The 71,650-nt window shown below is 38.3% G+C and overlaps 4 protein-coding genes, 2 long non-coding RNA genes and 1 pseudogene across 9 annotated transcripts; 3 read left to right on the top strand and 4 right to left on the bottom strand.

Moving 5' to 3' along the window:
* Positions 1 to 16,114: 16,114 nt before the first annotated feature.
* On the top strand, positions 16,115 to 17,537 carry LOC114914429 (uncharacterized). 2 transcript variants are annotated; one of them, XR_003801633.2, is made up of 2 exons: positions 16,115 to 16,299; positions 16,876 to 17,537. It is a non-coding gene; the product is annotated as an uncharacterized lncRNA (long non-coding RNA). The 2 variants fall into 2 exon arrangements; XR_003801634.2 differs by having other exon boundaries at positions 16,807 to 17,537.
* A 396-nt stretch (positions 17,538 to 17,933) lies between these two features.
* Positions 17,934 to 20,941, bottom strand: LOC105050393 (uncharacterized; annotated as a pseudogene).
* A 3,622-nt stretch (positions 20,942 to 24,563) lies between these two features.
* LOC105050394 (uncharacterized) lies at positions 24,564 to 28,283 on the top strand. Its single transcript, XM_010930391.4, has 4 exons — positions 24,564 to 24,719; positions 25,934 to 26,190; positions 27,016 to 27,470; positions 27,821 to 28,283. Exons 1-4 carry the CDS (start codon positions 24,607 to 24,609, stop codon positions 28,085 to 28,087), a joined length of 1,092 nt encoding a protein of 363 aa, XP_010928693.1. The 5' UTR covers positions 24,564 to 24,606; the 3' UTR covers positions 28,088 to 28,283.
* Positions 28,284 to 28,793: 510 nt separating this feature from the next.
* On the bottom strand, positions 28,794 to 44,516 carry LOC105050395 (villin-3). 3 transcript variants are annotated; one of them, XM_010930392.3, is made up of 23 exons: positions 44,302 to 44,516; positions 43,127 to 43,248; positions 41,905 to 42,004; positions 40,991 to 41,059; positions 40,656 to 40,898; positions 40,387 to 40,564; positions 40,172 to 40,304; positions 39,864 to 40,026; positions 39,344 to 39,491; positions 39,087 to 39,190; positions 38,755 to 38,910; positions 34,496 to 34,570; positions 34,328 to 34,396; positions 34,059 to 34,196; positions 33,806 to 33,934; positions 31,851 to 31,998; positions 31,680 to 31,690; positions 31,438 to 31,578; positions 31,173 to 31,298; positions 30,884 to 30,949; positions 29,781 to 30,099; positions 29,490 to 29,698; positions 28,794 to 29,399 (listed from the first exon to the last, which is right to left on the bottom strand). In XM_010930392.3, exons 2-23 carry the CDS (start codon positions 43,180 to 43,182, stop codon positions 29,286 to 29,288), a joined length of 2,895 nt encoding a protein of 964 aa, XP_010928694.1. In that variant the 5' UTR covers positions 43,183 to 43,248; positions 44,302 to 44,516; the 3' UTR covers positions 28,794 to 29,285. The 3 variants fall into 3 exon arrangements, with proteins under 3 accessions (XP_010928694.1, XP_010928695.1, XP_073117838.1); XM_010930393.3 differs by having other exon boundaries at positions 34,496 to 34,564; XM_073261737.1 differs by lacking the exon at positions 44,302 to 44,516 and adding an exon at positions 43,949 to 44,125.
* A 5,301-nt stretch (positions 44,517 to 49,817) lies between these two features.
* On the top strand, positions 49,818 to 50,319 carry LOC109506178 (AUGMIN subunit 1). The gene is made up of 2 exons (XM_019852226.2): positions 49,818 to 50,130; positions 50,211 to 50,319. The coding sequence occupies exons 1-2, from the start codon at positions 50,045 to 50,047 to the stop codon at positions 50,317 to 50,319; spliced, it is 195 nt and encodes a 64-aa protein (XP_019707785.2). The 5' UTR covers positions 49,818 to 50,044.
* A 2,647-nt stretch (positions 50,320 to 52,966) lies between these two features.
* LOC140851067 (uncharacterized) lies at positions 52,967 to 54,130 on the bottom strand. The gene is made up of 2 exons (XR_012133865.1): positions 53,892 to 54,130; positions 52,967 to 53,582 (listed from the first exon to the last, which is right to left on the bottom strand). It is a non-coding gene; the product is annotated as an uncharacterized lncRNA (long non-coding RNA).
* Positions 54,131 to 60,274: 6,144 nt separating this feature from the next.
* On the bottom strand, positions 60,275 to 61,441 carry LOC105050584 (homeobox-leucine zipper protein HOX19-like). The gene is made up of 3 exons (XM_010930667.4): positions 61,033 to 61,441; positions 60,853 to 60,932; positions 60,275 to 60,699 (listed from the first exon to the last, which is right to left on the bottom strand). The coding sequence occupies exons 1-3, from the start codon at positions 61,384 to 61,386 to the stop codon at positions 60,447 to 60,449; spliced, it is 687 nt and encodes a 228-aa protein (XP_010928969.1). The 5' UTR covers positions 61,387 to 61,441; the 3' UTR covers positions 60,275 to 60,446.
* Between the last annotated feature and the right edge of the window lie 10,209 nt (positions 61,442 to 71,650).

Raw genomic sequence — 71,650 nt, 5'->3', positions numbered from 1 at the left:
TTTTTCGCTAATAACCATTAGCGATAAAAATTGATTATTAGCAATGAATTTTTAATATCCTATTCTGTTGTAGTGTACTGAGTTCAAAATAAAACTGCCATTGCTGTATTTGTATCTTGATGGTATTATGAAATTTGTAAGTATGCTATGATTAAAGTAGAAACACAAGCGATGAAGGATTAAGTAGTTGTAGGTACCAGGTCCATGCAGTAAAGAAGTATCATTTAGGAAATAATCCTAAGTGGTGACATACAGTAGAAATAGAAATTTAGAAATATATCAATAATCAACTACCCAAAAAGTAATAATGTAGCAATAATCCTTTATGAAAATCAACCCATTGGCTGTCTGATATTGAGTTTTTTCAGAAAGCTTCAAGGAGTGCTAAACTCAGGCCTTAATTTAGTGTGTTACCTGTGAATATAATGATTTTCTACTGCCTATCTTGTAAAACAATAAGAATGCTTGGAGTGCTTTCAAACATAAACTGCAACAACTATCAAGTGGCATGTTGGATCTGAGGCCGATAAAATAGCGTCCAATGGAGAGTATACTATCCAAATCAAACCATATGATGAAATATGTTGTACTATTGCTATCCTTGTGAAGTTAATGCTGAACAAGAAGACCCACTGCTTCGTACAAATGTAAAAGCATTTTATTTTTTGACAAGATAGGATAGATGATATTTTTTAATGAAAGGTTATTTTTGGCTTCCATTACATAGTGATCGCTTAGAAACATGTACATATAGGTGGATAAAATAATTAAAATATTTTGAGATATGCGCAAGATACCATCCAATCATGGTGTTGCAGAAGATACCGCGAGAATCCTTTTTTGATTCTATTGTAACGGACATTATAATGGCTTATTGTATTAACAATTTTTTTACTAAAGCTTGTGTTAATAAATTTGAAAATTAGGTCGCATCAACGGCAGTGACCGACTGACGTTCTGATCAAGGATTACCGGTGACGTCTCCTTGCATTGAGCAAACGGCGTTATGTAGGGGAGGGCATAACTGAACATCAAGATTGCGTGAGAATATCGGCACCTCCTCCTGCAATAGTTCACGGCATCCGGTTTCCCGGTTTCCGCAGCGCTCGTGGCGTCGCTTGGTGATGGCGGCAACCGCCACGCGGCTGTACGCGGCGTCCACCACGCGCCTTCCCGAAACTCGGACGACAGAATCTGCGCATATTTGCGTGTGCGACTATCTCCTCATGCAACCTGCTCTGGTTCTGTGGGTCCAAGTCGTTGACCAATTAGAAGGAGACGCGTCGTCTCATGCGAGTGCAACGCTGTTTGAGACGAGATAGCGAAGCGGTCCGGCGCGCCCACCGCCCGCCCTTGGGATGGACGGGGACGCCTCGTTCATTCTCGAGTAAGTACGTGGCATAAGGTCATTGGTCTCCTTCCCCCTTTGAACGCTGTCTGCCACGTGGCGGCAAGCGAGGGAGGAAGTCTTGGGTCCCCGTTTCAGCCTAGGGTTCGGTAGTGATGTGACGTTAACGGGGTCCACGATAGCGCTGGCATAGACATTCTAATCTCGCCGTTGCGATAACACAAGTGTAATCTTCCCCAACGGCATTCCCTTGCTAGCGTACTAATTAATGGACAAAAAAAAAAAAAAAGTGAATAAATTTGAATATGGGCTGATGCATAGTTTCATGAACCTTGTTCCAATTTATTCTGCCAGTTTAGGTGGAAGGTCTTGGTTCCATCATTATCATCAGTCAAATTTGATTTGGTGATGTGATACTTATCATATAAGCAAATATAATGATCACTCGTGACGTGTTAAGAACATAGATGTGTCCCTTTGATTAATATCAACCACTAATGTTGCTCTGTGATTCATGGGGACCTACATATGTATTCTGTTGAGACATCGTATTTTTTGTATGATGCATGTATTATCGATTTAAATATCTTAATGTTTTGCTTGTGTAATAAAATGAAGATATTTTTAATTAAAGAAAGTATAATAAATAACTCTCAATTTGACAAATAGCTCATGTATCTAAATTTTTCAACCATTGATGAATTGCACTACTACATGCATAAAATGATAAAAGCATGAAATGAATTTTATCGTAGTAGTTGGAGATTTTGTATTGCAAAGTTATATAGTGTCATTTAATATAATATTGAGTCACAATGATTCGGTGATAATTTGTCATTGAGCTTTAATTCTATTTATCATAAGAACACATAGTAGCTTCCTTTCCAAAAGTTTCGCATTCAAATCCAAATGGTGGTGAACAATCATCACATTCGATACCAAAAAAGGAGTGATATTGCCATCAATGTGATCTCCCATGGGCCACACTGAAAGCTATTGCATGCATATATTTAGGGTTAATTTGATAATTCATCATTTTTCTATAGTGGACATAATAACATAATTTTTTGATCCAAAAACAAAAATATAAAATATCCGATTTAAATCGAAAAATCTACTCCTTGATGTGTGATGTAGTTTGGGTTTTCTTGCTAGACTATATTAAACCCAGACTGACTTTATGTTCAACTATTGGATTGGATTATTGATGCTTGGAGGGTTAATTAAAGTCTTATATGGTAGTTTAGATTGGCAACTATAAGAAATAATGACCCAAGACAAACGTTTCTAACCATGCCTAGGTTTTCCCTGGATGTTCCGTAAAGCCAAAACTTGGAGCCATAACTACTGATTGTGATACGAAGCAAGAGGAAAATTATAGTTATAATGAATCAGTAAGTCCTTCAATTCTTTTCACTTGGTTAATCTTAGTTGGTGTTTGATCGTGTTTGTAAAGCCTGGGTGGTTATAAATAACTAACATACTTTCTAAAAATAGAAAATAAAAAAATTACTAAAGCAATATTAGTATCGATGTGACCTCTCATCGGCCACATTGAAAACCAATGTTCACATATCTTTATGGGCAATTTGATAATTAGCAATTTTTTTCCTTGTATTAGAACAAGATAGCACGCAAATTTTCCAAACCCAGAAAGAAAATAAATAGTAACATCCAATTTGATTTGAGAATTTTACACTTTGATGTGTGATAGCATTAGCTTTATTTTATGTTCAACCATTGGATTGGGTCACAGGCACTTAGAGAGTTTATTAGAAAAATGAGAAGGATTAGAGAGTTTATCATATTCAACTGCTAAAAAAATGGTCTAATCAAAGTCACTAAAAGAAAGGTTATGGAAAGATACGGAGAGGATTAGGCTTGCCGACGGCCGAGGAATCGCCGTGGTGAAAAGTAGATGGAGAATCCGAAGTGGATTCCGTCATCGTCGGACACGATCTTTTTGTTTCTGCGCCGTCTCAGCCGTACATCACGTCACGCTCTCTTACGTGGCGGCCATTCAGCCGTCCGATCATTACCAGGACGGACGATGACGCGATGGAAAAAAAAGGGTACAGCTCCACCACCGTCGAGGGCGCGTTTGAACCTTCCGCTCCTATTCTAAGGCAATGCAAAGAAAAATAATTGTTCTTACCAAAAAAATAGCAATAATAATAACGATTGTTCGCGGGCAGGCTCCGATCCACGAATGGTGGCTTTTCTGAGGTGAGCTTTGGACGCCCGCCTGTGGACCATGCGGAAATCTGTAGTTGGAGAAGAGAGTACAAGCCATCTTGCTATTAGCCTCTGAATAGTGATCGTACCAATTTTATGTACCACCATGATGATGATGCTTATGTGGTGCATGGTGATTTGACCTTCTTATGGACGGGAGTGGTTCATGTATCTGCTATGTCGGCACAACAATTAACAAGTTAAAAGAGTTGGATTTGGCAATATTAATTTTTGAAACAAAATAATTTGGCCATTCCCCTTGATGATGCAGCAATTCCTAGATATGAATCTTGTGTTTACAAGCAGATAAGACAGGTTTAGATAGTTGGCAGCCATATCTAACCCACATTAGGATGGTTAATTTCATGTCACAAAATCTTAATTAGTACGAGTATTTCAATCTCAAACCAAGAATGCATCAACCAGGCATATTCGAGCTCGAGCAGCATGTGTGTTAGAAAAGCCTTCTTTTCTTCCGCCACCAAACTCAAAAGATTCTAATTTATCAAATGATCAGTTGGATCTGGCTCTGATTCCAAACTCGGAACTGCTGCTGATTGGACTTGGATCAAGCTGGCGAGGCCCCTACCCACCCACTGTAAGGCATCCACGAGGATTGCATGCAACTCTGACATCACCTTCTGGGGGCTCCAGTGTTCTATTCCACCCTCTCCCTCTCCTTTATTTACCACCGGGATTTTTCACCTATTTGGGACGTCCGGAGATCTGGAAGCTTCCAAGTGGAGCGAACCAAAATCTTATGCGGCTCCCAACAATACCCTGCAACCTTGATCAGTGAGTGGTGGTCCACACACAAGGATAACAAAAACAACAATCATAACCCGGCAAGATATCCCGTTCGGAGTCCAGTTATCTTTCTCTGATCCTTATAAAATAATCCTACTACGTATTTGTTATCCCCATCCGGGAAGGTGACAAGCCACCAACAGAACGACATCACTAGCATGGTATCAAGTTTCTTTTTTTATCACATAATATTTAACAAGGCCACGGATATACATAACAACGAAAAAGGATACGATCAGAATAATTAATCTGGATAGATCCGGTGGAATAGTGTGCGGTGGTAAAAAGATACATTATGTTGTTGATGCCTTGCTATGGTCAAACTGGGAAAAGTAACAAAGATTTTCTGGTCTATGTTACCTATCGGTCGGATTCAGGACCTGTCTTTCTGTGCTGCCAGTGTCGTCATCCATTTCTAAATATTTTACTTTTTCAATGGTTGCTTGGCAGTATCTTTTTGCTTGTTAGGTGGTTGGAGGTTTTGGAATTGCTTGGTAGATTTGATGGGTATTGGGTAGAGATGTCCTGGAAGTGAGAGTCTTTGGTTGTCTTGGGTTCTATTTGCAAGGGTATATAATCTTTTGCTCATAAATGATAAATTAATTTGACTGAATCTTAATTTTATTCATTTGCTTTATCATAGAAGCAATTATGTCCAACCTTGCTTTTGTAAAAGTTTGCCTTCTATTAGCCATCACAGCCAGCCATTTGCACTTGACCTCTTCAGCTCTAGCTATAAACTATACCTGGCCAGCATGTCCTGCATTCTATAGCCAGCCAAACTGACATGTATTCCAGTTGTTGCTGCTTTTTCTTGGTGTGCGATGGTTGCTACAGTTCACCACTTAATAACTGTTAAAACTAAAATAGATAGGCCTCCATACATTTGTTAGATGGAAAAAATTTCCAAGAAAAATTAATAAAGTGACAGTGCTAGGTTATAGTCTAGCAATTGTAGATCAAGATTGTATCTTTTACGCGAAATTACAAGGATTCACCTTTCTTTGTATGAACCAATCATTGGATTACTCACCATAGATACATCTCCAAGAACTCAAAATCCAACATTTCTCTGTTGCATAGATCTCAAAGTGATCAGTGGATGATCCAATAGTTGATTTGTATAAAAGGAGGCAAATCCTTCTTTCATGCGAAAGATAAACCTCCTTACCCGGTAGTTGCAGCATCTCTTCCTTGTGGAAAAGGGTCGCCCTAGCGAGCAACTTTGGGGCTGCAAGAAATGAAAAGAAGGTGATAGCTAAAACCACCTAATTTCATGCTATCCCAATGTCAAAAAGAAAAAGTCACAACCTTGTAAATTATTTAAATCAAGCCACATCCAATAGCAAATAATTCGAACAATTTGCAGCCCTTTAATTATGCAAATTCACGACTTCGACACAAAGCTAATTCCTTTCTATTGGAGTCACCAGGATTCAACGCACCTTGGTATCATAATGGAAAAGTGAACCCATGCACCAGAGAAAAGTAGGAATTGATAGCTACATCAGGGCATGATCCAAGAATGCAATGACCCGCCAAAAGAGATTTGGCGAGTGCGCCCCGAACTATTTGAGATCCCGTTGCACTTGAAGATAAAGCACAAAATTATTCTGACACTGAAATCTCCACTAACCGATCACCATTCAGAAGATGGTTCGAGGAAAGGTACGAAGTGGGGATAATGCATGGCATTTCAATGGCCAGAATCCAAATATGGCCTCTTGGATGAAAAAGAAAGCAGCTTTTCATGTCCATCAAAAGTGCATGTTATGGTTCCTAAAAGACTGCCTGCCTTTCACTTTGCAATCTATCACGGCCTTGAAAACTTCCTCCAGCTTCTTTTTGCCTCTGGCTGTGCATATCTTTGTCGTGCTTACATGGCTGATAGTGCAAAAGAAACTGTATGTCTGCAGTACGAAATATGACTACTTTCCTTGTCAGAAGTGAGACAGCACTGTTTCTTCCCCCCATAGATTATTAGTTATAATCTTTCTAGTTTCAGTGGATTGGAAATGCATGGAAACCAACTTGGTAAGCTTAAATTTACAAAATAGATTTAGAATTCAAATTTTTGATAACACCAGCAAGAAAACCACCACGCTCAGCTCTTTCAAATTCAGGCCATTTTGTAGACACAACAAGATATATATTCTGCTCATTTTATTTTATTTTTATTATCTTAAATTAAAGAGATATGCAGATATCCAATTATAAACTATACAGCCTGGGAATCCTAGCCCTCCAAATCAGACTTGGACATTTTTGGTATAATCAGGAGATTTTAACATCTGCTGACTGATGTTAGAACCTAGAAGAATGAATAGCATATGCTACACATGGGATGGTTTTCCACATGATATTTAAGGTTGGTGTGAAAATCAGGGAAAAATCTATTTTGCATGCCATGCTGCATGTGTAATGCACCATCTGTACCTCTTACATGCATGCGGCTGTCCATAATAAATTATCATGATATATTTGGAGGGTTGCAGATGGTGCATTACACTCACATGCACATCATCCACAAAATAGTACAGCACAAGAGGTTAGATATTTGATTTTCCATGCTATTTGTAGATGATATTACAAAACCAAGTAGAATATTAGCATAAATTAATACTATTTGAGGGGAAATAAATGGAAAGGGTTTAGGCAGATTTTATTCAGATCAAGCTATACCCATGTATGCTTTTCATAGGGAAGATCACATCCGCATGACATGCATGGGCTTCTGGTGGTCAATCTAGAAACAGAATAGCATATAATCTAGAAAGCTTGTTCTAGTTGGAAAGCCTTTTATCTGACAATCTCTACAAAGAAAATTTTGAATGTATATCCACTTCAAAGATTAGGAGGTATATGTGGACAAATTAGACTGACGGTAAAAATTTCAATGGAATAAAAGAACAAAACAATATAAATAAAAATAACCAGAAGAAAATGAATAAAACAACCAAAACTTGAGTAACAAGAAATATATAAAATCATTAGAGTAGCGATGAGTGTGCAAAAATTTTTATACATACACTATAAGAAAAAAGATTTTTTACGATAAATTTATTTACGATGAAAAAAATTTCATCGGCAATAAGACTATTTACGACGAAAAATCAAATTTGTCGCTAATAATAAATATTTACGATGAAAACTATTTTTCATCGTAAATATTTTCATATTTACGATCAAAACATAATTTTACCGTAAATACTTATTACTTGCGATGATTATTTTCATCGTAAATAATAAAATATTTATTTTAATTTTAAATTTTTAAATATTCATGATGAAAATAGTTTCATCGTAAATAATATAAGTATTTGCGACAAAAACTCATTTTTCATCGCAAATACTTCATTATTTACAATGAAATATTTTCATCGTAAATATTTAAAAAATAAAAATTTAAAAAAATTTAAAAATTACATATTATTGACGACGAAAATATTACATTGCAAATACTTGAGTATTGACAACGTAAAATTATTTTTCATCGTAAATAATCAATTATTTACGATGAAAAATTTTCATCGCTAATATTTAAAAAAAATAAAAAATTTTAAAAGTTTAAAAATTATACATTATTTACAATAAAAATATTACATCGCAAATAATCAAGTATTGGTGACATAATTTTCTTTTCTATCATAAATACCATATTATTTACTACGTAAAATTTTCATCGCTAATCTTTGAAAAGAAATAAAAAAATTTAAAAAATTTAAAAATTATAAATTATTTATGATGAAAAGTACATCATAAATAATCGAGTATTGACGACGTATTATTTTTTTGTTACAAATACTATATTATTTACGACGTAAAATTTTCGTCACTAATCTTTGAAAAGAAATAAAAAATTTAAAAATTATAGATTATTTATGATAAAAATATTACATCGTAAATAATTTTTATTTATAATAAAAATTAGCTTTTTATTGTAAATATTTGATTATTTATGATGCAAAAATTTTTGTCACAAAAATTTGAAAAAATTTAAAAAATTTAAAAAATTATAGATTACTGGCAATAAAAAAATTACATCATAAATAGTGGAGTATTTACGATAAAAAAATATTTTTCATCGTAAATAATTGACTATTTATGATGAAAAAAATTTTTATCATAAATAATTGACTATTTACGATGAAACAATTTCATCGCTAATAATTAAAAAATCATAACTTTAAAAAAATAACTTTCGATACTGAAAAAGAATCATTCTTTCAACATCCAGACTTTGTTGGATGATGCTACAAAATTCTTCATCCACAACCGAATCAACCGTCTTTAAGATCCAAGAGCAAACCACCTCAAAAAATTAAACATAAGAAATTTGATTTAAGAAAAATGTCAACTTCCAACTGTATAAAGAACAAAACTTTATCAACTGTTCAATGAACTAAATTGTGTCATTTACTTCTAAACCATCCCAAAAAAATTTGGTCAATAATCTTTTATGACAATAAAATCTTATAACATCTTTAAAAGAAAAATATAACTTCTTGAATGCTGTCCTTAATCGGTGGTAGATGATGCGCCACAGCAGCCGATCCCTGGAACTACCAATTGATGTCGATCTTCTATCAGAAAGATCAGACTCTATATAGAAACTAAGGCCAGCAGATCACCAAAAAATTGATGCAAATAAGATATCTGTCAAAGCATAACAACACGATCACAATTTAATTCACGTGTAACAAAGATTGTTAGTTAATATCTGCAATGTATCAGCAGAAAAATGATTCTCATCCGATGGTACATGATTACGTAATTTTTTTGTGTACGTAAATTTTTATGTACGTAATTTTTTTGAAGAAAAAATCATAAATTAACTATTTATATAAATTTCTTTATTAATATTTTATTTTTCATTATGAATATTTTTTAATGTCATTTTTTTGTTGTTAAATTTTTTGGATAGAAAATTTTCTTAGTGAGAAAAATCTAAAATTAAATTATTATGAAATTATTATTGGAGAATTTTTTTTTGTAAAAATTATTTCCAACTAAAAGTATATCTATATTGCTAATAAAATTATTAATGACTAAAATTTAGTTTTCACCATAAATAATTTTTTTTACAAAATTTTTTAAGAGAGAGAAAATTTTTAGTGGAGAATTTTTTATTTGCTTGGTTGAACTATATATTGGCGATAAAATTTTAATTTTTATTGCTAATAACTTTATTGATGATGAATTTTTTCATCGTAAAATTTTTTTTTAATTTTTTTGTAGAGAATTATTAGTGATGAAATTTATTTTCGATTGCTAATACGATAATTAACAACAAAAAATTTTATTTTCATCGCAAATAATTTTTTTAGGGAGAAAATGAGAGAAATTTTTTTTTTGACAGGAATTATTAGCGACAAAAATTATTTTTCCATCACTAATAATTTAAATCACGATGATTTTTTTTTCATCGCAAATAATTTTTTTGGTGGAAAAGTTTTTTTACCAGAGAATTTTTTTCTGAATTATTAATGATGAAAATCAAATTTTCATCGTTAATAAAATTATTAATAATAAAAATTTTTATCGTTAATAGTTCTGCTTTCAGTCACCGTCACATTGACGTCTCTTCATGCGAAACCACGCAAAACCCTTCTCCCCCCCCCCCCGTTTCATGCGAAACCCTTTCTTCTCCCCCCTTCCCCTCTCTCCTTTCTCTGATCTCTCTCCCTCTCCCTGAGCTCACATTTCTCCCGCTCCCCTCCATCTCTTCCCACCGATGAGCCCCTTTCCACCACCGTCGTCCGTCGAAGGTAAGGTTTTCAACCCTCTTTTTTTTTGGTGTTGATCGGGCCACCGGGGGGCGAAGCCGTCCGCGGGGGGGGGTGCCGTGGGTGGCCGGCGACGCCACGAGGCCGAGGAGGGGTCGGCCATCGGGGAGGCATGGTCGGCAGGCGTGGAGGGGGCGAAATGGAAACCGGGGCGGGGCGGGATGGGGCCGGAGGGGGGGATAGGGCCGAAGAGGGGTCGGCCGACGGCGATGGAGATGGGGCCGAGGAGGGTGACGGCCGGTGGGGAAGGGGGCTGGGGTCGAAGATGGGCGAGATGGGGTGGGGGGCAGGATGGGGCTAGGGAGGGGGCGACCGGTGGCGACGGAGATGGGGCCGAGGAGGGTGTCGGCCGGTGGGGAGGTTGTCAGTCGATAAGGAGGGGGTCTGGGGCCGGAGATGGGCGGGATGGGGCCGGGGGGAGGAGGCGGCCGGTGGTGACGGAGACGGGGCTGGGGAGGGTATCGACCGACAGAGATGGGGCCGGAGAGGGGGCGGTCGACGGTCGGGGGAGATGGGGTCGGGGAGGGGGTAGCGGCAGGGAGGAAGGGAAGAGAAAAAGGAGGGGGGAAAGAAAAAAAAGAAAAAAAAATAAAAAAAATAAAATATTAATAAAAATTATTTAATTATTTGATTAATTATATTTGTTGGATAAATTTTTTAGTATTACTGTTGAAATTATTTAATTATTTGATTAATTATTTTTTGTTCCACTAGCACAATGCACATTACTGTTACTTATTACAATTTAATTATTTTATATACTATTTTATATACTTTTATTTATTATAATTAAATATAAAAAATATTTTTATTTTAGAGAAAACTCTATTAAAATTTTTTAAAAAAATTTCAATACAGAGTTACTCTTTTTTAATAAATTAAAAATCTATTTTCGAATATATGTTCAGAGATGGTAGTTAAATTACATTGAGCTATAAATTTTCATTCAAGAGTCGATCTTCATTGAGATCGACTCTTGGATATCTCGTATTCGAATTTTTTAAAAAAATAATAATCTTATTATTTTTAATAATTAATATTTTATTTTATTATGTGATATTCAGTAGTTTTTTGTCCACTGTTCTCTGGATATATGGTGGATAGGGTGCGTAGGCACCATATTCACATCATATACTTGGAGAACCATAGAGAGATACTGTCGAAATTTTTATAATAATGAGTTGAAATATCCACTAATAACAATAATAAGATTATTACTTTTTTGAAAGGAATAGGGCCACACCTATTAGTAATAATTTGAAATGGATAGGATCACACAATTTTGCTTCATTAAATTGATGGAAGAAGATTTTTTCATCATCATTTTTTGATATTATGGTGCATCTGGCTGTTCATCTTCCAAAGAAAGCTCTTTTGACCGAACCGGTATATTATCGATGGATATATCCTATTGAAAGGTAAAAAAAATATACATATTTTATCATATCAATTATAAAATATAAATATATTTTTAAAATTCAAATTTATTTTTATTTATCGATTTTTGTGTACCCTAAAAAAGTATGTACGCAATAAAGCACAGCCTGAAGGGTCTATAGTGAAAGTATATATAGCTACGGGTCTGTCACATTCTGCTCGATGTATCTTGATAATATCGAAACAAGATTCAATCATACAGATCGTAATGTAGATCGTGAATGGGGTGATAATGAACGGACGTTGTCTATATTTAAACAAACAGTTCGATCTATTGGTGCAAGAAGATATGAATTTATGGACGTAAACGAGCTATCCAAGGTATACTTTTACGTTCTAAATAATTATGAAGAAATTGAAGATTTCATTGAATAAGTACCATCTTAGCATACTCTTTAATATTCTAAGTAATTTTTTTATGTCGATGTAAAATTAAAAATCATGATTTGTTGCAGTGAGCATAAGAGTATACTATGTAGAGAAAATAATACGAATGCTAATGATCGATGTAGGAGAAAATTTATAAAATAATTTGGTAATCTTGTATGTTATATTAGTAATATATTATTTATTTAATTATAAATAATATTATTTGGATCAACATAATTTTTTTATGTTATGGTGTAGATGAAATATAAGTATTTCAATAAAGAAGTGGGTGCGACCGATGAGTTGTACGATTTAGCATATGATCTCGATCGAACAGTTAATCACTACGCATCCGGTATCATTGGAGGAATAAGATTTCACACAAGAGAGCTTGAGATACAACGACGAATCCAGAATAGTAGGATTGCTACAATAGGATATGAAGGAGAAGAATAGATTGAATATTATGGTGTACTGGTAGATATCATAAAACTGAAGTATGAGTCTAGTAATTCTGTATTCTTGTTTCAGTATGAATGGGAGGATATTAGTAATAAAAAGATCGGTATTCATATCGATCTACACTTTATCAGTGTAAATTTTGCACGAACATGGTACCAAAATGAGCTATATATATTAGCAACTCAAGCAAAATAAGTAATATATTTGAATGATCTAAAATATCGAGGTAATTAGCATGTCATATAAAAAATAACACCTAGAGGCGTATATGACATACCAACCCGATTAGAGATGGATGAAAATTCAGATTTACATGAAGAGGAAGCTTTTCAACAAGAAGAACAAACATTAGCCGAGCTTTTTATTGATGAAGAACTTGTAACGGCACCTTTGAATAGGGTTGATCTGTCGTCCAACGAAGTTGAAGCTGATTTTGTATTTAATCTTGATGAGTCAGAGGGCGACGATCAGTTTATAAATGATAATGAGATAAAAGACGACATATATATCGATTATTGTGATTCAGAAGAGAATCTACACATCGAGAAAGATACGAATATTGATGAGTAGATTTATATTAATTTTTTGTTCAATTTTTTCTTGCAATAATGGTATGCGATATAATTCTATTCATTAGAATATAATTTATTTTTTATTATTATTGTTTAATATTATATTCATTTATATATCAAAAATTACAATATGGCACCAGGAGACAGATGACGACGTTCATGTTCACAGTCTACCCCGGAGGCTGAGACGCCTTCACCGATCTCCACTGCTGCACTGGCTCCATTGTCAGAGGGTCCTGCACTGGCAGGTCCCAATGAGGTGGATCCGAGTGAGACGGATCTGAGTGGTATTATTATATTTTTTGTATAATAAAATTTAATTTTTTTATTTAGATAGCTATCATACTAATGATTTATTTATTGTTATTTCAAACTAGTCTTCATCAGTAGTAAGACGAGGGTAAGGTCCATCGAAAAATTTCGCTCTAAAGCGTTGGAGACACGAGCACCCAGGACAGCGTCTCCATATCGAGATACCACCAGACTACACCAGGCCCATTAAGAGATGGTGCGAGCTGTGACAGATCGAGCTGGGCATCATATGCTGCAGCTATGCCCTGTGACGTTTTTCGATTGACATCACGTTGTACTGGCTCAGAGAAAGATTTTCTACACCCACTTATAGGTAAAATAAATTATATTATGAATATTTAATTTATATAATATTCTTCTAATATTTGTTATTGGTAGGGTGTATTCGACATTATTGATTTTGAGGAGGATCACGTGCGGCGAGCCATGGACACTCATTTATCTTTGCATTTCAAGGATTATCACCATCACATATATCAGTATTGATATCATATGATGCAGAATCATGGGGAGGAAGCAGCATGGCAGCAGCCCTATGATAGCATCACTATAGATGATTGGACTGTCATATGCCGGTATTATGAGGATCTGGCATATCAAGTTACACATTTAAACTTCTTCTTTTTTTAAAGTTTAATGATTGAATCATTTATTTTTAAATTAAATTTATTATCTACTAATTTGACTGGTAACTGTACAATGAAAATATATCTAGAACATCGCGAATCGGACGAGACAGACTGTACCGCATTATGGGGGTTCGAGGTCATTCGTTTGTCACATGAAGCGGATGGTAAGTAATTTTAAAGTAGCATATAATTCTCTAGCTATTTAAAATTTTTTTAATTAATTATTCTCAAATTATCGAGAGATGCTGAGAGTGGCGAGCTTTCTGGTAGGATGATATCTACCAGCAGACCCACCAGCGATGGTCAGGAGAGTCGATGATGGGGAGCCAAGAGCTCTTTGTAAGTTTTTTTAATTATTTTTTTATTCACAATCTGATTTTTATTATAAAATTAAAATAGCTATAATTTTAATTTTCAGAACTGTATGACAGACATGAGATACCAGCCTATCCCTGAGGGCTCGACCGCACCCACAGATGATGAGATCTGTGATCAGATGCTTGGTACGAGATCATATTATGTTAGAGGTCTAGGGTATGGGATCACTGTTCCCTCATTCTCACGTTCGTGTAGGACTGACATCCATTCTGCCTGCAATGTTTGACTGACGGAGGTACAGAGACAGGCTATCGAAGATCGACAGCGAGCTCATGAGTTGGTTGTACATGTTGAAGAGCATCAGCAGCTCCAGATCCAGATAATGGCGCAGATGGAGCAGACAATACAGCTGATAAGATAGCAGCAGGTCGGTCCGAGCTCTTTCGAGCGCTCTCCTTCCTTAGCTCGTTCTCCTTTTACAGATGCCGATACTTGACGGTCTATTTATGTAATTTTTTATTTTTATTTTAAATTTTTTATAATTTTAATTTAATATAATAAAATAATAAAATTTATTTATGAGTTTATTATGTAAATTTTTTATTTAATTTTTTATTTTTTATTAATAAAAAATATTATAATATATAAATTAAAAATATATATTTATAAATTATTTTTAAAAAAAATAAATTATTAGCGACAGAATTATTTTTGATGAAATATTGATCATCAAAAATATTTTACTACGATTAAAAATTGATCGTAAATAAAATTTTTAATAAATTTAAAAATATTAAAATTTTATATAAAATTAATAGCGATAAAAATATTTTCGTCGTAACTAATTATTAACGACGAAAATTTTCATCAAAAATTATTGTATTTACGATGTAAGCTTTACGTCGCTAATATTATTTAAATTTGATTTAAAAAAATTATTATTAAATTATTAACGATGAAATTTTTTTCGTCGCTAATAATTATATTTATCATGAAAAATTTTCGTCACTAATATTTTTATAAATATTATTAATTAATAGCAACAAAAAATTTTCATTGCAAAAAATCATATTTGCAACGAAAATTTTTCATCACTAAAAATTTTTAAAAATTTTATTTTCATAAAAATTTTTAATTAAATTAATAGTGATAAAAATATTTTCATCGCTATTAATCTATTATTTATTAGTGATGTTAAATTTTATCGTAAATATTCTTTTTCATGATTAAAAATTTTTGTCATAAATAGTTTTGGAAAAAGTAATTTTTTTTAATGACAAAAAATTTTTGTCGCAAATAATGATTATTCACGACGAAATTATTTTTTCGTCATAAAATATTATCAACGATGCGATTATTTACGATGAAATATTAACAATGAAAATTTCGTCATTAATAACTATTAGCGATGAAAATAAATTATTAGTGATGAAAAATTTTTATCGCTAATAACTTCTTTTCTTGTAGTGATGCATAGCATATATCTTATGGATGTTTTTTGTTGTTAACTCAAAAAACCTTATTAAAAAGGATTTAATTACATCAAAAGTTCTAAATCTTTGGGAGGTTTTTATTTTTTGTACTAAACTTCAATTTAGCACAGTTAGATCATTAAATTTCTAAAATTTTTCAATTGGTACCCTAGCTTGATTTTAGTTTAATAGAAATGGCCAAGTCCTATCATGTGACATCTAAAAATCGCTGATTTGGACTAAATTGAGTGATGTGGATTAAAATTCTTGGATGATGTCAAATGTGTCATTGTCGTTCCTGGGCCATCTTGTTATAAAGAAGATACTATGGGCCGCATCCGGCCCAATCCTGACCGACAGACGGAATGGGTAACTCCGCAGTCCAACGCCTCAGGAACGCTCACTGGGCGTCAAAAGCGTGTTCGTTTTGTCTCACGGGCGGCACGACAAATCTACAAAGCCCTGCCAAGAACCCTAAGATCTCCTCGTCAGGGTAGGTTTCAAGGATTTGGAGCCGCCTCAATATCTAACTTAGGGTTTGGTATCCCGGACGTGAGTTTCTCCCCTCTTCTTCTTCTTCTTTGTGGATGTAATCTATGATATTCGGATGCTGTGCTTTTCCTTTTATCTCTTTTTTCTTAATTTTTTTCCTTCTTTTTGGGTTTTGCAAATCTTTGAAGAGTGCTTTCAGATATCAGCCTCTTCTTTCTTCTCTCTCTTTTTCTTTTTTCCCTTATTTTTACCTAAGTTACAAGGGAAAAGATGGGGAGAGGATAGGAGTGATAAAAGAATGGGCTCCAAACAAAGAGTCAAACAGCAGGCGCCTATTCAATGGCGATATCCTGTCTGCCGCTTGGAGCCCATATCAAACACCACCTGCCAGACGAAGATTGCTTGGATATCCTATCCTCTCGTTATTCCAATGTCACAATATCTGGCCACACTTATTACCTACTCATAAACTGAATTCCCCCTCTTTTATTTGTCTTTTGCTCTTCTATATTTTTAGTCTTAGTACCATGTTTATGTTTTATTGGACTAAGATTATATCCGTGATAGGGTTTTTCTTTTTCCCTCAAAAATGGGATTTTATGGAAGGAAAGCATGATGATGGTGGTTCTATTTCAGACACTGGGGCTTGGTCACAGGCTACCTTCTGCATAGCCGGATATCCAACGGTACTTGTGATGCTGCTACACGATTGAAAGGTGTGCTGGCTTCTTCGTAGCCCCTTTCAAATTAAAATTATTCGCATTAGATTGATCAAAGCCATTAGTGATATCTTTGAAAGCCAGATGCATGTGCAACAAGAGCAGATATCTAAAGGTGTTTTCCTGGATATATTTGGATGGCAAGTAGATGAAGAAAACTGAAGGGGCAGCACATATTCCCTCTCGATATGACTCTTGATCTGTGTATTGTTCTGCGGTTCTTGGGAGCTGTTTTCAAAATCCTCAAATCACCCTTCTATAACTTGAGCCGCCGACACTTCATCCAAATTATCCAAATACTCGAGGAGTTATGCCCAAAGTTCGAACCCGAACCTCTGGCTGGTTGCCTGGTAGAGGAGTTTGTCCATTGGAACAAGCTCCAATTTTTTTTTTTTTTTTTTTTTTTTAAATTGAGGATTTTGCAAGAAAAATATGGTCATTCTTCAATTTGTGGATTCAATATTGTTTGCCCTTGATTCTTCCATACTAGCTCACTAACCTGCAATGTTAATCTAGGTTGCACAAGTTTTGAATTGAATTTGTGCAACATTTTAAATAGCTGATTTTACAATATAGTTACATGGATGTTGTGCAAGGCATTCTTCTTGCTACTTTGTGAAATCTTCCTTGTTCCAGCAATGTATTGATTGTTTAATGCTTTAGTAACTTAAATGCAGTTCTTGTTCTAAGAAAACTTTAATTCAATTCGTGCATCTTATGATCCATTAGTAAATGGAATAGTATGAGAACGATCTTACATAATTAGGCATCAGCTCTGAGCATCTATTGGTGTCTTATTTTAGATAACATCCAATACTACACATATATGGCATTTGATTTCTAAATTGCTAGGAAAAAAAAAAATCAAATCTAATACTTGAATGGCCTTTTTCCGAACAAAGTAAATACAAACTTCTTAAATCTAACCGAGCTGATTCTTCTTGCCGACACTTGAAAGAATGATTTCTTTTTTAATTTTTGTCATGATAATAGGATCCTGATTAACTTAAATGAATAATGGAATCTGGTTCTTTACTCTAAATACAATTGAAGAATATGAGCCAACAACTCTTTCACAATATTTTCCCAAAGGAAAAGAAAAAGAGAGAGAGAGAGGATGCATATGTTTCGTACAATCAATCTTATGCTAGATGTGTTTAAGCACAAGAATAGTTTTCTTGATGAAAAAAATCAAAACCAATGGCTCAATATTATTCCTTGGCACCCACTCCTTCATCCTTTTCCAGTTGACTTGGTTACTCTTCTGTAACATTGCTTTATCATCCTCCTCTCCCTTGCTTTCCTCTTCCTCGGTCCCCTTCTGCTGACTTTCTTGACCCAACTGACCACACTTTGACTCCTCTTCAGTACCATTCTCTTCCTTACCCTTCGTCTCCTTTTGTTGAGTCCCAAATGACCACCTTCACCATTGTCTTCCTCATTCTTCACCTCCTTCTTTGGTTGCTGTTTGGCTGTTGATCCCCTTTAGCAGACTTCTCCCCACCCTCGACCGCTTTCTTTGGCTTCATGCGACCTGGTTGACCCCTTCCAGCATCCTCCTCCCCAACCTTGACCTCCTTTTCCGGCTTCGGTTGACTGGGTTGACCGACTCGTCCAACTTTCACCACCACCTCGTCCTGCTGTTGACTCGGTTGACTTTCCGGCTCTTGATGTAAAATAACAGACTCGAATGCCCCCACAAGTGCTTTGACTTTATTACTTCTCATTGCCAGCTTGGTCGCTGTCTCTTCTGTAGCATCATTGTAGGCAGGTGGCGCATCCTTCTCTTTAAGCTGCTTCCACTTCAATGCCAAGTTCTCTCTTTCCGTCTTCCCCTCGACTTCCACCTCCACCCCCTCACCACTTTGCTTAGACCTCAACCTTTCACCCACTGCCACCTTTCCCTCACCTTCCACTTCCCTCCATTGTCGGTCGACCTTCAGCTTCCTTGGCACTCCATTGCCGGAGACCTTCTTTGTCACCTTCACTCGAGGAGCTCCTGGCTTCCCGATATCACTCTTCTCTGTACTTGTCCCTTGCTTCCCTTCACTGTTGCTCTTTGGGGACCGTGATACAGGTCGGGCAGCATGACCCTGCACCCCATTGTCAATGGAGAGAACCTTTTCTTCTTGCTCTAGTTTGCTCGCACTGGTGATGGAAGTGCTGCCATTGACTTCTCCTCTCTTTGGCATGCTCTTTGGGAAACTTGTTGCTCTTGTGAGAGTCTTCCCACTCGATGCTTTCTCTGGAACACTCTTCGGAGAAAGGACAGGTTTCAGCGAGAAGCCGCTTCTTGGTGTCTTCTCCATGGACTTTGTAGAAAGAAGGCGTTTCCTAGCGGTAGTGGCAGCGGTCACGGGATCCTCGGGATGCTGTTGCTGGCTCGTGGAGCCGTATCGGCTGGAGGTGTCATGACCCGAACTTGCCGTTGGCTTGAGATAGTTGGGCACCGGCTTTTCTTGCGCCGTGGGAATGTCTCTACTGGGGGAGTCTGCAGTCATTATTCTCCCATCAGAGAGAAAAGTCCTTCCAGGGGTTGAAGGAGCTGAGAAGCTCCTCTCTCTGAGGTGGACGCCTTTCTTGGCTCTTGTAGCCATGGGCTGAAAGTACCAATTTGCAAACAAGTATGCTAAGAATATAAAACAATGCAAGGTTGGTAAGAAAAAGATCTACAGCCAAGATTCATTATTGCATGTATTTGGGATGCATTTCCTTTAAGTTTGAATGCAGATCTTTTCACGTCAATTGCTATATATTGGATTTTACAACTATCATGATCTATTGACTTCTCTTTTGTTATCATACAACATAATTTCAAATCCAATAATCTACCTCAAAAGACCTCAGATTTCCATTAGACCTGCTCGTACCAACAGCAAGCTTCTTAACATAATTTTGGACAATAATTGAGTGCACGCTGACCAATTTGAGTCAGAAGTGTATCGATATAGGTTTGTGAGAACCATTTTACTAAATTTATAGCTGATGGATATATATAGATTGTTTTGAACGTCGCATACATTGACAGAAATGCTTGGTGACGAATGTTTTTTTTTTTTTTTTTTTTGAGAAAAACGAGGTGACAAATGTTAAAGCTCATCTAAGCTTCACATATTGAACAAAGCCCATGGAGCATATTACTTATCAAAATGCTTGCAAATGTAAGGTTTTCTGGTCTAGCTTTCTTGGCTAAAAGTATATTTTAAACGATCTTTTAACGATTCAAATATGGGGGTATGTCATGATTCATGAATCCAAGAGGATGGGCATGCAGTCATGAACGGTACCGGCTATGTTTTAAGGTGGGCAGCAGATCTAACGTGGATTTTTTTTCTGGAGCTAAAGTTCCGCTGTGGCCCAGTCTACTCTCCAAGCCTAATCTTGAGGTCTAGTTGTGTTAAGATCTCGAAGAATCTTAGAAGCAAAATTTATCAAACCAAAAGTTTAAACAAATAATTTTGAGTCAGATGTGGATCAAAATCTCTCAAATTTCATGAACTGAAACAACCACCAAAACATGTCTTTTCCCCCTAAAAAATAGGATGGGATCACAAGCCCATGGCAGGAAGCTCTACGGATGACCAACTCAAAATTTTATATGATAATGCGTCACTCATGGCGTACACATTGTAGAGAAGGACGGCTTCAAACCCAAATAATAAAAGAATTTTATGGTTGAGCCAAATTTGTCATCAACAACACAAACACGTATACCCTTAAAATAAAACTTTAGAATAATCCTTCAGATACTTATTTTTTTTTATGTACATGTACTTATGACGAATTCAACATAATGCCTTTCAATCAACATTTTCTATAATTTTTTTCAAATTTTAATATGAGAGAACAAAAAGGTGGAAAGTTCATGAGAAACTGCTGCAAATAAAAACAAAAATTACCTTCCTGTTGGAATGGTAGAAATTTTGGCGTTATGAACTTCGCTTTGAGATAGAACTTGGTTTGAACGTCAAGGCTTTCCTTCCTTGCTCGGAGATCATTTAATTTTGAATGGTGGAAGGTAAGGGGTCGTTTGTTCGGAATAGGAGGAGTTGGTTGGTAATAATAGGTGGGTGGACCGGGTCAATGCGTACAGCCTTTGTTTTCCCTCGGGTGTACCTGTCGCTCGGCCAATTCTGTAAAGATATTGTTAGGGATATCCCTAAGGTTTTTGATGAATGCACCCCCTGGTTCTATCTGTATGCACTGGATAAAGGAGAGAGAGAGAGAGAGAGGGAGAGAGAGATGGGGAGATTCCATCGAGGTTGCCCCATCGAAACCGTTACCCACGACAGTACGGAAATAAACGGTAGCCGTTATTTGCTGGTCCAAACCTGGATTCCATTTTGTTTGGGTTAAAAACAGGCGAAATAACGGCCTTTGTTAGTAATTATGACAGGAAAATGACCGCACCATTTGGTTATGTGTCAATTAAGATATTGTTATTTTAGGTGATATTGATATTTGGACCATTAAGATGGTCATTTTTTAATTATAACTGCCATTTCATTAAATCATGCTTGACATGGATTGGTTTGTGCACATTGGACCTGAGTTAGGTCTACCTCACAAAATAGTTGACGTTGGTTCGACCTGCCCCGATTTGCTAGCAAATCAGATTTTGTTGACCAGAATTTGTGGGTGGGGTTGGGGTGGTTGATCAATCAATTCATGATAATTGGTGACATTGGTAAAGTAATTGGATGTTGCATAGATGCAAGTAATTGGATGTTGCGTGCATGCAACTTAGGTTCCAACATTACTTATTTTATTGAATTGACATTCGGTGGGGGGTGGATTTAGCTGGGTTAGTCTATGTTCTTCTTGATCCAACTTATTTTCAAATGACCTGTGAACAAGACCAGCTGCCAAATTTTGTTAACTCGGGTCAGGAACTTGTCATGATACGAGTCATGTACATTGCCAATTGGGCTATAACCCAATGCCCGCACTCTTTTCTAAATATTTTGGTTCTATTTTCAATGCTTGAAATGTATTTTTATTACATCGAATACAAATATGTTTGTTTGATTAATTGCACCATTAATATTAAAGAAAATAGATAGATACATAAGATGACAAGAGAGCAAGATATACTATTGCAGTCTAGGGATCGGATGGCTGGATTTGACTCCGTACCCGCATACGTTTGGGCCTTGACCACTTGGAGCCTCAAAGTTTTGCCTTTTAAAAAGAGAGGGAGCATATGTGCGTGGGTAGGAGGTGATCCCACAGATGACGTCAATGTTGCTATGGAGAAGTCGAATGGCTGGGTTATAGCCTCATAGTTTTGCCCTTTAAAAGGAGAGGGAGCATCTGTGCGTGGGTAGGAGGTGATCGCACGAACGACATCAATGTTGCGATTAGGGAGTTGGATGGCTGGATTTGTCTCAACGCACACATACGTGAAGTATTGTCCGTTTTGGCTCAGACCATCTTTGAGTTTCAGTAAGCTTTGGTTATTTGGAGTTTCACGATTTTATTTTTTAAAAAATACCTTACATGAAAGAGAAGATTTCAATTCATATAAGCCATATTTTTTTTTGACTCACAACAGATGTGGAACTAAAAATATTATCTTCTCACAATACTTACAAATAATTAATTACATATATCAAAGAAGATTAGTAAAGTTTGACCTGGAGCAGAGAAAGAAACATAGGCAGCAAAATTGGTGGCGGTGCATTTAGCTCATTTAGACTCTCCATTTTAACCACTTTAGCTTAACTACAGGACTTCAGTCAAACATGTTGTTGGGGCCCAGGAAGGTGGACCCTTACTTACTGTTTGTTTAAAAAAAAAAAAAAATTTCTCATTGACTTCACGTCCGTATGATACCAAACCATTATTTAAACGATGCTTATCTCCCCCACTTCACCTAACTTTCGCATGCATGCTTGTCTAGCAGAGCCAATAATCAACATAATATTCACACCGTAGCAATCAAACAAGATAATGGCTACATAAAAGATGTGACTAGAAATATCAATAATAAACTAGCTATTTTACATGCGTGTCCTTAGTTTTATTAAATTAAATAACATCATTTATTTTTTTGTAGATAAAAACTCTGAAATAAATCACATAGACATAATAAATAGTGGATGCTTTATGATTGCAACACTGCAAGATTATATAATTTATAACATCCATTATTTATAAGTCATCATGTATGTTTCCATATATAATGGTTGTTACAACAAATATAGCTATAGTGCTATCCAAAAAAAAAATGCAGCTATAATTTACAGCCAAGGAGATGAAAGAAAAAAAAAAAAAAAAGAAAAGTTGAGGTTCCTTTTTAGGATTAGATAAATGAGAGAGAAATAAATAAGAACAAAAAGAAAAAAATGGGGAGAAATAATTTCTCTATAAATTCATAGTTTTTTCTTTCAAATACGAAGAGATTTGAACAAAGAAAAGAGACTAGACATTTACAATAACTTATATTTTTTATCTCAAATTGAGATATGTTACGATCAATTTTCTGTTGCGTCCGTTACCGGTGAAGATCACCTGTAAAATGAAGTTCACACTGATCGAAATTGTATTCGGCAGGGATCCTTCGATGTTTAAGTCAATAGGGAGTGATAAACAGCAGATAAATATTTAGAGTAGCAGAGTTTTAACTTCTAAGAGTCCTTACTAAATATTGTTCATTTATCTCTTTTTATAGATGAGTTACTGATAGATGAGTTATTGATAATCATTTGTGACGGTTAAACACGTGGATCCCATTTATCTCGATATTATATGATCATGGGATGAACGGTTATATCTGTCACTGAACATATTCTGTCCATTATGCACTTTCTGCGCTGATGGTTTCTAGTAAGCAGACTCTATATCGGTAATCTAAATATATCGACTATATGTCGATAATTATGAAAGCCTAAATGACCATCAATCGACAATTTTGATATACCGATAGTCACCGGTTTGGAACCAATTAAGTTATCGCAATCGGAGTTTGCTTGGGATGATTGAGAATAGCCGATTGTTAGTCGGCCAATCGATTGATAATCAACAGTTCGTACTTATCAGGTCGATCGAAAGTCGAAATCGAAAGAATCAACTGAATTATCCTAACAAGATAATTTAAAATTTATTTTTTTATATATATAAAAAAATATATATTTATTTTTCTCTTCTCCTCTCTTTTATATCCAAACATTGTGTTAAAACCATTTATGCATCAGAGTGGAAGACACGTTAGACTTCAGAATTGACAATAAGTTAATAACATGGACGCACTCCCAAGAAGATAAATGAAGGGTAGACCTAAAGGCTAAAACTAGATTTAAACAAAAGAAAAAAAAATTCTACCCTAAAACTAGATTTTAGAAAAAGAAAAAAAAAAAAAAGGTAAAGAAAGAAAAGATGATTCAAACTTGTAGGTGAAGTGTTTTATTCTGTGCCAGTTCAGAGCGGGCCCACTACCAACCTGACAATCAGAATGCACAATGATCAAACGGTCCAAATTTGCAGGGAAGGCTAAAACCTCCACGCTGAGAGGCCACCTCCACCCGTCGGCTGCTTCCCTCTATATGAAAGAACCCGAAAGGAAGCAGGAGGCATTGGGCAATCGAAAAGCTCGTGGCTTTTTGCGTCTCGCCCGCTTGGTTCTCGCTTTGGTCGAGTGCTCTGCGCCATGGTAGGAGGGGAGAGCCAGAAGAAGAGGGTGGTGGTGGTGGGAGGAGGGGTGGGCGGCGCTTTTCTCGCTAAGAAAATGCAGTTCGACGCCGATGTAGTACTTATCGATCCGTAAGAACCTCCCACTCTTTTCTTGTCCTCATCATGTTGGTAAACAAATTGGTTATTTTTGGACTAGTTTTCCATGAATTGAGATGGTTCTTTCTCATTGAGTACTGTATACTATATCGTATACTGTAGTTTATGATTTAGTTATAGGATCGCCATTTCCTCTGTTTTACTTTAATTTTCTTTGAGATATATCTGAATTTGGAGTGCTGCTACATGGATTTAAGATCTTATAATGTTTGGTTTAGCTGGAGGTTTGCTTATAAATCTATCAACTTCGATTTTTACATGAAATTTATCTTTTTCTTCCCCTCCTTTTGAGAAAGATCATTGTATGAAACACCAAAAAATAAAAAAGAAGAGAGGAAATCCATGCAATTATCTATTTGTAAGTGTTTTTAGTGGCTTGGTTTGACAACTATATTACTCGAAAAAATGGATGGAGAGGTGTAACCAAAAACCTCTCTGTTCTAGAATTTTTTTTTTCGCTAACGTATGCGTGACTCTTGAGAATTTTATAAAATTAGTACTCTAATAAAATACCTTATCATGGGTTATCATTGTTCAGACTTAGCTGGGTTAGGTAGGGGCGCAGTTATGGTTTGTTTAGTATTTTTCCATACCTAAATTTGTTAATTGACAATACCCTTTTGGCAGAACCTCATCTTTGTGGGACTTGAATAGTATATGCCAAGCTTATAGCCCATCTTATGTGTGGTAACTTCTCGTCAAAAATTACTTGTCATATTTATTCTCTTTATATATATATATATATATTCACTGAGGTATTTCCAAATACTTATAAACAAATTCTCCTATCTTTGTATGTGCTCATTATAATTCTGTTGGCAATGTTAAAGAAACTTAAAGACATTTCTGTAAAAAACACTATGGTCAAGCATGCATCCACTACTTCCATTTTGATCTTTTTTGGATAACAAATTTTTGCTTTTTGTATTTTAAAGCATAAATTTAAATTACCAGGGACTCATAAAAGCTAAGCAATCCTAATAGTTAGGAGTGGCTCTGTGCTGGTTGATATTGATGGCAGCTTCCCTCCATATAAGCAAATTATCCCATGTTTTATGTGTTTGATTTCCTAAAGATTTTTGACAACTAGTAAGGGTTTCTCTGCTCCAACTATAACTTTGTTGTGTAGATCACTTTGAGGGGTCATATCAATTTGTCTAATGTCATTCTTTTTTCTCTGATACTAGGAAGGAATATTTTGAGATCCCTTGGGCATGCCTAAGATCAATGGTGGAGCCGTCATTTGCTGAAAGAGCACTGATCAAGCACACTGACTACTTTACCAATGGTAGAGTTGTTACATCCCATGCCATCGGTATCACTGAGTCAGAGGTGCTTACTGAAGATGGCCAGACAATTAAATATGACTATCTTGCCTTGGCTACTGGCCATGCAGATCCCACACCAAGAAGCAGGAAGGACAGGCTAGAGCAATTTCGGCAAGGCATGTCAAATGATCATTATCTTCTTTAAGATGCAATATCCATATGTCATCCTCAACTGAGCATTTCATCTCACATAATGCATGTTCTTTGTTTCTTTTTTCTTTTTTAAATCTTCGGTTCTTTGCTTGTTTAGCCATAGATTACTGATGATTTCCTTAACTGCTACTCACTGAATTGTTCAAATTTCAGTTGTCTTTCATAGTACATTATCTACATATCCTTTTTCTGATGTTGTTTGCTATAGTTTGCCATTGATTCAATCAATTAGAGAATTGCCTGTAACCGGTGTTAGTCACATAAGCTTCGTACAAGCTTAATTATATCAACTGAAATTCCCTTGTGCAGCACCAATTATTGTTGCTATTACAGTCACCATCATTAAAATTACCAGTCTTGGTCACTTTTAAGATCAGATAGCACTATCATATAAGATGATTTCCCCATCAACAGCTATAGATAACTACTATTTTCCATGTTTAAGAGGACCAGTTGTTGTTTATAATTAAATCTAATTTATTTTGCTTAGAGAACTTAAGACTTGTACACAGCAACTTCTTTTTTGATATTTTCCATGCAGCAGTTGGTCATCAAAGCTTTATTATTTTTATTTCATTTTTACCTCATGATGAACATGTTTCAAAAGTTCATAAGAGTTGATGACTCTTTGTAAGATAGCTTTAGAAAATAGAAAGCCTCTCGAGTTCTTCAACTACAAGCAATATCCCGATCATTTATTTTTATGCTCAAAATGTGTATAACAGAAAAGTCACATCTTGAAGGTCATCTCTTCTCATATTGGTAACTCTCATTATTTCCAATGACAGAAAACGATAAGATAAAATCATCCAGCTCTGTCCTAATCATTGGAGGTGGACGAATGGGTGTGGAACTTGCTGGAGAGATTGCAGCTGACTACCCTGAGAAGAATGTGACTCTGATCCATGATGGACCAAGGTTGCTGGAATACATAGGACCAAAAGCTTCAAATAAGGCACTAAAATGGTTGAAATCGAAGAGAGTCGAAGTGCTTTTGGAGCAGTCAGTCGATCTAGACTCCATAACAGAAGGAGAAAGAGTGTTTACAACATCTGCAGGAAAATCTATTACAGCTGATTGCCTCTTTGTTTGTGTGGGTAGTAGACCACTGGGTTCAACATGGCTCCAAGAGACTTTCCTGAAAGAGAGCTTGGACAAGTCTGGAAGATTGATGGTGGACGAGACATTGAGAGTCAAAGGACGAAGTAATATTTTTGCCATTGGAGACATCACTGATATTCGTGTAAGTAGTAACTCTTTGCTGGTCTTTACCATCTCTTATGGCTGGGCAGCTTACATGTCAAGGTGGTTTGTGGAGGTTTTACCTGCATGTACCGTACGCATAATTCTTCATTACCCTTTTCTACGGGAGGAAAATTGCACATCCAGCATGTTTTATTCATTGAAAGCACATCTCTATGCTCTCCAAGTTACTCTGTAGTGCAGCAAATATAGTTTTCTATAGCAAACTATTAATCTCATCCATGTCATGGATTATAAATAGAGATTGTCATGCATCTGGCGAACATGCTTCCAACTTGATATGTTGAGCAAGTTCTTATGCTAACAAGGCATATTTTATAATGTGGGCAGGAAATCAAACTAGGTTACCTAGCACAGAAGCATGCAGCAGTGGTGGCCAAGAACTTGAAGCTGTTAATGGAGGGAGGTAGAGAAAGCAAACTGGCCACCTACAAGGCTGCTTCAACCATGGTGGTAGTCGCCTTGGGAAGGAAGCAGGCGGTGGCTCAGTTACCATTTATGACAATCGGCGGGAGGCTACCTGGCATGTTCAAATCCAAGGACTTGTTCGTCGGATGGATGAGGAAAGGGATAGGACTCGACCCTCGTGCCGTCTAACAAAATAATTCTGCTTGTGGAACTGAGCGGTTTTTCAATGTTGTATGTCTTCTGTGACAGTGTCATGATTTGCTGTAATATTGTGTGAACGTACCGCATTTTGCTCTCCTTTTTTCCTGGTCCTGGACAAAAACAGAATAGACGTGTGCATTAATTTAGTTTATGATATGGTATGACCATAACAATTCGAGGAAAACTCGTCCATACCTGGATGTTGATAATTTGTATGCGAGCCCAGCCGTCTGATCAGAAGTTTTACTTGAAGTTGGAATTTATGGAATTATGATACATATATTGTTCTTCCTGTCCTGTGAAGAAATCCCATCCGTTATGTCTCCCAAATCTAAGAATATTGGGGGCAGCAAACGCATCAAGCACGCTGCTTTATCACAATGGGTAATTGGTGCAACGCTTGGCTCCGAAAAATAACATCTTTGTGGAAAGATAGCATTGCTAATGCTTGAAAGAGAATAAATATCACCTATTCGTGAACATCAGATAGTAATTTTACCTTGAACTCAAGAATATCGTTGTCATCGAACCCACAAAAAGTCTTGTTTTTAGATCTCACACTACCAAATGGTCAAATTACTTTTACCTACGCTTGACATACTAATATGATGCAAGTGGGAACAAAGGAGGCAAACTAGATGGCTTCTTTTTAAGTCTTGTTTCATGAAAACAAACCAAGCCAGCAATGCAAAGATTTACACACAGAATCAGGATTTTTTATTGATGAAACAAACCAAGGTGCAAGCTGGTTTCCCATAATATGTTTTACACTGGTGTACGCACGTTCCATTCCCTCAACTACATCATACAACCATTCATGTTCTGGGACAAACCCTTTTCACCTTTAAAAATAATCATTAAATAAATAAAACGAAAAAATGTAAGCTCACAACCAAGCCTGTGACCCCAAAAAGAATACCAGATGGAAAAATTTAAGAAAAACTGGATATCAAACATTGAAATATGGGAAAAGTGAGAACCTATGTCGATGATGACAAACTATTTGGGAGCAGAAGCCGCTAAAAAAGCATTGACGCTGTCCCTTCAAACCTAAACATGGGCCCCCTGAACCCAGATTAACCACACTTGATAGGACCAATCACAAATTTGACTGTAAGAGAGTTGGGAGGTATTCATATAGATGTGCAAGGCAGGTCTCATCCATCCCCATGACAATTTGGCAGGCTTAGAATAACTGAAGAGCCATTTTGTGCCTGCTCTGCCTCCATTTTGGTAGCTTGTAGAAAGCTTCCTTTGTCATGCCAAATTTCTCCTTAAATTCCGCTGCAGATAAATAAGCCTGCCATTGGCAGAAAAGATAATTACAATGATAAAAATAATGGATTGGGATAGAGATTTCCATATAGGATCAAATGGTCCGATGTTTTACCTCACGCTTGGTTACATCAATTTCTGTAACAGGGTCAATAGATGATGTCTTCAAGCGTTCATAGGGGAATATTGGTAATCCTCTTTCATCTTCAGTTTCACCCACCTTCGCACCTTCCTTTGTGGTGAGAGCTTCAGTTCCACTGCTTATTGCAGTGATGCTGTCCTTTGCATTCACCTCTGGTTTTGGTTTGTTGATCTTAGGGCTCACTTCAGCCAAAGAAATGCAAAAAGGTATTAGCTTTTGGTATAAAATATACTCTCTGTGCTTTCAAAAGATTGCTGAGCATACATTTTACTGATTTTGGTATCATAGTTTCCTTTGGCCGCTCGAAAGAAGCAGAGAGTGCCGCAATCGCCGCTGACTTGGAAGCCAACTTTGCAGAATCAGGTGTCACAGATTTTGGATTAAGTTTCCTAACAACTGGAGGAGGGGTTGAGAGATTCCTGGCATTTGGATTCTCAAAGTTAGCAGCTAGTGCATTGAAGGCAGGAGATCTTCCTCTAACTCGAACACGGTCGGGGCTGAACGACATGCTTCTAGAGCGCTGAGATTTGTCTGCCACAGTAGACCTACCCCCATATGATGATGGTGATCGTCGCTTGGGTTTCTGAGAGCAAATATCTAATCAGCAACAAATTTCCACCCAAATTCCCTTCCAGAAAGAATTCTTCAAGAAGCATAGATGAGCAAGAACAAATAAAAAGAACACAGCACTACAAAAATCAAAAATGTGGCGGTGGAGTTTTCAAGAAACATCATAATGATTAATGAAAGGTGTTAGTTACAATTATACCTAATCTGTTGCATGCCATTGTTAAATTTATAGTTGCAGCATGCCAAAGAATTCAAGAATTAATGCTTTCAAATATTGTACTCTTATGAGGAAGGTCTTTGGAAGTTGGCTAGAGAAGACTAATGGCATGCTGCCATAGATAGTCCTCTATGCATTCAGACTTGCTTGTCATTTGGAGATGAATTTAACTCCAAAAGAGCTTGCGCATGTTGGGAAAAGGAACCAACTGAGAAGTTCTCCTTTACCAACATAATTATGCAAGTTCCACTGAGAAGAAAATAGAGAAAAAACAACTAGCATATCTGTATGACTTTTCTTTGTAAGACCAATCAAAGGCAAGGGATGAAAAAAAGAGACACCAAACACAAGGCGACATCGCATAAAGAGGCCTTTGTGGTATGATACAAGGAATAAATAACAAACTCACTTGGGCCTTACTCTACCATTATATCACATTAGTAACTTTCATGCCTTTGAACTCCTTTCTCAAATCAATATCCATGCTAGTATTAATTTTTGAAAAGGTTTTTAACCAAAGCTTATGATGTAATTTAGAACTATGCTAGCTATATGAGATAAAGGAACGATGGTTTCTCACAGCTAATGTCGGAGTTACTCCATTCTTCACCACTGCTAGCTTCCTCTGGAATGAATTACCATGCATCTGCAATCAAAAAGAGATTTCACGAGCCATACCATAAACATAATGAAATTTCTCAAGCAATGCCCCAACTATTCAGGGTCAGAGCAGCCACATATTAGTATGACTAAGACGGTTTCTAAACTAATACCACTCAGAAATTCCCTTAAGCAACTGTGGCAACACTGCCAGAAAAGGAATCAGATAAAGATACACGGTATTTTGACAATATTATTTAAATATTTACCACTGATTTTGCAGAGTCCCAGTTGAAGAAGCGAGTGAAGAAGGGTGGCTCACTTCCTTCTGTAACAATGTATACTGGAGTTTCTTGAGATAGATTTTCCAGAAGAAAATCATGTTCAAGAAATTTCTGGAGAAAATAGTAATGGAAAGGATAAACAACCAAGAAAAATGATGTTAACTAAAATCAAAATGGCAAAAGGCTGCTTGCAAAGTAAATATAACAGATGAAAGACACCTACTTCTAACAAAGGCATAACAATTCATACCTCTCCAATGCTCAAAGCTTGTGATCTGCTTTTTGAATCAACCTGCCGCCCAACCCAAACAAAGATGTCTGAGTGGCAGTCGAGAATGAATATATCTTCCGTCATCAAATCATCTTGGGTGAAGTTGAAAATTTCCGTTAACTGCAATCACAACACAGCCACATTTAACATTTAGTTCATTTGATAGAGGACAATAAATACCATTTTCCGGCAAGACTGATGTAGAGGATTCCAAGACACACCTTCAAATTGCCTGCATGTTCCCGTAAACATCACAGCACATATTGGTACAGTGAAACAGAAAATGTAACAGCTCAGCCATATCCATGGAATGATCAATGATAAATAATAGACAACAAATCAAAGGTAAAAAGAGGCAACAAAGACCAATAGCAGATTCTTCATCTTCCTACCTTTTGAATAAGTACATGAGAATAGGTGAGGATCACTTTCTTGTTCCTTTGCAATCTTCTGACTGGGGTATTCACATTTGCCTCCTAATAAATTCCAAAACTGTTCAACTTCTGTTCCCTCCTTTTGTGGTTTGGATTGCATGTTCGGCTGTAAAATCCAAAAGAACATTACTTAGACAATAGAGGGGGAAAATAGCTAGACTTATATTTAAACCGATGCTGCATGGATTCTGATACCACGGTCAGACTCATGCACCAGAAAGTGAGTCACAAAAGAAAGTTAGCTAGAAAAATTATATTGGCAGAACCATAATTATGATTAATATGCACCAACGTGTCATAAGTCATATTTTTATTCATTTCATAAGCAAAACTAAATTAAATTATATTACAGTAACATTTTTCTTCATTACAGAAAAGAAATTAACCCACAGTTCCAAGCATCCACTGTGCCATTATGTGTGGGTCAGTACCAACACCCAGCATGGGTCAGCATGACACTTATTAAGCTCTTTACAAAAATATTATTAACTAAAAAAAGGTTTAAAATCCTTCTTTTTCTTGGCATAGTGTGGCATGTGTGTCAGCACATGGAAAGTACCATGCTGGTGGGTTAGTGGCATACTGACCAATGCCCATACTTGAAACCTTGTCTTAACCTAACTCCATTTATTAAAATCAATAAAAGTAAATCCCTATAGGTCCTAAATACACTGACAAAAATCAGACATATAGGACTCTTGTATGCAAGCATGAAAAGAGAGTCCACGTACATTTTACGACTCATACAGGGCTGCAGGACGAAGGAAAAGGTTTATTTAGTTGTTTCCAAAGTGCATATTTGATAAGGAACCAATTGAGACAGTATGGTCATGTGCCATAAATCAATCAGAGGCCCCTACAAGGTGTTGGATTTGGTTTTCCATGAACACAATTAGAAGAGGAGACCAGGAATTTGAAAGCTTGCGGTAAGAGAGGATGCAGTCCCTAATGTAATGGTGTTGTATGAAGAATAATTCAAACCTGTTCAGAAGTGGTTGTGGTTTTAATTGGATCTCAATGGTTCTATGGCCTTCTTTTCATAAGAGGACTGAACAAACTTTTTCAGCATCATATAAAACAGTCAAAGTTTCCATCTCCTTGTTTACTTCACATCTTTCTGTGTAATCACTTTGCTTCTCTTTGTGTTTTCAATTGGTGCAAGACTGGCAAAATCCCCGACTTTCTCTGAAGCATCTTTACAAAATGGCTTCATTAGGTGGATTGGCTGCTGTTACCTCCTTCACTTTCTGTAGAAAATCAGGTACAGAAGCAACTTATTGCAACCACTAAAGGACATCAGTTGATTGTCTGTAATAGGTAACCAAGGATCTGTTTGAATGGTTGAGTGCTTTAAAGCCTAAGTTGCTGAATCTGGTATTAAATATGGGGATGTGATGACTGTTGCTAAATTTTCTCGTGCAATTCAAAGAACGTGACAATTCTAGAGCCTTATATATTTTTGTTGGTGGCATCTTCCAGATGATTGTGAGAAATGGAGCATCTTTGTTGTGATCTGACTTTGTAGATCTATGTGAGACCTCATCCTATCTACAACAATCACATCAGTCACTGCTTTTCTGATAACTAAAATTCAAAAAAGTAAAAAGAATTAATCTCTTAGTCATTTAATTGGATATGTGGTCCTACTTAATCAAAGTGAGACATGACAGATATTGCCTGCATAGCAATTTTATGTCCTTTAAAACATAGGAGTATATTCCTCCTCAATATATATACATAGGAGTACCAGTTTCATGGTTTTTTTTTTTGCATTTTCAATATTGATAAAATAAGACTAGAATGGTCATGTAAAGATATTCCTGCATCACAAAGTAGAGTAAAAACATTCACACAGTACATTATTGAACCTTGACAAGATTGATCTGATCACGTTGGTAAAAATTTTGTCATACCTTAATCAGATCTAGCTGTCTCTCAAGTAGTTCTTGGTCAACTGTGGTGGTAAGGCTTCCAGACCATGTAAAAACAGTATTGCCACTATGTAATATGTAACAGTAAGATGAATTCAGAGATGATGCCACCTGACGAAAATGAAACAAAAATAAGCATAATACCCTATGTACCTCAATAAAATGATACAATGTGAGCCACAACCATAATTTGTTGTGAAATAGACTGAAGATGGTCAACTTAGGAACAACATACTGGATCAACTTGAATTGCTTGCATATTATCTGGTCCAGATCCTTGAACTCGAAAAAGTGCAATGCCATCTTCTGAATATGTCTCATCCGTGACAGCATTTTCATTAACATATTTCTTATATCCAGAGCTAAGACCGCCCTGTGAAGTTACCAAACAACATGTTTCAACATAGTTCTTGATGCTATAACTAGAGCTGTTCCAGAATGGAACTACATGGAAATAAAAAGGAGTCCTATACACAGCATGGATTATGATAAATAGAAACGAACCTTATACACAATGAAGCTCTGGAAGATAGAGAAGAACTGAACAGGTTCCTTCCCTTCATAAAAGCGAGCCTGTACACGCATAGTCAAGAAATCGTTAAGACTGTAACAAATTAACATAATATTAATTTAGTCCATTCAAAAAACAAAGTCATGCAACTGATAGATTACCTGAACAGCCTGCAACTTTAAAGATTCGACCATCTTGCTAGCTAGTGAAATAGCCGCACTCCTCTCCTCCTGTAACTAATTATAGATGAGTCAGTATATGATGAATTAATAATACTGAAAGCTTCAATATTATCAATTCCATCGTCAAACCATTTTTGACTTATATTTCTATAAGAAATATACTTAACAGCTTCACATGAGCCACACCTACCAGAAAAATTCAGCCCCTATATAAGCAGGCAACTTAAGCTGAATAGGTGCTCAAAAGGTATGAAAACATCATAAAATTCACAAGCATACATAGAATATTAAACAGGCCAACATAAACAAGCCATGAACCATTTAATACAAAGCATTCATAGGTCATGCATCCTCATCCAAACAAGTGCCTTCTGACTAAAGCATCAACTTGTTACCTGAGCCTCGAATGTTCATATATGTTCAAGCCCTCAATAACTGAACGACAAGAAAATCATTTTTAGGGGATTTAGCTCCTTCTAAATTAGAATTGGAGATGGGGAAATGCCTGCTTCCCTATCTTATGGTTAAACCATTTGGCTTTGCTTAAAAACTGACCCTTCCAGCCGATCCAAGAAGACTCAATCCTCCCATATTTGGTTTCCGTGACCTTCCTCTCGACAACACAGTCCTCACTAATGACTTTGGCGCAGCACCATAGATCATCCTCCACCGCTGGTAGCATTGATTCCTGCCCTAGTCTTATCTGCTCTTGGATCTTGACAACCCATTTGCCCTACTTCTGCATCTGGATCCTATGGTGGGGCCGCTCCTTGCCATTCTTCCTTGTCAACGATGACAAGAACGACTTCATCTCGATCTCAAGTGATCAATCAGTGGAATCTGGAGGCAAAAGCTTGGCCTCTCATATCATCATCAACATGAACTCATTGCAGGCATTAACAAGTCAGTTCGCTTGGGCAATGGTTACAAGGTCAATATTTCCTTGTGTTCTAGAAGCATTAATATGTCCTACAAAAAAATACGATTCCTCCCCTTCCAAGTACTTACGAGATTGCTGATAAGTACTCTTTTTTCAGACTTATGGGCTTCCTACATTGTACTTGGAAGCTATTATTGCCTAGGAGATGGACATGCAGATCCCTAACCAACATAGTTCTACAAAGAACTCTCAGCCAAATTTACTTAGGCAATTCTACTGTCGTTGTATTGTATTACATATTATCCTTACTTCTTTTAATGCTCACGAGATTGTCTTGGCCTAAATGATCACCCTCGAGGCAGTTTCCAAATAATCCCAACCAAAAATGGAGGAAGAGGTCAACTGCCTTAGCTTAGAGCTAATCCGTCAAAGATTTTGAATTTCAGTCTAACTACTATGTCTCATCCTCGATACTTTTGGAATTGATAATTCCTCTATTGCTTATAAAAGATATTTTAATGTAGACATCCAAAGAAACTACTTCACATATCACCTCATCAATGCTCCTCTCAATTATTGTAAATTTAAAGATAGAGTGCTTGGTGATCTTCAGTTTGACATCCTTTTGAATCCTTTGAATCCAACCGAGAGGGTAGGAATGCAAATGAGGCTTGGTCTGCAACCCCAACTACTAACCAAGCTTTCAAAGATGAGGATCTTCTATCTTCTAGGATCTACAATAGCTCTAATAATACTCTGCTTCACTTGGATCTTCAAGGAAAAGAGTTTCTCTCACACCTCTGATTCTACCACTGTTGCTGCCTTGGATTTTCTTGCCACCAGACTTAATTTTGAGTCTACTTGCTCAAGTTTAAGCGGCTCCTCAGCCTCAGTTATGTTGAGGACCCCCTTTCCTTTCTTTCTAAGATCAGCCTTCGACTAATTTTTCTTTGGTTGCAACTTAGCATGAACTTTCCATTCTCCTTAGTATGTCCGTTGATCCCTTATAGTCGTAATTAATTTTTTAAATACTCGCTTCTTACTCTGCTATCCTTTTTGGTTTGATTTTCTATCATCTTTCTTGAACTTATCACCCTTCTTGCCTTCATCGGATTGATTCTCCTCCTTAATTCTCATAACCTTCACGTTAACTTCATTGATACCTTCAAGTTCGAGAAGTTTCAACACCTTCTAGATGCTCTTGTGGAGATCTCCGACATACTTCATGAAGGTTGCATAATCATTGGTAGAGATTCCGAGTAAGATAACTTGCTTGTGGAACTCGTTGTAGTTATCACACTTCTACCACAAATACTACACCTTAATCCCCCGATCTTCCTCAAGACTAATTGGGTAGAATTTGCTTCTTAATTAAGATCTAAAATTTGCTTCATATCATATTAGAAATGTCATTGTTTCTCATATATAAATGTCACAAGGCAAGGGCATAGTTGGAAAGCTTAAGGCAAGAAAAAGCTACTTTCTGGACACTAGTGTATCCACACAGTGAAATAGGTCTCTAACCAGAAGAGCCAATTATCCAGCTTCTATGCATCGATAGTTTCATCATATACAAGGACCTTGATTCAAGCTGTGATGTGAAATACTGAAGAGAGGATCCTAAGTACCCTCAAGGTGCTCATCCTCCTTGATCGTAGATCCTTGTCTTCATACATGAGAGATAGCTTTGCTACAGGAGTTGGTGGTGCTTGTGTTAAAAGACATCATCAGTCAAGATACAATTTCGATGAGTTGAGCAATCTTATCCACCAATTGAATGAAATATCCTTTCATTTCAACATCCATTGAGGTAGAAGTAGTAGCCACGCTCACCTTTGTCTTTTGAGGTACTTTAAGCATCAGCAGCCCTTTTCCTGTCTACTTATATTGTTTATGCGTTGAGATGATAAACTAAAGCCTCCACAAATGTGGAGGACCAAAGCTCGAATGTCCACTTGATTTGATCAAGGAGAAGGCAGTAATACCCTCAACCCTCTTAAGAAAATTTAGAAAATGTAGAAAAATTTATGAAAGTAGGATCTAGATCCTCTTTTCTTCATCAATGAATAACAAGCTAAGTTGCATAGCACTCTATTTTTACTATTGAGGTCCATCCTTGCACCGTTTGAGTCGGTTTCCTTTACAAGTTAAAAGAGGACATAACATGATTAGTGAAAATAATCATAAACAAGCTAAAATCCTAATAGAAAGTAGATCTTGACTTCTACATCAAGTTTTCCTTCATTTATTCCACCTAATTCTTTCTGAATTAGAAGACATTCTCGGTCAAAGTCTTTCTCGATTTCTTTTTTTTTTTTTTGGCTTTGATCAGCACATTTTGGAGTCTAAATGATGGATCTTGACACTGACCACTTGGTGTGCTGCGCCCTTAAGAGATTGTGCCATCTCGGAGAGCTTGAAAAATTATCTGATTTCCAAGGAAAAAAAAAAAAAAAACCCTTAACCGGACATTATACAGGCAACTTATTGCCTTCAAAAAATTAGCATGCGATTGACTTCCGGATACAATGGATCTTACTCATGAATTTTGTTCAGTCTTTCTAGTAGTGATCAAAGTGGTTTGCATCGAGTTTGGTGATCCTCTTGGATCATACGATATAAGATGAAAAACACAAAAGCATAGCCCATGCCACCACCTATTAATTCTAGGATGATGATTTGCGAACTTCATTTCAATGATATGTTTCGAAGTACATTTGTGAAAATTTAGCATTGTATTATGGTCCACGTATAAATCTTTAGATATATGTGGACCAATATGCGAGAGAATACTTTGTTGTTTCTTGATAGTGATTTATCAAAACAACTTGTATTTTTTTGATGGAAATCTAAACAACTTGCCAATATGAGAGTTCACCATAATATATTTAACAAAAAATTAAGTTGAAAATGAATTGTGAGTGCCTTGCAAACATGGGGAATGTGTAATAAAATGAATTTCTGCAATGTATAGTTTGCCTTCAACTGTTCATGTAAATGCAGATTATAGAAAGAGAAGAAAAAAAGAAAGAAAAAAGTCAAAAGACTCCCAAGCTCATATGAAAGGAGTAACTTGATCGTGACCATGAACCCAGCCATACTTCATTTATAAAATAAAAATTATTCATGAACGTGATAAGAAACTGATGCCAAAAATAAATAAATGACTGTCTGCTAGATGAATTTACAGAATATATTTAAATACAACTTACACTTCAGAAATTCATAACTTTGTTAGTAGCAATTTTTCTATAATTGAATCTTAGGAACCACATAGCAAATTAAAATGAAAATTTTCTAGGTCATATTTGCAAGAAAACATGTTCAAAAAAAAAAAAAAGTTCCTAAAAACATTTACCTCAATGCTTTTTTTCCCAAACCAAGTGCCACTAAGATATTCCTCTTCATCTTCACCAGCATATGTATACTGAAATATGTAGCAATCCCCACTATAAAACTTAGACTGATCAGAGGATGGAATAAGAGTCTTTTCCTTGCCATTTACACGCCAAACCTGTGCATTGAAATCAGACATTACATTTATCATTCAACCCTATAATTTGAGGTGCAACGTGCAGTCAGGCTAGCAGCCTTGTCATCATGAACGTGAACGCATATAAACCTGCATAGTTATTAGTTGTAATGGTAGTCCGAGTACAGTGTAGAAGGAAAAGGGGTTTACAATAGCACCTGTAAATTGCCTGTGCAGTCAATATATGGTTGAGGTTCTTCTTCTTTTACAGGAGCAGCTTTCATAAGACCTTTAACGTTCAATCCTTGACGTCTAAGAAGTGCTACATCGAAAGGGGAGAAAGTGATGAACAACCTTAGTAACTGTACAACCTTATTTTTCAAGAAAAGAAATTAATGATACAGATAAAAAAGGAATTAATGATAAAGATGTGGATGTAAGAAAGAGGGTATGGGAGGTTAATATTCTGACTTACCTGCAACTTTGCTCCTACTGTCCTCAGATACAGCCACTTCAGTGATTTGTGGCCATTTATCAAATTTTGAACGGAACTTTACAGTCTCAAATCCCTCAATAATGCGAATAACATGAGCTTTCCGTTGGCTAGAGTCACGAAGTAATTCCTGTATGACATTATGCACATAAACATATCATAGGAAAATGGAATTGAATGAACCGGGCTTCAGAAAATATTAAGGGTCTGCTGGATGCCCAACCGTAGTAGCCATGTGATATTTTCTCATGCAGTAGTTGGCTAAGTATATAACACAACTGGGTGAGGCCATTGCTTTCACAGCTAATAAGGTTTTCAGGATACCATAATCTAGCTAACAGAGGGATTCCAGATATCCCAAAAATCTTGGAATTGAAAGTTCAATAGCCTCCCCATTTTCTTGCCACCTGTCCATCCTCCTTCCTCCTTCCCTCAACCCTTCTCACATGGATAAGCAAGAAGGACATTCAAAGAGACCCCAGACAAGAAAGCAGGGAATTACTTCAGCAGCAGCACTTGCACTTTTCCTCTCTCCTAGCGATGTATTTCTGCCCATCCACATGTAAATTTCAGCCCCACAGTCTAACAAGTAGCACTTATTTGTATCTAATAATTCTCGTATCAAAGAATCTGCTTCAACAGGTACTGTTTGTCCTTTAGCAACACTACAGAGGTAAACAATTTCTATCAGAAATGACATTCATCAGAATAATCTTTGCTCAGATGACTAGATTCCAATATGCAGAAAACATGAGGGTGATGCTTCACATAATGCAAAAATTCCCGAAATAACATCATGAGAATAGTTACCAGAATAGCTTTGTGGAAAAGGCCTCCCAATTTTTAGCATCTTCAGAGGCCGCCTTTCTAGGAAGAGGAGCAAAGCCACCAAAGAAACCCCAAAATTCTCCAGCCTCAGCATCAGCCATCAACTTCCCATCCTCTATTGACAAAATTTCAAACAATCTGATCTAATCATTGTCATGCCAACCACTATTAAGATCTCCTGAACCAAAACAACTTACCAACAGCTGCCACCTCACACTTTCCATTATGATAAGTATCTTTAATATATTGCACAACTTCAAGAGCCTTAGCCCTTTCTTGAATAGATGAATTCGCTCCATTAAACTGAAAAATCTTGGACTTTGTATCCAGAATGAATATGTCATCATGGTTGAGAGACGATCTAGCAAAAGGAACCTGATGTGAAAGAAAAGGCTCATCCAAGAAACTCAAGATATAAGAATAATCTAATCTCTTTATCCGATACACGGTGATATATATGACTTGCCTCTTGTACATGGACAACATGCTTTCCTCTGCAGACAAATAAGCGTATGACATGCTCACGTTCATTAACTTCAGTATGCCTGAAACCAGATGCCACCCCACCTTCTTGTGGTATGATACATGGTTTGAAATAGGAGAGGAATTTCTCGGTCTCATGACCCTGTACCTCTCGGTATTGAACAGCTCGTCCTCCAAGGGTTGCATCCAGTTCAACAGTTTTGATTGCAGCAGTCCCAGCTTCATCCTGTATCAATTAATGGTTAAGAATTATCATCAAACTAAAAGACTTGGCATGACTAGTCTTCAAAGATAAAAGTCAAATGGAAAGGGTCTGACCTGACTAGTATCTTTACCAAGCCAATAATGGATATCATGATGAAGAGAACCACTTTTTAAGGCAGTTGTCTGTTCCAAAATCAAGATTTTATTTATTAAAATAGAAGGAAATTTGAATTGATTGAATTCATGGAATACACATAATATCATGAAGAAAATCAAGTCCAGAGAAAAACAGCATGGTAGACAACATTTGATCTCCATATGTTTATAGAGAGTATTACAGCAAAAATAAAGAACAAGACAAATTGATGTGAAGCATGTCTAGCATTCACTCTCCCCAAGTCCCAACATTAAAAGTGAGAAAGAGTCTATGCTCTTTGTTTTCACTCCCTTTATGTCCATTCTCCAAAACCACGGTATATGCCCTCTATTTATACTAGTGAGATTCCCTTTATTTGGCTTAGATTCTTCTCCAACTAAATAAGGAGAAGTTGCAATTTCCCTAATATTCCATAGAGGTTGACTCTTTGTTTGAGTCGGATCCCTCTTCTAATTGAAGAAGATGAAAACTTCCCTTTTTTTTATGCTAGTGAAGTCCAACCCAAATCAGGCTAGATTCCTCTCCTTATTTAAAAAGAAACAAAATACAAAATAATAAAAGTATGTTAAAATGTTCAAATGTGGATAAAATCTAGATCTTGATTCCTCTATCAACTTCATCTTTAGCCATATAACCAAATTCTTCTTAGATTAGAAATTATGGCTTTCCGAAGTGTGGATACTCGACTGAGTCCTAGATGTGGCGGATTGTGCTCCTGAAGCTTGTGCAGACCTACTTGAATAGCTGGATTGGTCCATGATAGGTCAGATGATATCCTCCTAAATCACCAAACTAAATTACTGAGGCCAGACTGGTAGCATACATAGGTACAACATGGCACATACATATGCTGTAAAGCATAACAAAGTACCTTCAAAACCACATAAGCATCTCCTGTAAAAAATTTTCCATAGGATGACTTTGGCACAGGGACTGGGACAAAGTTTTCGATTCGCCATATTTCCAATCCACTGATTGTCATCAAGGAATACAAAATCTATATATAACAGAATAAGAACTGTTTCCAAAGAAGACAACAAATCATACTTAAAACAGCAAGGCAACAGTACTCACTATTTTATCAACAATATGATGCTTAAGCATATAGCTAAATATTCTGGATCATCTTGCTCACAATTATTATGACCAACATGCCTTATCAAATTCACAAGCAGTTGGCTTTATAAATCTTTTTCCACATAATTATCCCCTTATAAAAATAGTAGGATTCTTTCTAGCTCATAGTTTGGTTTTTGTGCAATTTATACTCTCTTTTACCCGTATGAAATAACTGCTTACCTAATAAGATGGTGAACAATTCATCTTTTAAGAATCCTTTGAACCCAGCAATTATGTTATCCATCTTCTGATGGCCACTACAAGCTACTTCTTGATCCCCTAAAAACCTAGATTTTGAAAACTAAGTCATTTGAATTTTGAGTTAATATATGTACCTATGAGTGTCATGTCAAACCAGTTAAGACAATTTAATCCGACTCTAAAAATCTAATACAACTTTTCAATATCCTAATGATGCCACCAATCAGTTTTTGGAAAGACATCCTCTTCATAACATGAATTTTGAATCAAACAAATGTGATGGTTTACATTTGTAAGGAATGTAACATGAACCAACCCTGATAGCTTGAGATTTATTATACATTGGATATTCCTAGTAGTTTTACATTAGAAGATGCAGGACAATTTTGAAATTATTAATTCAGAACTGATCACCACTAATTGTCATCATAAACAACTAGAAACCAACATGTGCTTCCTCTAGGGGAAAAAAAAGAGGAGCCATGAAGGGATGAAATCACGGCTTTGAGTGAGGCCACTCACCCATGTAACTTTTCCTTTTTCTAATTCTTATGATGCATGGTTCTCATGGGTCCTGTCAACTCTTATTATTGGAGCTAAAAAAGTTATGAGAAGCCTCAGAGTCTAACAAGCATGCTGGACACCATAGCTTTCCCATTGTATGTAGACTAGATGCTCTAAAGAAAAGCTCATACATGCTGTCAGCAATTGCATAGCTTCTGTGCAGAATATATTCCAACAGCCTCAGATTAAAAAAATTATTATAAGGATACGCCTTTTGTCCAGCCCCCTGGAAAGCAGAATCCAAATCCCTCATAGAAACTGCCATATTGTCCTAAGGCCTTCTGGAAGCACTCTCTCTTGACTCTGGCTTCAAAATGGACACAGAAAATTTCTGCAAATGGATGTTCATAGGTGAAGTGATGATTAGTCCAAAGCAACCACAATCAGAATTACATTACTAGTTTCACAAAGAAGACAATAGAACAGAAAGATAGCTGCAAGTGTTCTATAAATATATATTAAATTCTTGAAATTTAAATTTCCAATAGGCAGATGATCGCCAACTCCAGCCGTAGATGAAAGACCAGTGTATGCTTCACATTCTTTAAAAAGTAAAAATATGGAACTGTGCAATAGACTAATTCAGAAAAGAATGCAGTAAGTCAAGTGATGAGGACAGCCTCATATAAAGAATTCCTAGGTGTGATGGCTGAGAACAAATCAAATGAATTTGGAAACAATAATACTTGACTAAGGAAGTTTGGAAGCAATTTTAAAAAAAAAGAAAAAAGAAAAAAAAAATAGATATCAGTCATCAAAGTGGGTGATTAATATTTAGATGAATCAAGATCTCAGTTTATCCTGGCCAAGAGGACGCTGGGGAAACTATGAAAAGAACCAAGATATGGAAATTTTGGCCAGCATTGCGCCACGATGAACTGCTGTTAAGGCATTAATTTATTATTTTTGATAATCCCTTTAATTGAAAATATTATTTGAAAAATTGGCTGATATAATACCATAACAGCTGATATCTCAGGATATTCCATTTACCTCGACCAAAGTAACAAAGGAAAAGATTTTTCATATACCATATAGGTGGTGCCAAATACTGATGCAAACCGATGTCTTGACGGAGATGAAAATCATTTTTATTCGGTCTAGAAGATTTCCAGATCGTGCTAGGAGTTTAAATCTTATAGCGGCGCCACTCTCTCCATCCCGATTAAGCAAAGAAACCCCGATCAGAACGAAACCAAGAAACAGAGGCACCACCTCAGAAACCAGATCCGACCCCGGCAGCAGCACCAAATTAAAGACGCACTTAGAAATTAGAATTTGGTCGTTTTCTCGGGAATTGAAGAACCAAAGACTACAACTGCTTATGCCATTAAAAAAGAAATCGAGAGAAAAATCGAAGAAAAATCCCGGAGTTGGACCTCACCTCGGCGTTCAAAGTTCCAACCTCTCAGCGAAAAGGGCGACGGTGGCGCAAGAACCGGCCCAGGGCGCAAACCTAGACCATGATCGATCTCGAAGCCAAAAGAAGAAGGAAAAAGATCCCAAAAATGAAAAAATAATGAGAGAGAGAGAGAAAGGCGAATGATGAGTGCGGGGCGTGGTTGTCACTACTGGAAGCCAGTGATGGTCCGTAAAGATTAAAGGATATATTGGTGATTAAATTAAAATAGAACAAAAATTACTTTTTTTGGTAAATCTTAATGGAATAATTAAGAAGAGGTAAAAACTTAAAAATAAAAAATAAAAAACTGGCTTTTTTAAGCTTTTAGTGGGAGGGGGCCAGCTGCCGCTATGATGGCAAAAAGGGCACAAGGCGGATGGGCTGGTTGGTAGGGAAAGATGTGCCAAGACCAGGGACAGCCGTATCCCGCTCCGCTCGGATGGCAGGATTCCGCTGGAGCTGTAAGAATAACACGTGGACATATTAAGTGGGCCCGAGAGGTTTTGAGGCGTGTTCGGGTGCTGGAACGCAGAATTGCTGTTCGATGTCGCGCACTTGCCGAGGTCCGAATGCGGCTGCTGGGAGGCAAAAACTGCGGTAAGCGATGATACGATGGCGGTCCGGAAACGTGGAAGACGTTAAAATAGAAACCGTTCCTCACGCGGCTCGTTCGAGGGCGTGCTTGTGATGGGTACAAGTCCTACTATGGTTTGTTGCAATGAGGTTTTGTGTTCAGTTGTATAGAGTGGATCAATTGAAGATGAGCAACTGCCGGAAAGATGTTATAAATTTTATTATTTATTTTGATAATAAATAAATAAATAAATATTATAAAATTGTTGTTTATAAATATTATATATCATCAATAATAAAAAAAAATTATCTAAACTATATTCAGTTGTTATAAAAATAAATTCATGAAATTCGAAATGAAAAACTCACGTAAAGTAATAGAGCTAAATTTTTGATATCAATCCAAATTTTGAACTATATACAATGATAATAGAATGAATGATGAACAATCATCAATAATTTGTTGGACTCTAATTTAATTCAAATGAATAGATTTTAATTATAAAAATATAATTATCAATTTTATGTGTCATAATATAATACTTAATGGTAAAGATATAAAAAAATAATAGTTTATATGTCTGTTTATTCAAATTTCTGATGCCAATTCATATCCTTAACTGCATATAATGATAGTTGATTGGACAATGAACAATTATTAATGATTTGTTGAACTCTAATTTAATTTACATGAGTGAGTATTAATTACAAGAATATAATTATCAGTTTTATGGACTATAATATAATACTTTTTATTCTCTTTTTTTTAATGATATTTTTAAGATACTTTCAATTCAATACTTTAATAATATAATATTTTTTATTTTCTTTATTCAATGGATGCTTTTAAGATTCTTTCAATACTTTAATAACATAATATTATATATATATATATATATATATATATATATATATATATATATATATATATATATATATATATATATATATATATATATGTTGAGGTAGATTTTCGTCGTTTGATCGACTAATCTTTTTTCTCGCTTTCCAACCAACTAGGTGCATAATGATTGACTCTTTCTCGTCTCCGCATCGGATGAATTACTATGATTCAACCCAACTTGGATCAATGAGTCTGGATCTAATCAGCACTTGATCGATTAAAATCGACGGAACTTGACCACCAACTAAGAACAACGGATCTAACCAAGTCAGCATTTAACCAATTTGGTTCGACATGCAACCTACGATTAGTTGGTGATATTCGGCATATAGCTAACTAATTCTTCGATGCCATACCGACTATTTGAATTCCTACATTCGAAAATTTGACGACGATTGTTTGGCACGTGCATTAACTACATACAAACATGGAGCGTAATAATTATCCATGAGCGGCCTATTACTCGACCAAAATGACGGTTAATAAGGTAACCGCCCATTAAATGTCATAATTCTCACATCCCGAATATTCAGAAATGAAAGTTATACAATAACGATATCATCTATCTATAAATATCGATAAACAATGGAGGTTTGATAATTTTTTTTTATTATAAAATTTTACTCTCATTTTTAGTTTTTTATTTTTTTTTTTTCGACTAATTTAAATATTGAAAAATTTCTTATCGTACAATTTTTGATAAGAGAATTTTTTTTTTTGTAAGTTTATTGTTATTCATTGTTTAGGCATAATAATTTTGCTTTCGATCGACTAACTGGTCGGAGATATACTGTGACAATATGTATTTTTTATTTGTATTTTTTAGATGATATATTGAAGATTGATTTTGATTAGATGATAGTGGTAGTCGATAATTTTATGATTGCATGGGCAGACTAAATTGATGAAGCGGAAGGCCCTTCGGAATCTTCGCGGGGCGCTTCCCCGTTTCCTCCTATTCATCATTCGTGCGGTCAGGTAACGTGGATGGCCCCAATTGGAAAAGAAAAATGGGGCCCAGAAAAGACAGTTGGCGTTAATGCGTGACACGTCATCTGCTGTTGTGCGATAGGACGGCGAAGGCACGCAGGCGCACGTGGCCAGCGAAGGATCTAGCGGGTTTTGTAAGAAACGTAAGAAGGCCCGAGCCGTAGCGAATTCCGGTCCCAGTGTGAGGTTGCCCATCTGGACTCCACTTGCGGGACCCGCATCCGTTTCCTCCGTGAGTCCGTCGTCGAGGCTCCTTTCCCGGGTCATAATAGTACTGCATGTCATATATTTAATATTTTTAACCTCTCGGTGGCATCTTATCTTATAAAAGGTATGGTATCTCGCGGCCTTCTCTGTCTCTTGGACACGATTCGCTCTGTACCTGCAGCCTCCATATTGCATGCACCCGGCGCAACTAGACCGCATCAAATCCCACGGTGGATAACACGCCAGGCTACCCCTTGTATTTCACCCATTTCCAATTGCGTGCTATCCACCGTGCATACGTGCAATAACTTCTCGTATTTGCATCGGTGGGTGCGGTGCGCTGAAAGCCACGAAGGATCCGGGGACCACGACCGGATCCGGGCAGTTGGTCGCGCCAGAATTCGTACAAGCATAAGAATTTATTTAGAGTGATGTCAATATGTCGAAACTCGAAAATACGAGCACCGTTCCTTTCACAGCATGGACGAAGGAAAGCCATGTGCCAGGTAAGGGTGCCCGGGGAGAAGCAGCTCCGGCTTCCTTTTTAGACTTTTACCTTTCTTTCTGTTTCTCTTGCAAAAGAAAGGTTGTACCTGCTGCGCCGATGGATCGCGCGCTGCATGGAACGCAAAGCACTCGAATTTCTTCCTTCCGCCGTCTGCATAAATCTCGAAGCGGCCAACGCACGATCCAACAGTTGTCGTCGCGAGAGAAGGTTAATCATTCCCTCACGTGCGAGATACAACCGGAACTCATGTCAACCAATCAAACATCACGGACGTGAGCATGCATCGACCATCATCCTCTAGATCTGCCGCATCATTGTAGGGTTGAAAGCAGATCGATCCGTCTTTGGATCAAATTTTGAACTAGATTCAAAATAGTATAGATCGGATTTGGATCTAATTATAGAATCCGTTTATCTTTCAAATTGGGCTCGAATATATTTTTGATTCGATTTGGGTCCAGTCCTAGTCCGAATTCAAATTCGATCAATAATCTGAATATTCGATCCGAGCTTGATCCCTAGTCCAATGGATTTAGCTATTTAGTATGAGTCATGATTCATAAGTTAGTCCTATTCTAATCAATTAGCCAATCCACTAATTGTTTTTAACTTTAAGGCTCAAAGTTTTATTTTGTCACCCATTGTCATTTTGTCTCGAAGAGCCTTAGTTCGATCCGTCCGAATATTAGGGCAAATAAAATTCCTCTTTCTATCTTTCGATCTTCCTCCATCGCTGACGATGGTATTTTTGTGAATCCTGACTCCAAGTGAAGAGGAGGGGAAGATGGCGATGAAGAAGATGGAGATGAAGTTGATAGAGAACACGACGAGCACATAGGTGATGTTTTTGAAGCAGAGAAGTAGACTTCTGGAGAAGGTATTCAAGCTCTTGGTCTTTTGCGATGTTAAGGTTGCCAACATCATCTTCTCTCTTGGAAGAAAGCTAAATGAGTTCTCGAGCACCAAGTTCGGCATCATCTCTCCCTCCTTTTTCTTTCTTTCGATTTTTTACTGCTCTTCGATCTCTTCTCCTGATTGATCATGTCCATCTATATTCTTGATGTTTTGAAGGTTAAAACTCCCCCCCACCCCCCACCCCACAAAAAAAAAAAAAAAAAAAAAAGCCCACCTACATTTCTTTCCATCCTCACTCTCCAGGAACCCATAATCCTCCGGCATCATTATTGTGTTATAATTTTCTTTCATCCTTTCATTCAAATCTCATAAAACTCTAGTTTAAATATTAAAAAAAAAAATCAAAAAGGGTTCTTGATTGTTTGCACCATAGTATGCTATGTGGTTTTATCATCACGAACCGTGATTCCATGGTTGTCTAGAAAATTCCTGCATTTTTTTCTTTAGAGATGCATTCCTTGATCTTCCATAAAGTAATTCGGGCTGGGCTCAGGCTTGGATACAGCCCATATCTCAATTTGAAATTTTAAACGTTTAAAATCTAAGCCTGGCCCAATGCCCGAAAAAATAATTGAAGCGGACTTAGGTAGGAGTGTGGCCCAGCCCAGTTTGGCCCATTTCTTGCCCTGCCTGATCGCATGGCTTATTGTGTCCCTTTTGAACTGAAACTCCCGGGATAGTTTAAACAAGTTCACTAATTCTCTGGGATGCCAAGTTTCCTGGGTTAAACTGTTTGGGATGACCCACATTGGCTGAGTGCTTTCCCTTTATTTGCATATAGAACAGACGCACTCACACATATAATTGAGCGTTAAATGTTCAGATCAATCATGCTTCTTTTCACGTAGGTTTTGCTTGTTCTGTCTTTGGGCCTTTTCTTTTTGTAATTACAATTTTTCAATTACTAATTCTCTTTCTTGTACAATTAAGGTATGCATTACAGCTGCTTGGACAAACCTGGAATGGTCATGGCACATAGAACATCTGACATCATAGAACATCGGGCATTTGTTTATCACTGGCTAAAGCCTGATTAGCTGCATAGAAGATTAGCATTTGTCGACTGTTAATCAATTTAAGAGAGTGGAAAACTAACAAATTTATTTCATTTCTTGGGCTCAATGGATGGTTCGATCAGCTCCAACATATGTACAGTAATCAGTAGCAAATCTAAGATGAGCAGAAGCCTATAAATTGTGCTGCCATCTCTGTTACGTGAAGTCAGATCTTGCCTAAATGTTGCAGGAATGGACCTTCTTTCTTGAATCTTAAACCTTAGATCAAATCTACTTTTTCCAGATCTGTTCTACAGCTCTGGTAATTCAGCTGAACCTTGCACATCCTGCTACCAACCAAAGCTATTTCATGTTAAAAAAATATTTGAAACCTACCTACCTGCCATTATACATGCTTCAAGACAGAATAGTATTTCTGAACTTCGAATACGACTCAGACAATTTGCCATTTATTTCCAACTCATTTACTTGCAAACTGAACTACTTCTGGCTTGACACTCTTTCCTTTACATGAAACTTAATGTCTTTTACTGATCCATACTCGAAAGGTGCCATGAACGGGCAATATTAAATCATGTGGGCTATGCTCCAGACATCAGTCATGGTGTGCTGATGGAAATGGCAGAGCATAGGAGAGACTTCGAGAAGAAAACAAAGCCCATTATAGATACCTTGAGAAACTATCAACACTTGCCACCTATATAATGTCTTTTCCCCTTAAATTTCTAATAGTGTGCAAGTGATACATATAGACTTTAATGCATTCTTCATTTATTCAGGATAAAGCTCTTGCTGCATTAGCGGTTGTGGATAAGAAAAGACAAGATGCAGCTGCGGAGAAGTATCTTGAAGAAATCTTGAATTCTGCACCAACCACGCCTGACTGACATGTATGTGAAACGATTAACTGAGCTCCCATGACATGTTTCGTTCTTTCTTTCCTTTCTTTTTTCTGAAAAGAAAAAAAAAAAAAATGTTATCAGCATGTATTCAGCATCAACATTATAACTACTAGATGGTGAATTTCGGGTCATCTGACTGGTTTGCGAGAAAGGATAAAACTTACATTTGAATCATATTGGAGGATAAGAAATGAATTGTAGCTCATTATTGATACGATCAAGCCAATTATACAACACAATCAAGTTACTTAATGTGGGTCCTGTAATATGATTGAGTCCAAAGTTGAAGTCCCAGTCAAAGCGTGCATTTCGATTAATGCTAACAATAGAAAATCATCAGATCAGTTTGAGTCGTCATAATCTAAAATTTTAGATGTAATTATTAGTGAAACGCCATATTTGACTTTCAATTTGATTTAGTTATGATTTTATCTAAATTTGTGCATGAACTCTCGTTCCCATCATTTCTCTAAAACTACTTCTTGCCTGCATCTATACCTAATCCTGCTACATTCCCCCTCTCAATTTATGCAACTGTTGGTTTTTATCCCTCCTTAATAAAGATGGCCCAATAAATGACGAGTTTGATGCCAAACCATATGAAGAAACTCAAGAGAGGAAGAAGATTTGCAAAGATATTTTAGATCAGTAGGCTCAGCATCTTAGTCGACTCAGTCTGTTACTGGGTCGACTAAGTTCAAAATAGGTCGGCCCAATTTCAGGATGGGGTGACTATATCTGAGAGAGAATTTTACAGAGAGCAATATTTTTCGACTTCTAACACGATATACTCTTTGAGTCGACTCAGTGCTTTTGTGAACCGACTTAGTTTCAGGTTAGTCGACTTAGCTGACTCAGTATCGTAACGTAGTTTAGGCCTAGTCTGCTTAGGGTTTCGAGGCTTGTTTAAAAGGGGTCATGAGAGCTTTGTTGTGTGTGACTTTTGAGTGGCATAAAGAGTCTTTCTTGAAGAAAAAAAAAATCTATTTTGTGTGTAATAGATTTTTGCCCTCCATTTATTTTTGAGGGATACTACTTGTAACCATCCTTGTATTGGATCTTTTGGAAATAGTGATTTGTTTGCCTTCATGTCTTAGTTTTTTTTCGGTTCAGATTTTTCCACATAAAATCTTGGTGTTTTATTATTTTTCTTCTACCCTATTTACTTTGTCTCTGTGATATTCTCTCCTCTTCCTCCCAACAGCAACCATATAAGGCTTCCAAACAAATCATTGTTTCAGGTTATCGAGCAACATTTACAACCCTGCTCATGGGTTAATGAATGTATCCTAAGATGCAACTTTAAAATTTGTAATTTGGTAGACATTCTCATCTAATTCACTCCTTCATCTTCAGGAAAGACTCCTTAGAAAGCAGCTTATCAAGAGCGGCAAGAAAAAAAGAAAAATTCCCAATAGACTCTTCAGTTTATTTTCCTATAATACATCTAGGAGGTGCTTGGATGTTTTGATATGCTACACAATTGTAGCTTGCTGAAGTATCTCCAAAGTGCTGGTAGATACTGTATATTTCAGAAGAAGAGACGTAAAAGGGAAGGATACATACAGATGGGAGACATCTACGTTCTTACTTGACCTCTTATCCATTTGAATTAGGGTCCGTTGGTCACCTTTTAAATTGATTGTGACATCTGCATATGTGGATAAAAGTGGGATATTCCAATTCTGCTTCCACTGCTGCAATATTACAATAGCTGATTGGATGCTTATTGCTTGAGCTTGCCATGCCTTGTAAAGCACTGCATGCTATGCTTAAGTTGGTACACTTTATGCAACCTTCCGACTTAATCCTATAGGCGAGATTGTGTCGACATTTGTTGCTCTTTAGATATAGGGAGGAAGAATTTGGACAGGTGTTTCCTCAATCCTTATTTTGGACCTTGATCTAAGTTAATTGGCCTTCACATTATTTATAAACTTGTCAAGAACTTTTCTTAATTTATGGACACCATTTGAAACTGCAGCTAAGCAGTCAGACAATCATCAATTTATATATTTTATAGCTGTATGCTTTTTGTTGTGCGGCCGGTTGTCTTGGAAAAGTATTCACTTTGCATGGTAAACTCCATCTTTCCTGCAATGTTGAGTGCTGATTTTGGTCGTCTTCTGGTTTGACCTGTTCTATGTTCACTACCTACTTACTTAGATCCCAGCAACGTGCTGAATTGTTATGAATGTACAAAGATAGTTGCGAAAAGTAGTGCACTCAGAAAAGATCAGGTTCATTATTAATATGGCTTTTAAAAATGATGTCATACACATATCTGAATAACAAGGATTGTCAACAGAAGGACTAAGAAATGTATAAACTGAAAGTTAATATGTGATTATGTTTTCTAGAAGAAAAACAACAATCTCCTTTTAGAAGTAATTAATTAGATCTTTTAACGAAAACACTGTAGCTAGCATTGGAATTCTACAAGCTCCATGCTAGCTGTTTTACACTGGAAAACATCATTCTTTATCTACTTAAGAGGGATGATTAGTGACCACATCAGTAAATTTATGGATATGAGTCACATATGCTGATGTTTAAATCCATTGCATGAAATTACATGAAGATAATTCGTACATCACGTTTTATGGGTGTGAGAAATGAACAAAATCCATACCTATCAGATAGAAGATTTAATGGAGAAGCATGCTCAAAATTGGTTTTTCTCCGTCTATTTCCAAGCAATGGAGCACTCGACTAGTTAGCTCAGAGGGAATCGCCGATCTGCGCGGTAGTTGTAAATCAAGTAGTTCCTCTGCACCCATCAAATCTTGTCTCGGCTGGTCGAGTCCAGGTCTTAATTCAACCAGGCCAGGAACTGGACAAAGATTTTGTTGACCCACAGCTAGATGCATCCGAGAACCAAAAACATGAAGAGGACTTGGCTCCTGTCGGTTCTCACCAGCCCGTTCCTCATCACCCGGTTTTGATCACCATCAGAAAGGACAGAATAGATCATCATATATATATATATAGGTGGAAGGTTTGCAAGACATGTTAAGCATTTGCGTATATATTGTTAGAGGACTCTCGCATGACATGCTTGGGGTTCCCGAGAACGGAAAAGGTGTGAAAATTTCTGCAGGGATCGAACCAGAGGTGGAATCGCTGCTCTTTGTTCCCCTCGCCCTGGGTGAAGACATTAATATGGAGCGGGCAAGGGTCCCCACCGAGGATTCCAAGGAACTCAGAAGTCGATTTCATCATGGATCGATGGGTCCCTGTGAAGATAGCTGCATGCATGAATCAACTCATTAGCTGTCAGAAAATGAACTTCTAGGTGGTCTTAGTTACATGATTGGTTGTGGATTCTTGAGGATGGAGTAGCTACAGAAGTCCTTCGTTGGATCAAACCATAGGTGATTGGGTGAACACGTTGGTACGGAGGATGCATGGATCCCCATCGAGGTTACCGAGGAATTCAAAGTCGATCTCATCACGCGTTATGTGAATCAGATGCATGCGAAAGTCTCGGTTACAACGAAACATGGCCAAAATCATAGAAAGAGGAAGACATGGACGCTAAGATGGCGATCACTTACATGGTACGGTGTGACTTCCCACGGACAAGTCTGCATCTCAAACTTGAATGCCTCATTTTTTTTTTTTACCAAAAAAAAAAAATAAAGAGGTATTCATTCTTGGATTGGAAGCAGGAGCCAACGGCCTTGTCGAGGGAAAGGGCGAGGCCGTCGCCCCAAGTGATATCCATCTCTTGGTAGAAGTTGCCGGCAAGGGCAGTGGTCATGGAAGAGATTACAGCAGCCAAAGTATACATTGAACTAGAAAAGGAGACGGCCATTGGCTTGCTTGGAGAAAACGAATGGTTACTTTAGCGCGACAATTTGTATGGATGGGAGAAGAGAGAGAGAGTCTCTGATGGCTGTAATAGTGTGGTGGTAGGGGAGAGTGGAACGTATTAATAATTAGACGGGTAGAGAAATTCTTGGTGCACAGTAGGTGGTGTAGATAATCCGACGTGGAACGCACTGTCTTATTTCATTGGTCTACGTAGTTATCATTTTTCAATGTATATGTAATGTCTGTAGATTTATTTTTTCGTTTAAAATTTTGAATGACGAAAATATTTATGTTCTTTGAAAAAATTATGACATTTTATGTCCATATTATGACATCTTGGATTTAGAAAGTCATAATTTTTATCCACAGTATGTCATAATATACATAGGATATCATAATTTTTTTCAAAGGACAAGAACATTTTCATCATTCCAAATTTTCAAACGAAAAAGTAAAGCTGCAAGCATTAAATGCGAGTTAGAAAGTGGTCGAACAAAAATACCCCTTCCATATTATGACTTCCTATACGCGCGAAGACATAATATGCCACAGAATGTCATAATATACCACAAAATACTATAATTTTGTTTAATACAGAATATTATAATATGATGCAAGATCTCATAATTTTTTTTCAAAAAGCAGGAGTACTTTTGTCATTCAAAATTTTCAAATGAAAAGAGAAACTATAGATATTAAATGTGCGTTGGAAAGTAGTGACTATATATATGAACTAATTGGATAAGATGGTGCACTCTATGTCTGATTTTTTGCACCACCCACGATGCATAAAGAATTTTATGAACGGATAATATAATGAGTAACGTGGCCTGTTATCTACGGTGGAATTTGGCATGGTCCATTGGACCTTATCCAAGTAATAAATCAAAAGGTGGAAAGAGGGGGACATGGAGGACTTGAGAAGGGGGCTTGGAGAAAGGTGGTGGAAGGCTCGAAAGTATCAGTCATCATGAAATAGATGGCATCAACAAATTAAAATAGAGGGAGAATAGAATACGATACCATGTTGTAGGCTGCTTTATTGAAGGATAGCAGGTTGGCTTAATTTTAAGAGTCGGTTCTTTGGAGGATAAATATCGTGAGAAAGTGGTTGAATTTTTTATTGATCAATTTATCTATTTTTTCATATTTTTTTAGATAGATAAATTATTTTTTAATAAATAATATTTATCGATGAAATAGAGAAAAAGTCTTTTTGATTTGGGAGATGAATAAATTATTTTTTCATCAATCGAAAAAATAATTTTTTTTATTTTTAATATATCTTTAATCTAACAATAATAATATATAATACTATCTTATATATAATATAATATAATATTATTATTAAATAATAATTTTTATTATTTTCATATAATATATTATTATAATAATATAATACTATAGTTTATTATCTTATTATATGATTATAATATAATATTAATATCTTATATTATTATAATAAATATAATATAATATATTATATTATTAAATATATTAATATTTATATAATAAAGGGTATTATGAAAAATATGGATGAATCTCAGTAATTTATCTAAAAAATTGATAATAAAAAAAAAATAAATAACAAATTTTCGAATCATTTTTGAACATATAAAAAATATTAAAATTTATTTTTTATTTAAATATTATTTAAAAATATTTATCTAAAAAATATAAATATTTGAATAAATTTTTTATAAGTATTCTATAAATAACGTACTGCGATGCGGATGCTGTTTCCTGGAGCAGCGTTACACCTGCCTCAAGTGTCTGGATGAGAAGAGCCGTGCCGTATTAAACAGAATTGTTAACAGGAGGATGACAAAAATTTCTGTCGTGTCACCTGATGTCACAGATGTGGCGGACTAATTTTAAGTAGGATTCTGACGCCAATATATGAACCCGTTTTGGACATAGTCTACAGTTCTGATCTGTTCCTGTGTGCCACTGTTGTTCCTTTCCAGCATTCTTTGCTTTGATCTCTTTTACAAGCGGCTCTAGACCTCATTGGGTTCATTAGTTTATTCTCTATGGCCCATCAACTGCCTCGTAAGAGCGTACTGGGTTCTTTTTGGTGTAAGCGCGTACTGGGTTCCACGCATTCGTCTGCATGTAAACCTTTTTCAACACCAAATCTTTGACTTAATAATTTAGTGTTTGGTCTCTTGGACGGTTGACTGCTGGCATTTTCCTTCCCACAAGCTTTGTTCCTCATGATGGAGGGGGCTGGGTGGGTGGGGAACGGGGATCCCGCCTGCCACCTGCAACACCTCAATGATAGCCCCGGATTAAGCAATTGTAAGGACCGGACGGCAACTTATATAGCTCAAAGGGTACCAAAAAAATATATATACTTGTAACCCCGAATTTTGATGTTTTTGTTGGACTGATTCTGGCTTAAGCTCATCCGAATATGGTTTACACTAACACATATCCGGATTTATTTTATTTATTTAATTTAATTCAAATTTTAAGGATAATGATGGAATATTTTTTTATGATGGTTATGATGAGAATAATTTTTATAATCCTATTTGAGATAGCACTCATTTTAATCTCTTCGGTTGTCTTGTAGTATAAATTGACATATTATGGTCTTGGTTTTCAACTCATCCAAGAGTGTTTGTGAAATCCTCTCCAATGATCTATTCATGCTACGCGTAATAAGATTTGCGCCAGAGACCAACAAATGGCTCCATCCTAATGTAGGTGATTCTTTTATCTAATGTAGTTCAACATCGTGGTATCACAGTTGTTAGACTGTTGGGCATGCGTGGACATTGAAGCCTTTTATTTTCTTGCTAAATTAGATATCGTCCATCAAGATTCCTTGGAATAGACCAGGAACCTACCACTACTGTGGTGGCTACATATTTTTCCTTTGCTTCTATTACACTGTTTTTGATGTTCGATCAAAAATCCACCCCACGGCAATCTCCATCCACAGGAGGATTGCTGGGGTCAAGGCTGACGACCTAGCCCCCATCCTTTTAGTAGACAATCGAAATTGGATGCGAAAAGGACAAGCTAAATTAGACTTTGATATTGAGAAAAATGCTGCCGCGATGAAACCTGAGAAGAAAGAAAACATAACGAGGAATTCTTAGAAAACCTCGGAAAGATGATGACAACAACTCATTCTCATCTTTTGGAGTTTATGGTGGCCAAGCCTCTTAGCCGCCTCAGAGAAAACGTACGCAAGGGACCACCATGTGTCCAGTGTACCAGTCATCTTAAGTAAAATCACATGATTGGTGATTGGTGGATTTCGTCCACTCTGTAATTTCGTAAATAGACGTAATCTGAATGTTTTAATACTTTAGAGCTGACTGGAATTTATCAACATTATTATCATATATACCTCGTTCTTGATCTCTACTATCTTCAGTGTAGGAAAATGTATAATTAAAAGTTGCCTTCTTCATGTCCGTGCTTGGCGACCGGGCTGTATCTGTGGTAATTGAGCGTGGAAATTTTTTTAACATTTCTGTGGTAAGATTGGTGCACTCCTATAGTTGTTCTGAAAGAAGAACACCTGCTTAAGTAGTGCAATTACTATCAAGATATACTTCCACACCAACTAATCTTCCATGATTTATTATGGGTTCTCTTGTCATGGTTGCTTCAGCTCCAGGTAGCTATAGGTAGTACTAGAAAATCATATATTGCATGCGTCATGGCATAGAACTTTGGTGTCCGAACCAGAGATACGGCTAGACTTCAGCCATGATCCGTCTTGAATCAGTTGCTTACTCCTACTCCGATCGTTGATTCATATATTGATTTCTGACTTCATCATCAATATTTCCTGCATGACTCACCAACCCACACTTAGGCCTTTGATCGTCACATTGGCGATCGATCTCCATCTTCCCACGTATCAAGTCGCTAATCTACACATTGGCTGTTGGCTCATCATCAAAATGATCTTTAGATATCGGGCATCGAATCAGGTTCCAGATTCTGACTTTGATCCAGACATCTACTGCTGATCCTTAACTCCAGCAATACATGTGGAAAGCCACCAAGCTACACTCCGTCCGACCCTTACTTTGATCGCTATCTTCGAAAATGTTGGCAGGCGAAAATGTTGGCAGGAAACCTCCGTATAATCTTTTCAAATTATACTATAGTTGGGAGCAACTGGTTACATGTTAGATAAGGCAACCACAATCGCTCAATTTTGAGAAATCAGATCGAAGATCTCGGGATAATGCATTTAAAGGAGTCAGAATGGCCTCCAATTCTTCCGTCTCATACTTCTTATCTCTATAAATAAAGACAATCAAAGGATCCCCAAGGCATGCAACTCTCACACACGCTCCTTCTATTTATTCTACTGATGCCTAACTTGAGCGTTGGAAGGTCTCCGTTGAAGCCAACTGTGATCAGAGACTTATTTTGTAGATTCGATCACCTTCATTTCAGTCGGGCACCATCTTACTCCAGCTAATTTGACCCAAGCTGAGGATCTGCAACAATAGCATGTAAAAAAAAATCACATATGATTTATGTCATGCTGCGCATCATCCTAAAATTGTTTTTGAAATTATTGGTCATTGTTGCTGCTCCTCTTTGATTAGAGCGATGTGGCAGCCGGTCGGCTGGAGCGGGGGACATCGGGTGCAGCCTCTGGGTACTTACAAGAAAAGTCTGCATATCGGAAAGACTAATGGGAGGTTTTTTTACAGAAGATCCTTCGATACTTAAGTCAATCGCAGTCAGAGAGGGAGAATATAAAGGACGGAGGGTGCAAGCGAGTGAGAGAAAACTTCCTACGATGTTGGTTTTGGCCCTTTTTTATCAGGGGAGGCCTGTCAGGTGATAAGTCGCTGCTCCCCGGAGAAGTGGCTGTCAGAGAGCCAGAGATAGTGGATGTCAGGCGGTCCTGACAGGATCAATCTTTTACTAGTAGGAGAAGACTGCCAACACCGTTGGCTGTCAGATCGGGATGCCTTGCATGCCAGGGACCCTCTAGAGCTTCGATGGATCTTGCAGAGGATCGAGGCAGAGATCAAGTAAGATTGATGGTTGTTCGATGATATGGATCTCGTCGAGGTTGGATTGGAGCCGAAGTCTGTTGAGCTACCGAAGAAGCCATGCGATGTCACTCAAGTCACATGGTCCCGATGACCAAGTCACATTGCCATGTACTAGCCACATCATCAGAAAACCATAACGTTATCGGATGAACAAAATATGGTCCAACAGTAATACTTTGCAAACTACTCCATTTTCTCTCTCCAATATAAGTCCATCATGCTTTAAGGCTTTTTAAGAAGTATTGATTGGGCAATTATTTCAATTAGATCGGCTAATATTCTTGCACGGTTGGCCAAAGCGTATTATTGAAAATTGTGTGCATACATTTAACCTCCGAAGAAATCTCATGATCACATCCAAGTTTTCTAGAAGCTCTGGTATGTGGGTTTAGTTTTTTTCTTTATTTCTTTTTTTTTTTTTCAAGGGAGGCATATATTGCAGATTGCGTCTTTGAGGATTGATGACTGATGTTCATACTGGGTATAATTGATCTTGATCTTGGCTCAAAATTGTTTCTAGAAAATGTCACTGTCCACAACTCAGGCGTATGATTGGCCCCAAGCATGAAATTGATTTGATTTCGCCTCAACCAACATACTGAAACGTGCCATTATAGGTGTTCACAACACCACATGCTCAAGAATATTTTTGCCAAAAATGATTGTGGAAAAAAATTGAAGGGGAATTCTTGTTCACCTTTAGATTGTATGCATGTGATTTTATGTGGTCCCCATGGCCTTTATTCAGGATACTTGGTATTTGACTTGTTCACAAAACAGGTCACTCTGTAAATGGAAATCTAGTGATATGCAAAGAACTGTGTAAAATAACTAATTGCCTCAGAATTGATCATCTAATTAATGGCAGTCAAAAATGAATGCATGTTAAGCTTTCTGAAAGAGATAAAAACCTAAAATGTACCGCATCAATATTAAACTAATACCATGTCGATATTTGGTATATTGAATGTTAACCATGTTATTATGTATTGATACTGTAATAAAATGATATCGATGATAGTATTAGCAAGTATTTGGGAGACTTTTTTTTGTTTTTTTGCCATTCAAATTGATAAGAAGTAAGTTTGTATTTCTACTAAACCATAGAAACCCTATCTTACAGTACAAAAAAATTTCACCAAATATAGCTTTTCCAATAATTTTCTTTTTCATCCCGTCATCTATTCCTATCCGCTAACAGTATGCCTTCAACCTTCGATTATTTTTTTGATGTAAAGTCTGATTACTCCATCATTTACAGGAACCAGATGGCCGGCCCTTCATGGTGTCCAAGGCACCATTTCCTTTGTCACTGATCCGCTTGCAGGATGGACACATGGTCAGTAGTGTCGCGGCCTTTGGGACCCTTATATGGAAGGGGCACCCAGGCTCCATTGCCCTCAGCTCCTCCAGTTCTCTCTTCAGCCTCCGGTTCTCGATTCTTAGGTTTTCGCAGTACTTCTTAAGGAACTCGCAATCCACCTCAGTCTGCTTCAATTTAGTCCTGCACGCATGCAATCCAAATCCATCAAAACGTCATAGCTTGCATCTCTTGTTTCATGTCCGCGTATGAACCTTACGTTCTTGGCCATGTAACAGAGGGATGCTAATATTGCCACCAAATGAAAGCATAGATTAATGATGGATATATTAGTACCTAGCTCTTCTATTTTGGAACCAGACTTCCACTTGACGAGGCCGGAGATTTAATTGGCCAGCCAGTTGTTGTTTCTGGGTCTTCCAAAGAGATCTATTGGTCAGCACAAAAACTAAGCTGGGGTCTGAAATATTTTGCATGAAAGATTAAAGATGGCTGATCGATATAGAATTCGGTTACCTGATTGAGGGTGTGGTGCTCCCGAAAGCGTTTTTCGAGCAACGTAAGCTGTTCTTTAGTTAGCCGGAGCTTCTTCCTCCCAACTTGGTTGCTGCCACCATCACTGATGTCCTTGGCACTCATGGTATCCTCTTCTTCATTGATGTTCTTCGACTTGTGTTGTTCTTCTCTTCTCGGCTCTTCTTCTTCTTCTTCTTCTTCCTCTTCTTCCTCTCCTTGTTTCTGTTGAGGAGGAAATAGGATGTGGAATTGAACGGGAGACTTCCCTCCACCGTTGCTACTTTGGTGAGAGCTGAAATGTCGACCACCACCTATGGCAAGTCCAAGGCCAATATTGCATTCATCTTCTTCCATGCCAAGCTATAAAGGAGAAGGTGAAGGCCTGGAGGATTTTTTTGGGTAAAGAGGGTGTGATAGCTAGGGATATGGAAAGAGAATGAGAGGGCTTTATTATATATATATAGGGGAAGGAAATGAAGAGAACGGGAGTTTCTAGTGATTTAATATAGGGATGGGGCATGCGTTGGAATGTGTCACTGTAACGCTGAGATAGAAAGGAACTCGTATAAGCGTAACATTTGTTGGATATGGAAACAACGGTCCATATCTCATTTAAGCCTACATATAATTCTTCGCGGCAGTTTCCCGGAAAGCCATCATCCGGGGAGAAATTCGTAGCAAAACAATAACACCCCTCAATTCAAGGCACACCCTCACCGCACAATTACCATCCGCTACATGAGAATAAATTACAACGTGTCGTCGGCCCTTTCACATCCCACCCTTTTGTTTTGCTATATTTTATCTTTGATGATAGGGAACGATAACAAACACCCAACCTTTGAATGATTGCGTGTAGTGGACTGGTTCTCCCAACGTCACCACCAAAACTCTAACTTGATGACTCGAGTCTATTTCTAATTAATGAATCAAAACAAGTGGCATTCATTTGCGCATCCAAAATGTAATTCCATTAGATCGATATATCTTTGGTTCCTAAAGTTTTGCCGGTTGTCTTAAATCTTCAAAATCTTATTACACCTGCAACTTTTGAAAATTTGAACCCCATTGATCCATCATTTTATCTATTGGGTCTGGTTCTTTTGCTTTAAATCCGAGCCATTTGTAGCATTCCATGCACCAATGGCAATTCTAACCTATTAGAGATCCATTGATATCGGATCATTGGGTTGTATCATTTTTGTACTTTAGATTTGATACAAAAATCATGTCCAGCCCAACCTAGGACAAAAAAGTGTTCCACCCAAACTAGGTCTAATATAAACGATTAGAAATATTAACTGTAATTTCTAGATATAACCTATCTAATTAGTTCAAATTGATTTAAACGATTAGAAATATTAACTGTAGGTTCTGGATGTAACCTATCTAACTTCAACTTGATTTTTGAACCGTGGAAGGAATAGGTTTAACGGGTATTTAAAATCTGACCTAAGTTAGCTCCCCGCACCATGTGAATGGCATTCATCTACTTTCTAGTTTCTCACCTCCATCATCTCCGAAGGGAAAATTGGGAGCGACTCCTTGTACCTGTGATCTCATGATTACCGGCAACTAAAGCCCGGTCTTGATGGTGGGACCCCAAGCCGATGCATGCACCCCAACCGTTGACAGGAGCGTCCAAATTGGGCCCACCCAACTGCAAGGCCAACCCACGAGGCAAGGGAGGCTCATGCACCACCACACGTATGAAATGTCTGGTGGTCAATGCACGTGCCACCATTGATAAGTCCCATCCACGCTGAGGTGGTTTTTTCTTGCAGCTAGCGTACAAAAGTTCCCATTTAAAAGCTTCCTTATAACTCCTAAATGTTGCATTATCCTGCGTGCATGGAATGTGGAATAAGATACGAGTAGGTTTTCGGAAGTGGAACATGACGTAAGCGGCAAGTCTGACCGTCCAAAGTTGACTAAGGTTTTCAACACCTAATCTCAGTCAGCGAGCGTGGTGACTCTTGGAAAGGAGGGATTCATGTGGAGGATAAGCCATGCATACCATCCCTTTGACTACGGTGATCATGATGTCGTATATATGTATCTCGAAGAATGCATGGAAATCATTTTGTTCATATCCGAGGACCCCAATTCTTATAAGACCTTGCAAGAAGAAAACTCTGCAAGCATTGTGAAGTTCCAACCTCTCAATCAGCTAAAACTTTCATTTTTCCCATAGCTTCTGTCTATATGCTATCAAGGAGTCTATTACTCCTGTTCATTTCAACGCATGGAGAGAGCCCTGTTGCCTAGTATTTTGTCCTATTAGGTTTACCATCACAACATTAAAATCGCAACTTATCCGGTCAAATCTAAATTAATAGTCCAGCTCATCATTTTTTCAAATCACATGAAAAAGCTAATCATGGATTTTAAAAGAGTTCATGTGTTTCGTGTACATGCATACACACATACGTACGTACATATGCATATCACTCCTACAATATCCAAAGTAGTATATTAATCTGTAATTAATAGAAAAAATTATAAAATTATATCCTCAACTTTAATCCAATTTCACTTATATTCATATATGTATTTTAAAAAATATCAAACTGATCCTTCTAATTATCAATATATTCTAATATGGTCTAACCATTTATATCCGTTAATGAAATAATGTCATCTGACTATCACATGAGATAATCACTTTATAAAATGACAAAAATAGGCTTATCTGCACCTCCTCCCTCATCATCCCTCCTCCTCCATCGCCAGCGTCCCTCTTTCTTCCGTCTCTTTCTCTCTTTCCTCTTCATCCATTTCTTTTTCTCTATAGTAACTCCCTCTACCTCCGTCCATTAATCCTCCGCTGCCTCCTCTTCCTCTTTCTCCTCCCTTTTCTCAGATTCATTGCCTCCTTTTCCATTGCTAGCATCCCTCCTTCCCCTCCTCCTTCTTCTTCCTTCCTCCTCTCCCTTTCTCACCTATTTTTTTCTTCTCTATGGTGACTCCCTCCACCTCCATATATTTTTCCACTGTCTCCCTTTCCTCCACCTCCTCTCCAAATGATCCCCTCCTCTTTCATTATTGGTACCTGTTGCAGGCAATCCCCTCGTCGTCCGATCGCTCGGGACACGCACCTGTAAGGAAAGTTCTCACTGACCGGAGATGCCTCCGGCGGGGATCCTCCAACGGTCAAGTCAGAGAGGAGACTAGGCAACAGTCAAAAAATCAGAGGCTCAACAGGAGAGAGAGAGAGCTTGAGAGCTTTTCGAGAGCTTACCCAAAGCTTGAGCTTTACCCCGTTTTATAGTAGAATGCGATATGGTCCCGCCATTAATGGTACAGACAACTGAGTTGTCAAATCATCGGAGGCTGTCAAATCGGCATGGATTGTCAGGTCATCAGGATTAACCTATGTCCTTGGCAGGACAATGCCCTAGGACGGTCGTACAGCATGTCCTTGACAGAACAACAGCCCATAGCGGTTGTACGGTATTTGGACGGGCTGATCGACTATATATTGGTATTCGACTATCGAAACGTCGGGTGACGACTCGAAAGCACTGTCGGCTGATCTGATGCCTTGTGAAAGTCGGATGTCGGCTGCCACCCTCGATAGTGAGTCGGTGATATGGGTTCGGCCGTTCGGCCGGTTGGAAACAGTGTTGGTTTGTTCGGCCGGCATGCCTTTGGTCGGATATCATCGGTAGTCGTTGTCGGAGTCGTCTGTCCGCCCAGTGGGTAGAGTCGGGCGTCGGTCGGACCATTTCGAGGATAAGTCGGCATATAGGGATCAGTCGGTTATCCCAACAGTTGTCCTCCCCACTCCTGAGTCCGATGTCGTGTTGGCCCGCATCACCACGTGGGCGATGGTCTCGGGCGAAAGGAGTGATTTTCCATCACGTCATGCCCCTTGCCGAGACATCTCCGAGTGTATAGGTCGTAGCTCCGACATACGTCGTTAGGACGTTCGGTAGGATCCAGCGAAGTTGATCAAGGTAGTCAGTGGCGTGTGCCATACTAAGGGTAGAGCAAGCCCCGATTGCAGGCCGGCGTCCTGACTGTCGTACAGGTTGCATAGGATCCGATGGTCGAGAGTCGTCCCGACTGTAGGTCAAGCATCCATCGCCCGGACCTTGGTCGGGCGTGCATGTCGGGTCGGGTGTCGGCCAATCTCCGAACGTAGCTCGTCGACACGATCATCCCGTAGAATCTGATAGTCGAGTAGCCTTTGGTTGGGCGTGCACGTCGGGTCGGGTGTCTGTCAATCCTCGAACGTAGCTCGTCGAAACGATCACCCCATAGAATCTGATAGTCGAGTAGTGTCCGACGTATTCGGACAGGATAACGATGACAAGTCGAATATCCGTTATCCGGCCCTTGGTCGGGCGTGCACGTCGGGTCGAGTGTCGGCCAATCCCCGAACGTAGCTCGTCGACACGATCATCTCCTAGAATCTGATAGTCGAGTAGTGTCCGTCGCCCGGACCTTGGTCGGGCGTGCACGTCGGGTCGGGTGTCGGCCAATCCCTGAACGTAGCATGTCGATATGATCATTCCGTAGAGTCTGATAGTTGAGTAGCGTTCGACGTATTCGGATAGGATAACGATGACAAGTCGAATATCCATTGTCCGACCCGTGGTCAGGCGTGGACATCGGGTCGGGTGTCGGCCAATCTTCGAACGTAGCATGTCGACACGATCATTCCGTAGAGTCTGATAGTCGAGTAGTGTCCGACGTATTCGGACAAGATAACGATGACAAGTCGAATATCCGTTATCCGGCCCTTGGTCAGGCGTGCACGTCGGGTCGGGTGTCGGTCAATCTCCGAACGTAGCTCGTCAACACAATCATCCCGTAGAATCTGATAGTCGAGTAGTGTCCGTCGCCCGAACCTTGGTCGGGCGTGTATGTTGGGTCGGGTGTCGGCCAATCCCCAAACGTAGCATATCGACACGATCATTCCGTAGAGTCTGATAGTCGAGTAGCGTCAGATGTATTCAGATAGGATAACGATGACAAGTCGAATATTCGTTGTCCGGTCCGTGGTTGGACGTGCACGTCGGGTCGGGTGTCGGCCAATCTCCGAACGTAGCATGTCGACACGATCATTCCGTAGAGTTTGATAGTCGAGTAGTGTCCAACGTATTCGGACAGGATAACGATGACAAGTCAAATATCCATTGTCTGGTCCTTAGTCGGACGTGCACGTCGGGTCGGGTGTCGGCCAATCACCGAACGTAGCTCATCGACACGATCATCCTGTAGAATCTGATAGTCGAGTAGTGTCCGTCGCCCGAACCTTGGTCGGGCATGCACGTCGGGTCGGGTGTCGGCCAATCTCTGAACGTAGCATGTCGACACGATCATTCCGTAGAGTCTGATAGTCGAGTAGTGTCTGACGTATTCGGACAGGATAACGATGACAAGTCGAATATCCGTTGTCCTGCCCTTGATCGGGCGTGCACGTCGGGTCGGGTGTCGGCCAATCCCCGAATGTAGCTCGTCGACACGATCATCCCATAGAATCTGATAGTCGAGTAGTGTCCGTCGTCCGGATCTTGGTCGGGCGTGCATGTCGGGTTGGGTGTCGGCCAATCTCCGAATGTAGCATGTTGACATGATCATTCCGTAGAGTCTGATAGTCGAGTAGCGTCCGACGTATTCAGATAGGATAACGATGACAAGTCGAATATCTGTTGTCTGACCCGTGGTCGAGCGTGCACGTCGAGACGTATGATAAACGGTGGCAAGCTGAATATCCTTCGATCGGTCGTGACCAAGTCGGTATGTCGCGAGTGCGACCGCGGTCGTCTTGGCATTTTGTCCTTCTTTGTCGAAGCTAAGTCGGCAAGTTAGCCAGCCGCATTAGTCGAGGCCCTTTGCCTTCAGAGGTAGAGGCCGTCGTAGATATTCCGCTCCTTCGATCTTCATCAGGATCTGCGCACGAGGAGCAGAGAGAGGGGTGTAGGAGTCATACCTGCAATGTGTCGGTCTCGAACCCCATCATCGGGGCGAGACCCATCTATCGGTGGGGGGGCCTGCTGGGTTCAGTAGGAGTCCGATTTTTCTTCCGCTTTTCCTTCTGGCCCGTGCTCTCAGTCAGGCGCCGGTCGGAAGCTCCTTCATCCGCGAGCATGTATTTGTACGCCCGCTCCAGCAATTCAGCATATATCCGGGGGAGGGTCTTGTCCAAAAAATATGTGAATCGAGATCTCCTTAGCCCCTCTTTATGGCCGAGATAGCCATGTCTTCGTTGAGGTCTCGAACCTCAAGTGTAGCCGCGTTGAATCGAACCACAAAGTGTCGGAGTATGTCATTTTCTCCATGCTTGAGGGAGAAAAGACTGTCCGAGGTTCGTGGCGATTTTTGGCTGGTGCTGAAATGGGCCACGAAAGAATGCTCGAGCTGCGCGAAGGAGTGGATACCTCCTGAGCAGTGGCCAGAGTACCAGGCCCTGGCAGCTTTACGGAGTGTGGCAGGAAAATCGATGCAGAGGAGGGCATCGGTTGCCCCTTGAATTATCATGAGAGCCTTGTAGCTCTCCATATGGTCAACTGGGTCGGTGGAGCTGTCGTAAGGCTCCACATGAGGCATCTTGAACCGACTAGGGATCGATTCGTCGAGGATAAATCGGGAGAGAGATTGAGTGATCTGGAAGTCGACGTCATTTGAAGACTTCTGACCATCCGCCTGGAGCTGGGCAAGCCGACAGTCGATTTCTTCGAACTTACATTCGTAGTCGTCCAACCGTCGTTGTTGAGAAACCCCAGGGGTTGAACCTCCCGACGAATTTGAGAGTGAGGCAGATGGTGTCCGCGGTCGCTTCTCCTTCCTCACTCACTCCAGCTGGGAAGGAGAGGGATGTCGAGATCGATGGGTGTCGCGCCGTGGCCGCCTCCCCCCTTCTCAGTGGGAGTGCTGAGATGGCTGCTCTTGAGGAGGAGACAGAAGTTGACGCAGACGTCGGCGGTTGCTTCTGGACGGCATAGGGTGCGCCGTCGGTTGTTCCATTGGTAGTTGCGGCAACTGAGTCGGTTGTTGGAGGTTTTTGACCACGTTCGTCAGAACGATCATTTGCCGCACGATCGCCGCGATCTGTACCTCCGTGGTCACCATCGGGTGCGGAGAGCTGGGTTCCACTATGGAGGGTAAAGGAGGGGCCTCCTCCCGACGGAAAGAGTGCCTTACCAATCCAGTAGCTCTCGATCGCTGAATCCTGATTTTTGTCATCTCGAGAGATTTTTCAAGCTCTATGGAGCTTGCTGTCTTACCTCTGTCGACCCTCCTACCTAGCGTGCCAAATCTGTTGCGGCCAATCCCCTCGTCGCCCGATCGCCCGGGCGCGCACCTGCAAGGAAAATCCTCACTGACCGGAGATGCCTCCGGTGGGGACCTTCCGACGGTCAAGTCAGAGAGGAGACGAGGCAACAGTCAAAAAATTAGGGGCTCAACGGGAGAGAGAGAGAGCTTGAGAGCTTTTCGAGAGCTTACCCAAAGCTTGAGCTTTACCCTGTTTTATAGTAGAATGCGGTATGGTCCCGCCATTAATGGTGCAGACAACTGGAGAGTTGTCAAATCACCGAGGGTTGTCAAATCGACGTGGATTGTCAGGTCATCAGGATTAACCCATGTCCTTGGTAGGACAATACCCTAGGGCGGTCGTACAGCATGTCCTTGACAGGACAACAGCCCATAGCGGTTGTACGGTATTTGGGCAGGCTGACCGACTATATGTCGGTATTTGACTGTCGGGATATCGGGTGATGACTCAAAAATACCGTCGGCTGATCTGGTGCTTTGTGAAAGTCGGACGTCGGCTGCCACCCCCGACAGTGAGTCGGTGATATGGGTTCGGCCGTTCGGCCAGTTGGAAATAGTGTTGGTCTGTTCGGCCGGCATGCCTTCGGTCGGATATCGTCGGCAGTCATTGTCGGAGTCATCTGTCTGCCCGGTGGATAGAGTCAGACGTCGGTCGGACCGTTCCGAGGATAAGTCGGCATATAGGGGTCAGTCGGTATATACCAACAGTACCCATCTTTCTTCTATTTCCGATCCCCTTCTTCCTCGCTCATTTTTCTTCCTCCATAATAGCTCCTCTACTTTCATATATTTCTCTACCGCCTCTCCTTCCTCCTCCCTCTCCTCTCCGATTGATATCCTCCTCCATCATCAGTACCCCTCTTTCTTCTTTTTCCTTTCTCCTCACTCATTTATCCTCTATGAGAGCTTTCTCCACCTCCATCTACTCCTCCATCGCTTCCCCTTGCTCCTCCCTATCCTCCTCCCTCCTCCTTTTTGATTGATCTCCTCCTCCTTCAAGTCGTCTATAAATCATCCCCTTCCACGATGGTCTCCTCCTCCTTCTCATCCTTTTCCTCCCTCATCCCTCCTCCTCTCTTCTCGAATTGATCCCCTCCTCCTCTATTCCTCCACCTCCCCTTCCTCCACCAAGCCATCCATAAACCATCCTCCTCTACAGTGGCCCCCTCCTCCTCATCTTCTCCTCCTCCAAGCCCATCTATGAGTGAAAGATATTTTTGTCTATTTAGGTTGCGTTTGGTGCATTGCCGACAGTGGTAATCTGAATTATCTGGTAATCTGGATTACTTGCAATCTGGATAGATTGTCAATAATGTTGATTACTATATTTGGTACACACAGGTAATATTACAGAAAAATTACTAAAAATTTTGATTGATATGTTTGGTATGACAATTAGATTATTGGTAACGTAACATCAAATATTTAAAATATATACCCTTAAATCAAATTATTAGTTTAATATTTTTAAACTATTTATTTAATTTTTTTTAATAATAAAAATTATTATATAAAAAAATATTATTTCTAATACTTATTATTATTATTTTTATAAAAATTATAATTTTTAAACTTTTTTTTTATTTTTTCCCCTTCTCCTTCACTCACACGTCACGTCTCGACCCCCCTCCTCCCTACCCCCCCACCCGTCGTGCCTCAGGCACCACACCCCGACCCCCCAACCGCTCGCGATGCCTTGGCCACTGCACCCTAGCCTCTTGGCCGCCTGTCACACTGCCACCCCTCCTTGGCCCCCTGACCGCCTGCGCTGCCATAGCGGCCACCGCACCTTGGCTACCCGACCACCCGTCGTGCTGCCACCCCTCCCCGGCCCCTCGATCGCCCGTGCTACCTTGGCCACCGTACCTCGGCCCTTCGGCCACTCATCGCACTGCCACCCCTTCCCGACCCCCCGACCGCTCGTGCTGCCCTGACTACTGCCCTCTGGCTCCGGCCGTTCGTACTACCCTGACCACCGCCCCTTGCCTTCCGACCGTCTATGCTGCCCTGGCCACTGCCCCCTTCCTCCCGGTCACTCATCGGACTACCTTCGGCAAGGGCTATGAAGGCAATGTAGGAGGCGGCAAGGGCCATCGAAGGAGGAGTTGGGGAGGTTGAGGGGAGGCACAAGTGGCACTGTACGAGGAGGGGGGAGAAGAGGAGGGCAATTCTAAAAAAAATTTTACTATAAGATTACTTCATAGGAGGTAATCTGGATAGCTATCTCTTTCTTTGATAATTTAGATTATTAAATAATTTAAATTATTTTTTATGAAGTAATTTGAGTTATCAACTCAAAAAATATATCAAATATGATAGTCCGATGAATTTTTTTTAAATTACCACTAATCTGGATAGGTTGTGGGCATAAATTTTTATTATTTTAAAGGGCAAATGTCAAATCCCAAAAAAACTGCAATAGCAACGTTTATATATATATATATATATATATATATATATATATATATATATATATTCTCTTTGGTATCCAAGACAGTGCATCGAGTTTGTAATTAATATTGTTATTGATAAGTGGGCATGACGTTTTTCTTATTATTTTAAAGGATAAAATGTCAAATTCAAACAAAACTGCAGGAGCAACGGGCGCTATGCGTCATCGCCTGCATCAGAGCCGGTGCAACGCCCAGTTCTAAAAGCATGCTGACAAAGTTTACGGATATAGAGGGAGCGATAAAGAACACGACGCCTACGACACTGTTGAAACACCCGCAACATGTAGTGCCGTTACTAAAATAAAATATAGCAATAGTAAGTCGGTTGGCCAAGGTGTCACTCTTATTTCCGCAAGTCGACATTTTTCTTGTCAAGGAAAGGAAACAGTCCAAGGCGGCTACATTCTTTTTATTCGGCTCTAATAAACTTTGAAACTTTTTACAAAAAAAAAAAAAAACTTTGAATCGATTAAGTATTAGTCACCTATAATTACTCACAGGTCACATCCAAGAAGAAATCTATTATAGTTGTATTGCTAAAAGATACTTTTTTACTAATTTTTTTTGGCAACAGAACGATACTTTATTAAAAAATTATGTATACATAGAACTTGATAAATTATCTCCCGGCTTCAAATATTAGACTCGGTTCTCCCCTCTCCATGGCACTCTAAAGAGACAAACACATTGTACATATTTTTCTGAGTTATAATGGAGTATTGAGATACTTCTCTCAATAATTTTCGGTGATCCATTATACCTATCCACCGCAGCAGAAATAAATTTTTGTGGCAACGGTGGTATCATGTCACCGTTGTAATAAGTCAACCAACAGTGAAAAATAGATGAGATATAGAAGAATAATGTGAAATATTATTCAC

The sequence above is a fragment of the Elaeis guineensis genome, chromosome 8 (genome assembly GCF_000442705.2).
Source record: "Elaeis guineensis isolate ETL-2024a chromosome 8, EG11, whole genome shotgun sequence".
NCBI classification, from domain to species: Eukaryota; Viridiplantae; Streptophyta; class Magnoliopsida; order Arecales; family Arecaceae; genus Elaeis; species Elaeis guineensis.
Note: the sequence above shows the minus strand (reverse complement) of the source record. Positions and strands in the feature narration are given on the sequence as shown.

What these genes read in the sequence shown, in the direction of transcription:
- LOC109506178 (XM_019852226.2), top strand. Translation starts at nt 50,045, where the DNA reads ATGGAAATGGCAGAGCATAGGAGAGACTTCGAGAAGAAAACAAAGCCC. An exon ending in AACTATCAACACTTGCCACC is followed by an intron (nt 50,131 to 50,210) that starts TATATAATGTCT and finishes TTCATTTATTCA; the next exon opens with GGATAAAGCTCTTGCTGCAT.
- LOC105050395 (XM_010930392.3), bottom strand. Translation starts at nt 43,182, where the DNA reads ATGGCAGTTTCTATGAGGGATTTGGATTCTGCTTTCCAGGGGGCTGGA. An exon ending in ATGCTTATGTGGTTTTGAAG is followed by an intron (nt 41,060 to 41,904) that starts GTACTTTGTTAT and finishes ATTTTGGAACAG; the next exon opens with ACAACTGCCTTAAAAAGTGG. An exon ending in GACAGCTAGATCTGATTAAG is followed by an intron (nt 31,999 to 33,805) that starts GTATGACAAAAT and finishes TGGATTTTACAG; the next exon opens with CCGAACATGCAATCCAAACC.
- LOC105050394 (XM_010930391.4), top strand. Translation starts at nt 24,607, where the DNA reads ATGGTAGGAGGGGAGAGCCAGAAGAAGAGGGTGGTGGTGGTGGGAGGA. An exon ending in GCTAGAGCAATTTCGGCAAG is followed by an intron (nt 26,191 to 27,015) that starts GCATGTCAAATG and finishes TTCCAATGACAG; the next exon opens with AAAACGATAAGATAAAATCA. An exon ending in GAGACATCACTGATATTCGT is followed by an intron (nt 27,471 to 27,820) that starts GTAAGTAGTAAC and finishes TAATGTGGGCAG; the next exon opens with GAAATCAAACTAGGTTACCT.
- LOC105050584 (XM_010930667.4), bottom strand. Translation starts at nt 61,386, where the DNA reads ATGGAAGAAGATGAATGCAATATTGGCCTTGGACTTGCCATAGGTGGT. An exon ending in AGCACCACACCCTCAATCAG is followed by an intron (nt 60,933 to 61,032) that starts GTAACCGAATTC and finishes TCTCTTTGGAAG; the next exon opens with ACCCAGAAACAACAACTGGC. An exon ending in TTCCAAAATAGAAGAGCTAG is followed by an intron (nt 60,700 to 60,852) that starts GTACTAATATAT and finishes GCATGCGTGCAG; the next exon opens with GACTAAATTGAAGCAGACTG.